Genomic DNA, 72,089 nt, shown 5'->3' on the forward strand with positions numbered 1-72,089 from the left:
CTTTTTCAATTAGAAGTTCATCCGACACCACATTGTTCACTATCAACTTGGCTTTTTGCTCTGAATAAATTGCTTCTAGTCCATTTTCAAACCCCCGTCCCACTCCCATCCCTTTCAAGTTCTTCTTCATAAACATCCAAGAAATGTTGTCAAATGCTTTCTCCGCATCAATAAAGATTAGAGCAGCCCTTGTATTTCTAATTCGCAACAGCTCCAATATATCAATAATGTTCCTGGTATTGTCCGACATGTGTCTACCAGGGAGAAAGCCTGCTTGGTCCTTGTGAATTACTTCATTTAATACATTTTTAAGTCTACTTGCTAAAATGTCTGCAAATATTTTGTAATCCACATTCAGGAGTGAGATGGGACGGTAGTTCTTAAGCTGAGTCTTTTCCCTTTCTGACTTGGGAATCAATGTGATGAATGCTTCTTTCCACGTTTCCGGTGCCTTTCTCCCCTCCATGATCTGGTTACAAACCTCCAACAACGGTTGTATCAAGAAGTCCTTCAAAGTTTTATAATATTTGGAGGTGAGTCCGTCCGGGCCTGGAGATTTGCCCAGCTGCATGTTTTGGATGGCACCTTCAATTTCCTGTTGAGTTATTTTGCTGTTAAGGATTGATCTTTTATCTTGGCTTATTTTAGGTAGTCCATTTGTTTCCAGAAATTGATCCATTTCCGATTCTTTCTGAGGCCCCTGTGCGTAGAGCTCTTTGAAATATCTATGGAAACACTTTCTTATTTCTTCTGGTTTCTGCACTATTTTTCCTTGAATCTCCAAATTTGTAACCGTATTTAACTTTTGTCTTTTTTTCAATTGCCAAGCCAACAACTTTCCACATTTATTTGCTGATTCAAACGATCTCTGCTTCATTTGTTTGATTTTCCACTCAATCTCTTGATTGATCAGTTTCGAATATTGTGCTTGATGAAATTTGATCTCTCTTAACACCTCTTTTGACTTTGGTTTAATTCTCAGCTTTTTCTCTCCTTCACTTATTTTCTCTAGAATTTTTTCTTTTTTTCCATTCCAATATTTTCTTTTTATCGAATTCTGTTGAATCAGAAACCCTCTCATTACAGCTTTACTTGCGTCCCAGATTGTTCTTTTCTCCACCGTAGTGTTCAAATTTATTTCAAAGTAGTCCTTTAATGTTTTTTGGGCCTTCTTCACAATCTCTTGATCTCTTAACAAGGTGTCGTTCATTCTCCATCTGAAGGATCCAGTTGGAAAAAGTCTCAGTTCCATTTTTAAGGCATTATGGTCGGAGCAGGTTTTTGGGCAGATTTCCACTTTTCTCGTTTTCGGAGCCAGCCCTCTAGATATCCAAATTTGGTCGATTCGTGTCCATGACAAGTGGGCCTCAGAATAGAAGGTTCCTTCTTTACCCAAGGGGTTCCTTGTCCTCCAAATGTCAATCAAGTCCATATTGTCTGTCATTTCAAAAAAGGTTTTAGGGAGTCTGCCGTCTGTTGTCAAGTTTTGATTTTGGTAATCCCCACCACAACTCTTGAGGTGGGTTTGGCTGAGAGTGAGTGACTGGCCCAAGGGAGCTTCATGGCTGAGTGGGGATTTGAAGTCTGGTTTCCGGTTTCCTAGGTCATAGTCCAATGCTCTAACCATTACATTACACTGGCTCTTTCCATGTGATTGAGAACCCTGCTTTCTGCAAGTTCCTAGTCTCATATATAGAGTTTGCATGTGTGCAGAGTCTCTTTTGATAGTTAACTAAGGATGTATAGGTCTTATGTACAGGGCCTGCTGTCATGATCCCACTCCCCCCTCATATCCACCATTTCTTAGCATTCAGTACATATACTGGTGGTATTAAACGTGCTCCATATCAGGTTTCACAGTTCAGTTCAGCTGAAAACCATCAAGCCAAGAAGTTAGCTTAAATCTGAACAAGGGGGGGGAAAGTCCTGTGAAGGATACACTTTAAGGCTTTGCACAGACTACTAGGCGAAGGCTAGCTCCATTGGTTTGATCTGAAAGGCAGTGTATAAAGTGGGCATTGTCTTCGGGTTGTGAAGTGAAATTGGCTCTTTGATTGAAGCTGTCTTGCTCCAGTTTACAATGTGGCTTTGAGTATCTTTCAAATGGAGGATAAGTTTACTGAAAGAATTAGTCCCCGTTTTAGACGTTCCAAATGACAAATTGCACAACGCATTTGAGTACTATTTATGGACTCTCCACTGTAGATATTTCAGATTCAAGTAGCATAAAAATATAAGGAGACAGCTGGATCAGGCCACCTAGTTCAGCATCCTGGTCAGCATCCCAAATACTCCTGGGAAGCCCATAAGCAGGAAATGAGAGAGAGAGCAACTGGTATTCAAGGAGATACTGCCCCCAATATGGGAGGAATCATAGAACGATACAGTTGGAAGGGATCCCGTGGGTCATCTAATCCAATCCGCTGTAATGCAGGAATCTTTTTGCCCAATGTGGGGCTCAAACCCACGACCCTCACATTAAGAGTCTCATGCTCTATAGCTATCTTAACTAGTAGCTATTGATAGCCATGAATTTGTTAATAAAAACATAAGGCAGGAGGTTAACCTTTCATGCATTTGACAGATTGGGTGGTATCCACAAAAGCTTATGTTAGTCTTTAAGGCCCAACCAGACTTTGTTGTTTTTGTAACAACAGACTAACATGTCTATCACTCTAGAGGGAACCATGCAGAAGATGTAAATTCATCTTTTCTGATGCCCAGCTCCATATAACAAGCTGCATATGTCTCTTCTTTCATGGACCAGTGATATAAGTATAGAAGTATACAAGTATATAAACTCTTTAAAGTCAGGATAGAAAATATGCCCCAATTCTCAAGTGGATACAGACCTTCCACCTAGTATCCTAATTTGATTATCCTTTGGTCAGTATGTGAGAAACCATATCTACATGTGGTAAAATCAAAATCATCTAAACTTCAAAAATTTGATTTGCAGTCTTACAATGCACAGTTTGAACACAATGGGACTTACTGCTGAATAAACATGCATGGGATTGTGCCATAAGGCTGCAATCCTAAACACACTTCCCTGGCATTATCTCATTGAACTGAATGGGACACATCTCAGTAGACATGCATAGGATTGCACTGTGGTTTTAACTGACTTAAACTTTATCTTCCATTTGAGACCTGGTTCTTTATTCTGAACTCTACCCACTTTTTCATTCTCACTCTCTAATGAGACCCACCAAGTTGCCCTTTTGGATAGCTCCACAGAGGGGTTCAGCACCAATGATCCTGAGCTTCTAATCAAGAGAGAAAACGCTTCCCCCACCTTTTCTTTCTTTTTGTCCTCCAAGCCATAGTACTATGGTCTTAAACTGCTTAAACTAGCGGGTCACAATGACCCACATCAACTTAAGTGGGCTGCCCCAGCAGTGCAAAAAGCAGTTTTGAAGTTTAGTTTTTTAACAGGGGAAGTAAAGAAAATAGGGTGGCCTACCTTTCAGAAAAGAAAAGAAAACTCCAGCTCATTCCAGTGCCTTTACCCAACAGCTTTTGCTGATACCAGCAGGTGAAGCATTTCTTTCACAGCATGGAGATAAACATAGGAATCTAAACGATCCTCTTCTGCCATATTTACAACCCCATGCCAACCATTTGATAGCTGAGCCCCTGCTTCCGGTCTGCCCACTGGCTAAGGTTTGGCAGGGAGGCACAAAACAGGACCTATTTTATTGTGGCACTGACTCTGTGGAATATGCTCCCTAAATGGACCCTATATGGCTCTGCCATTATATGCCACCCAACAGCTGGCAAAGATCTGGTTCATCAGTGGGTAAGATCAACCAGTAATCTGTAATATTTGTTGGTTTTGTTATCATAATATTTTATCATTCTGCTTGACACTGTTTTGGTTCTATCCATCAGTTTGTATCAACTGCCCAATGGGAAGGAATGGGGGGGGGGAGGCAAAGGCAACTTCATTCTTTCTTCTAGATCAGAGATGGAGGAACTTTTTCAGCCCGAGGTTTGCATTCCCTTCTCTCCAGTCTTCTAAGGGCCAGTAGGCGAAGCAACTTATGTCAATGTTTACCTCTGCACAGTAGGCTAGCTTCCACATAAACTACCACATCCCACTTCATCCTTCATCGAGACAAGCAAGAAGCATTATCAGAGTTCAAGGACACAGGATATAATTCAATACCAGGCTCTTGCAAACGCTCCATCTGTGTGTGCATTGCAGCTTGCCAAGTGAAACAACCCCCCTCCTCTTCAATTTAGGAGAGGGGGCCAAGCCCCAATGTGAAAGGGGAAATTGTTGCACAGGGCTTCTGCTAACAGGGCACATTAGGTGAATTGTGCCCATGTTTGAGCCAGACAAAAACACCTGGGGAGCAAAGCAGGGGCAGTGAGAGATTTGGTCTAGGGAGAGTTCCAAGGGCCAGTTAGAGAGGCTTGGAGGGCCACATTTGGAGGGCCTGAGGTTTCCCACCCCTGCTCTAGCTGAACTGCCCTGCCTCCCAAGGCCATCTACCACTGACTACCCTGTGAGATGTATTTCAGGGAAGAGAATGAGGGAGGCAGACAAAGATAAAGTTAGGTATCTACTCCAGCTCTCTGTGCTCCCACATGGTCATCACCTATCAACTGCCCTGTGTGAAGGATCCCGGTGACCTACACTTTGATATTTTTAATTGCAATTGTATTACTTTATCTTCTCTGTATCGATGCTACTTGTAAGCTGCTTTGGAAGGACTTATAAAAAGGTGCTGTGTTGATAATTAATAAATAAAGTCTGTATGATGTTGGTTACTTTGGCTTCCTATGGTGGAAGAAAAGTGGCAGATGCCATTTTTGTCCATCAATCGGTCAGTCACAAGTGAAGTAGGTAGATGGAAAATTGGCAGCCTTAAAATAGAAAAGTCTTGTAGGAGAAAGACTGACAGAGAAAACACTGACAGAACACCTGCAATCATTATTTTTTAACACTACTCCCATATTGCAGGTTGTGGTAAAAGGCAAATCCACTGTCAGGAAAGGTTGAAGACCACTGCTATAGCATACCAAGGCAGGCTCTCACCATCAGTGGGGTTAAAAGAAGCAGCTGAAGCTGTGTTGCATTCACCTCCTGATTGGGTCTGCTCTTATAGCTTCATTAACTTCATAATTACAGTCTATCCAATAAAGATATCTATCTCCCTGTATTCTTAAAACCATTCATCTCTCTATGCATCTGTCCAAACACATGGCAGGTTTATGAGAAGATATTACAGGGAAAAGAGAAAATGAGGCCCAGCTCCATCTCACCAAAGCGTGAATTGCTTTGTCCATTCAGATGGTCTGTGATTGAATATGCTATGGGGCAGAAGCTTCCCTACCTCAACAGAGGGCTAAAGCACAAAAGCTCAAGGTTGTCTCTAAAAGAACAGATTGGATTACTTGGAGTCTTTTGGGGAAACTGGGCTCAGCATATGGGCAAGAGCCACCCTCTTTATATGCTCACTCCTTTTTTTCCTGCTTGTTAATAACATAACCTATCAAGAAAGAAAACCATCCCTGTTTTCTGGATTAGGCATTTTTTTCCACCACAAAATAGCTCTCCATGGCACATGCATCATTATGTCAAATTGTTAGTGTTTTCCTACAATGCCACCTGTCCCTCTTTACAAAATAATGTCTTCTGCCTCCCAGGCACCTGTCTGGTTTTTTTTTTCCAGAGCTGCAAAGCTTGGCATATCACAGGATAATTTTGCCATGAGTGTACTCAGTGGCAATTGTGAATCTCTGGGAAAGAAGAACATGAAGATCATACAGCCCCAGTCCTCTAAACAGAATGAGGTTTCCATGTATCTAATTTACCCTAATATACTAGCCTGTATTATGTATAATATATACCACACAAGCAGAGATGCAAAGTGCACCACACGAAAGATACCTTCGAACAGGTAGCTAGCTCTACAAGCCATTTTAGATACATGTTGATGGAGAAGTTCAGATTGTTAGCAGCAGCAGAGACTAGGGATGCGCAGCTTTATCCCTGGGCCCATGGAAGTAAGGAGAGCATTTAGAGTGGAATTCAGCACTGCTTACCAGGTGGTAGAGCTACAGCTGCATAAATTATGGTTTCATTCGGACAGCACTTTATTCCATTTTCCTGATGTTACCTTTTCTGTGTTTTATGTGAATTTTCACATGACATAAAAGCCACTTCTGAACATCTAGTAGAATCTTGTGGGAGTTTAGAGCTCACTTTTGTGATAATTGCTTCCAGAAAAGAAAAGAAAAATCTGTTTGCCCAAAAACCCGTTAACCCAGAAAATAGTGTGTTGGTATTTGAGGTGGGATGATGGCATACAGTTCTTTCCCTCTGCTTTCATGGGTGACTTAAGGGGGAACAGAAGCGCACATGTGCATAAAGAGTGCAGGGGTGGCAACATAGCCAATGACATCTGTTGTTGTGTCACCTCATGTCCACTGATGTGGATGAAGTTTAGCAAGACATGGTGGTAAAGCGTTGGAAAAGCCACAGTTCCATAAAGCAACAGATAATGCAGTATAGAAGGACCAATAGAATCTGGGACAGAAGTGATAGCTTTATAACCAGGAACATGAATGCAATAATCCCCATGAGTGTTTTCACCTTCAGCATGACACCACTTCCAGGGCATCACCCTGCCTAACAAGTGACTGGTATTGCAAGATTTGTGCGCAAACTGGAGATGGTAAAACTGTTCCTGAATAGTTTGAGAATTCTCATATTTGAGAATTCAGGCAGAGGAATGCAATGAAGGGGTTCTAGTCTAGGTTTCTTCCTTGCATTCTTGCTTTCCATGATGTGCTCCTTTTGATGAGGGTCCTTTCAACCGTATGACACCTTACTTGCAGTGTGAAATAGTACACTCCAACAGCACTTTCAACATTTGGTCAATCATGTAGAAGACCAGCTCTGGCCCCCAGTATATAACCTACTGCTGGCATTGTACTGGGTCAGGAATAAGACAGACACTTGTTGGGCCATATTTGCATTATGTGTTACTTAATGCCTTTCTGAAGATAGATATCACTATCTATCATCTATATCTATCTATCTAGCTATCTTAGTGCTGAAAGTAATATTGTAGTGCTGAAAATAATATCTAAATAAAGTCTGCATTGATCAAAATTTGCCTAGTTGAAATTTTGGATGCAGTATGAATTCGTTAAGTGGAACCCAAATATCAACTTTACAGAGGAAGTGGACACCAGTTTCAGCAGCCAACTCCTTATTCACAATGTCATTCATTTCTTACATTGTTTTTTGAAGTATTTCCAGTGGTTGATTGATGAACTCAAGGCATATGACGAAGGGGCAGGAACAAAACAGCAGAAATTCCAAATGCTGAAATGAAGCTGCTCTAAAAAAAAAAAAAAAACTATCCAAAGGTCACTCACTTGAATACATATATTTGTTAACACATATATATGTTTGGATTGGAAGAGTATTAATTAATTCATCCCTAAACAAAATCAATGAAAGGAAGCCTGGGTAACTTCCAGTCACCCTGAAAGTTAGTAGGAAGAATGAAGTTTTACCACTTACTCTTTCAACTCTCTCAATTTCATTTTCTCTCAGTTCCTGTTTTCCCCCTTAAGTTCATCTTTACACATGTCTGCATCAGTTTGCAAAAAAAAAAAAAAAAAAAAAAAAAAGCTGGTGCAAGCTTGTCAGCATTCTAGGGCAAATTTCTCCTAATATACACATTTTGCATGCAATTTTCCCTAATACAATCATTTTTATGTTATTTCCACAAACCTATCCATTCCCCCTAATTTACACTTTTTTGTACACATTTTGTTGCAGAAGAGCCTCATAAAATTCAAAGCATGGATTTCAAAAGAGAGATGTGCTTCAGTTTACCTAGTATTTCAGAAAGTGCAATTGAGGTAGGTTTATACTAAAATCTGAGCCAAGCCACCACCACCCCTCATTCCTATTTGCAGTACAATGTTCCACCTTCAGTTGCCATGTGAAGAGAGCACACTGACATGGCAGGGAAGATGTATGAATTCCGAAGCAGCGTGGGAGACCTGGTTAGGTCTCAGTTTTTATTATAATGAGATCACTTTAGATGATTGAGATGCCTCTTTGGGCAGTTCTCTCACATAGCCTCGACTGACTGCTTCCATTCCATGCGGCACTACCAAGTGATTGGTGAGATAAAGGAAAGCTACTTTACAAAAAAGGCTCCCCAGAAAAAGTGCCAATAAAGTTACTTTAGGAGCCTAATGCAGCTGGCTGTTCTCTACTTATTCTTGGAGTCGCTGCTGTTTATTTCCTCTCCCTGGGTGCGAGCTGTTGTGTTTATTAAGACAGAATCTCCTTTCAGTGCTGGTACCTCCCACTGTTTATCTCCCTCCAAATTACCTCTGAAGTGTGCTTTTTTGCACTCTCTCGAGTTTACTGCCTTTCTAATTGCAGCTCCACCAACTCTTATCACCAGAGCTGAAGGGCCACACAAGGGACATGCCAATAATTATTGTTTACTGTGGGTCAGGGGCAGTTGCAAGCAGCTGCTTTGCTTGCCTGCGCCACAGCGGACTTCTGAGCTGCATATGACAGAAGGGGGAGACAGTCTAGGTGTTTCTAAGATATTGGACACTGTGCCAGGTCGAAGAGGGGATGTGGACAGAAAGTCTGCAAGCAGACATTGCAGCTGTTGATATTGCAAACTTCCCCTGGCTCACCCAGAGCAGGCTTTCCCCCTTCCTCCAAAGCATTGCTGTGTGCTTTCCACTTCCCACATAGTGAGAAATTCCAGGTGCAGCCCTACAGGGGGTTGTGTTGCATTGGATGAGAGAGTACTGGAGACAAGTGACATTTTCATACAATCTACACCAGGGATGGGGAACCGTTTTTGGCCCTCCTGAGCAATCTTCTGGAAGCCATCTGCCAGCAATGGGTGGCTCCAGATGCAAAACTGGGCACAGCAACAAATGTGAATGTTACAGCCCTTTCTAGCCTTCGTCCAGGCAGGCACCAAAAGAGTTCAAGGACAAATTCCACCAGGCAAAAACACTTAGGGTATGAAACAGGGCCAGTGATGGATGTGACCTGGGGAGAAAGTGTGTGACTGCCATCCCTGATTTGGATGACTTTGCAAACATACACATTAAACATAAGTGATACCATCCAATCTCTAAAGAGAGGACATGCACCTCAAAATGCCTAGCCAATTCACATTGCCCTCTCTCCCTCCCTCTCTGTCTGCTCCCAACTGTTTTCACATACACCTGCTTACCCTTCCCTTAGCTGATGTGTGTAATACTACAACTCCCATCATTCCATGTTGGCTGGAACTGGTAGCCTGCAATCCAACAACATCTGGAGGGCCACAGGTCCTAAGAATGAATTCTCATCATCTGACCATTCTGGGCTATTAACCAGCAATTTGTGAGGGAAAAGGCAATGCCTGTCTCTGCTTTTCAGATCCAAGATTCTGAAGAGCAGAGACAACCATTTCCCTCCCAAACAGTGTAGCACTAGAGAGGAACCTCTCCTCCTATCCCAGTCCTATGATTGGGAGAAATATGGGGGTTGGTGGGCCATATAAAATAGCTCGGAGGAGCTGGAGCTGCTCTGTGGATTTCCTGCCCTTGCTGCTTTTACACCCTGAGATGCAAAGTAGGAAGTCAGTTCTATTCTATCCTCTGCCACAAACCCAATAGGTAGCTCTGGGCTAACCTTTCTTAGTCTGCATTCACCAATTTGCAATATGGGGAATTTGTAATAATAGTGGGTTATCTTGCAAGGTTGCTGGAAGAATCACAATTACATGTGAAGTACCTTGAACACACAAAAATGCTATACAAATAAGCAATGGAAAATTCCAAACACCTATCAAATGGCAATGCCATTACCTATTTGCCATATGCTTAGCCATCTGCATGCAAATCTTGGATGCAGCTGTAGCATGGGGGAAAAAGGGAACAGCGAAGAAAAGCCAAAAGCAAGAACAAATGAATAGTGGAAAAGGAACACTGCACCAGACAGTTCCTATTGTACATATATTCCCGATTCCTCTAAGTTAACTATTCCATTCACTGTAGAAAACAAAGCTGCTCAGGGCCAAATTCCTTCTAATGGCAAAAGGCATTTATTTGTTCACCAACATAGAGGGGCTAATCAATTGTTCTCAGCCACTCTCTGGAATCTGCCTAAAGGAGCTCCATGTGTAGCAAACTTGACCTGATTTACAGACCTCGAGAAGCATAAAACTCTCTTCTTCATACACATGCAAACACAGAGAAGCATGTTATATTTTAAGTTTAGCAGGTTAAAGGGGGAAATAGTTCAACAAGAGGGTCACACCTAATCAATATGAAGCTAGCAAGCAAGCAAACAAAAGCTGCAGGCAATAGCTGAGCGAAAAGAGAATTTATTGTTTAAAAAAACCAGGGAAACAAAACAAATATCTTGATCTGTATTTTGCCAGGGTGGGGCCAGTGGGCATAATATTCCAGCTGTATCACTGGTTTACCCACCACAGCAGTTTTTCATGCTACAGTCCTTCGAAACACACACACACACACACACACACACACACACACACACACACACACCCCCCTCTACACTTGTGGCCTGATTGCTTCCTTTTTGAAGAATGTAATGCTGTTTTCAGAATGGGAATATTTCTAGAAATGGATACCACCCCTCAGTGGAAGTGCTGCAGAGTCCAATTCCTGACCCACCCATTTCTTCCCACCCAAGATTCCTTTTGGCAGGGTCTGAAAGCATTTTTTTTTCAATATCACTCTCACTCTTATAGTGCATAAGGAATCTGGAAAAATCCCCCATTAGCTTTGATTATTTTACACCGAATTACAATTTATCAAGTGGTTTAGTTCTGTCACCCGTGGCTTGAGTGGTGCAGTGGGTTTTAAAAAATCATGCTACCTATGTTAATTAGTGGATCAATGGCAGGTTGTTTGTGTTATCGCCTGCACATTAATTGTGAATGTTAAGTGTTAATAAAGTAATTGTCACTGTTTGTACTTTCTGTGTTTCATTATCCCTGCCTATATAGCTATCTCCCATGAAAACACTTCATGCATCTGATGAAGTAGGTTCTAGTCTGATGAAGTGGACCATAATACTTGTTAGCAAAGTGACTTGAATGAAGCAGAGTCTAGAGAGAAAAAGATACCATTAATACTTCATTGAGGGAAACTGAACAAAACAGTGTACAGGTGAAATAAGCAGAGAGGTTTTGTCTTTTAGGGCAGGTCTTGCTTTAATTTACTGAAACTGGGAATGCTTAAATGCATTACTGTGTGTTTAATTTTGGAATGTTCCCCAGCAACCTCTGCTTATAAACCTCAAAGGAAGGTGAGTCCACCACCTTCCAGTGGAGTCTGTTCCACTGTTGAACAGCTCTCATTGTCAGAAAGTTCTTCCTGATGTTTAGTCAGAATGTCCTTTTTTGTAACTTGAATCCATTGGTACAAGTCCTATCAGAAGCAGAAGAAGACAAGCTTGCTCTGTCTTCCATGAGACAGCCCTTGAGATATTTGAAGATAGCTATCATATCTCCTCTCAGTCTCCTCTTTTCCAGGCTAAACATACCCAACTCCCTCAACTGTTCTTCATAAGGCTTGGCTTCCAGACCTTTGGTCATATGATTTCCCCCCTCTGCACACATTATAGCTTGCCAATATCCTTAAACTGTGATGCCCAGAACTGGCCACAGTACTCCAAGTGTGGTCTGACCAAGGCAGAACAGAGTGGGACTATTACTTCCCTTGATCTGGACATTATACTTCTGTTGATGCAGCCTAGAATAACATTAGCATTTTTTGCTGCTGTATCACACTGTTGACTCATGCCAAGCTTGTCTACTAAGAGCCCTTAGCTTGTTTTCATATGGATTACTAGCAAGATAGCTCTGTATTGTCTATACCACTCTTTCCCAACCTTGGATCCCCAGATGTTGTTGGACTACCACCACCACTAGCTAGCAAGACCAGTGGTGACAGGTGATGGGGGCTGTAGTCCAACAACATCTGCAGGTTCAAGGTTGGGACATGCTGGTCTACACTGATTGGCAGCAATTCTCCATGATTTCAGATGGGGCACATTCTCAGCCCTATTCTGCATCCATAGTGGATGCTCTACCATAGCACTCTGTGCAGATCCCTACCTGAAAAGGGATGGCCACATATGAACAGTTGCTCATACATAGTTGCTCCCTTTCAGAGTTCTGTGATCCATGTTGTCAGGGGTTTAGGTGCAGAGGCACGGGCAAGGGAGGAAACAGAGAGCGAAGGGGAGGAGACAGAGGAAAGGATGAGTGATGACGACGACCCGAGATCTCCCAGTCTTTCCAGTGAATCAGAGGATTCACAGAAAGGAGCACCAGTGGCCAGGGCAAGGGGGGCGTCTAGGGAGGCACCCCAGGAAGATAGAGCCAGAGGAGACTCAGGGGGGAGCAGCTGGAAATCGGGACCAGCGTCACCGCCAGGAAGCAGGGAAGAGGAAAGGAGCCAGGAGGGAAGCGCTGGCAGCTCACCCCAGGAGGGAGGGCAGGAGTCAGGAGTGGCCACACCTCCATCGGGGAGCGAAGAAACGGTTAAGAGGAAAGTGGAAGGTTGGGCGCGCGCGCCAAGTTCAAATGCAGAGGAAGGCGGCGCAGCGAGCAGCCCCGAAAGGGAACCGGGTCCTAAAGCCCGGCGCAAGGAGGCAGAAGGGTCTGGGTCAGCGTCAGAAGAATCCCGGAAGGAAGAAGCCCCGGGGGGTAGAGGGACCCAGAGGAGGACAGTCAGGAGGAAAAGGTGGAGCAAGGCTAGGATATTAAGTTGGTGCGCACGGGGCGGAGACTCAGACGGAGCCTCGCCGATCTAGCTAGTAGACGTAGAGTTGCAGACAGCAGCGTGAGAATGGAAACTGTAATTCAATAAAGACTTTTACTTAATGACCGCTGGCTAGCGTGATCCTCTGTGAGCTAGGATCTTGAAGCAGCTCTGACAGTAGGCTCCGTCTCTACATTGTGGGCATCTGCAGCCTCGAGGAGAGGAGAGAAACAGGCGCCCACTAGCGAGCTCACGAACGGCAGGAGACATGACGGCTGAGCAGCAGATAGAGGACCTCAGAAAAGCAGTGGCACAACTGAACGCCGAGGTTCTCGCATCCAGGAAGAGAGAGGACGAGGCAGCTGCCGCCTGCAGGGATCTCCAGGTCAGGTTAGACGTACTGGCAAAGCAACCACCCCGGCAGGAGGGAATTGGGTTGGCGAGACGGACAGGCGGGCTGCTCTCTCACTTCGATGGGAACCTGCAACAGTATCCCAACTTTAGAGCCGACGTACTGTGCGCACTGCAACTGTTGCATAAAGACTTTAGAGATGAACAGGAGAGAGTGGGGTTCATCATGTCCCATCTGCATGGGGAGGCGAAAGCATGGTTGCGCAATTTATGGAGAGATAACGATCCGGCGCTCCAGAATGCGGATGCCTTTATTAAAGCGATGGATGGGTGTTTCTTATCAAGTATTGACATTGATCTTGCACGGAAGGAGGTGCATGGGCTGAGACAAGGGAGGGCCAGCGTCAGACAGTATCATGCACGCTTTTTCGCCTTGGTCAGCGCCCTGGAATGGGACAGAGATTCGGCTCCTGTAAGAGACCTCTTTTGGGAGGGACTGCACAACTCGATTAAAGATGAGATAGCGAGGGGGGAGAGACCCCGAACCACCCAGGAGGTCGTTCAGAGGGCACTGGCCGTGGGGGTGAGGCTGGAAGGACGTCCGTGGAGCAAGGACGAAGGACGTGGAGGGCGCGAACCAGCCGGGGGCCCCTCCTTCTTTCCCAGAGAAGCAGCGCGAACGCAATCCACGCCTCCGCCAGGAGGAGGAGCCGAACCTATGGAGGTTGGAGGTGCAAGGGCTCAATCAGCAACCAGAGCCCTAGCACCGGCAGCAGTGAAGGCGAAGCCTCCTAGAGGGACCAGGAAGTGTTACGTCTGTGAGCAGCCAGGGCATATGGCGAAAGAGTGTCCCCAGAGGCCCCACAAGCTTACTGCAGCCTCAGCAATGGTGACTGCAGCAACGCAGCAGGGAGGACCACAGCAGGGAAACGACAATGTCTGGCTGGAGGAAGAGGCACTGGGGCCCAGCCAGACGTGTTAGTGACGCAGTCCCCAGAAATTTTACAGCCAGTGAACCCCCTCCCGCCCAAACCAGTAGTGAGGCTCACAGCATCTCTCCAGCTGCCCAATGGAATCACCATGGACGTGCCAATCACCATCGACTCCGGCAGCAACGCGGACTTTATAGGGCAGGAATTTGTCGACAGGCACGCTGTGCAGTTGCTGCCGGCCACACTGCCCCTGCAGGTTGTCACGGTGGATGGCAGGGAGCTGCTAGGGGGGCAAGTGGTGAAGCAGACGCCACCAATGGTGATGCGACTTGGGAATCACAGGGAAGTCATCAGCTTCAACGTCACTCAACTGTCTGACACGCCCATTGTATTGGGTATGAGTTGGCTGGACAAGCACAGCCCAACGATGGCTTGGTTCCAGAGGCAGCTGGTCTTCGGCTCTTCCTTTTGTGCTGAACACTGCATCGTACCCAGGCAGGAAGGAGAGGAAGAGGAGTCACAGCTGCTGCTAGGCACGCTGCAAGCGATTCCCCACAAGTACGCAGAATTTCTGGAAGTATTCTGCGAGAAGGAGGCGGACAGGCTACCCCCTCACAGACCATATGACTGCAAAATTGACCTGCTGCCGGGGGCGGCGCTGCCTAAAGGGAAGCTGTATTCCATGTCTGAGGACGAACTGCAGGAACTCAAAGACTTCATCGATCATAATTTGGAGCGCGGTTTCATCCGGGAGTCTAAGGCAGTGGGGGGCAGTCCTGTATTCTTTGTTAAGAAGCGAGACACGCCCCAAAAAAGACTCGTGGTGGATTACAGGATTTTGAACAGTGTGACCAAGCCGTCGGACTTCCCCATGCCCCGCATCGACGACCTCCTGGCGAAGGTACGGAAAGGAAAGGTGTTCACCAAGTTGGACCTGCGGGGGGCGTACAACCTCATTCGCATGCGGGAAGGTGATGAGTGGAAGACAGCCATGTTCACGCCACTGGGTACCTACGAATACAGAGTTATGCCTTTTGGACTACAAAATGGCGCTCACGTTTTTCAAGCATTTATGCATCACGTGTTGGCGGGACTTCTCTACAAGACGTGCGTCTGTTTCTTGGATGACATCCTGATCTTTTCGGAGTCGCAGCAAGAACATGACAAGCACGTCAAGGAAGTGCTGGGCAGGCTAAAGCAACACAGGCTCTACGCCAAGCTGGAGAAGTGCCAATTTGACGTGCCGGAGGTGGATTTTCTGGGCTACAAGCTGTCTGCCAAGGGGCTCGCCATGGACAGCGCCAAGGTTCGAGCGGTGTTGGATTGGAAGAGCCCACGCAACCGGAAGGAGGTCCAACGGTTTGTCGGCTTTGCGAACTTCTATCGCAAGTTTATCAAGGGCTTCGCGATGCAGACGGCGGCCATCACTGACACCCTTAGCTCCAAGAAGAAGAAGTTCATCTGGACAGAGCAGGCGGAGCAGTCCTTTCAGGCCCTCAAGCGTCTCTTCGCGTCGGAAGAGCAGCTGCTTCATGTCAACCCCAGCATGCCGATGAGGGTGGAGACAGACGCTTCGGACAGAGCAGTGGGGGCGGTCCTGCTGCAGAAGGACCCGCAGGGCGTGTGGCGGCCGGGAGCGTTTTACTCCAGGAAGCTCAGCAAGTCCGAGCAGAACTACACCATATGGGACAGGGAGTTGCTGGCCATTCATGCAGCGTTCAAGGCGTGGAGGCACTTTCTGATCGGCGCCAAGCACACGGTGCAGGTTTGCACGGACCACAAGAATCTGGAACACTGGCGCACGGCACAGTTCCTGAACCAGAGGCAGATACGTTGGGCTGAGTTCTTTGCGGACTTCGACTTCCGAATAGAGTATGTCCCGGGGGACACCAACATCATGGCAGACGCTCTCTCCCGCAAGCCACAGTATCTGGAGGACGCAACACCAGCGGCCGCCATGCACATCTTTGCACCGACAGTGTGGGCGTGCGCCGCGGCGACCGTGGACCTAGAGGCGGTGCGGCGAGCGTTGCAGGGGGACTCCTTCGCACAAACGAAGATGGCAGAGGTGCGAGGGGGCAAGGCAGCGGCCGACGGTTTCCAGCTACGAGATGGCTTGCTCATCCGTAAAGGGGCCATCTACGTGCCGGGTGACGAACTTCGAGCCAAGGTGCTACAGCAGCTGCACGACGCACCCACGGCCGGGCACTTTGGCAAGGAGAAGACGGTGGAATTAGTAGCCAGGGATTTCTGGTGGCCTGGAATGAGAGGGGAGGTCGCAGACTACGTAGCGAGGTGTGACACCTGCCAGAGGGCAAAGCCGGTGCACAAACCGCCGGCTGGACTGTTGGAGCCGCTGCAAACTCCGGTCGAACCTTGGGAAAGGGTGGCTCTGGACTTTGTCACGGATCTGCCCAGCTCAAGGGGCAAGACGGCAGTGTTGGTGGTGGTGGACCTGTTCTCCAAGATGGCGCATTTCATTCCGTGTGCTAAGGTGGCCACGGCGGAGCAAACCGCCAAACTGTTCATAGACCACGTGTTCAAGGTTCACGGTCTGCCACGGTCTATTCTGTCCGACCGCGGGCGGCAGTTCATCTCGAACTTCTGGCAGAAACTGATGGGCTTCCTAAACGTCAAGATCAATCTGGCGTCGGCGAGACACCCGCAGACCAACGGGCAAGCGGAGCGAGCCAATGCCATCATGCAGCAGTACCTGAGATGTTATGCAAACCAACAGCCTGCGACGTGGGTGGATTACCTGCCGCTTGCAGAGTTTGCCTACAACAACACGAAGCACGTATCCACGGGCGTCACGCCGTTCTTCGCCAACAACGGGCGGCACCCTAGAACCTTTCCGGGACTGGAATGCAGGGGAGAAGGGGAGCCGCAGTCAGCAGATGCGTTCGCGTCGGAGCTGCAGGAAGTCCACGATCAGCTGCGGCGCCACCTGGAGCTGGCTAAACACGCATACAAGGTACAAGCGGACAAACACAGAAGGGTTGGCGAAGAGCTCCACGTGGGAGACTGGGTCTGGTTAGCAGCCCACGCAGTGCCGGCCAGGTCGTTGGCCAAGAAGAAACTAGGGCATAAACAACTGGGGCCCTACCAAGTCGAAGAGCAGGTCAACCCGGTGGCTTTCAGGCTGGCGCTTCCGGAGGGTTCCAGAATGCATCCGGTGTTCCACAGATCGGTGCTCACTCCCTACAAGGCACCGCACAGGTTCCAGGAACCCGGAACGGCGCCGAGTCCGCTCAGAGAAGGAACGGGGCACGCGGGAGTGGCACAGGAGGAGCGCATCAACGAAGTCACGGAGATTTTGGACTCCAGATGGGGGGAAGAGGGAGTAGAATACTTTCTCGCCAGGGAGGGCACCCCGGCCAGTGCGAACAGCTGGGTGCCGGGCTACGCTTTAGACGAACCTCTGCTCAAAGACGAGTTTCATGCCCTCTTCCCACATAGACCTATGCCAGCAGACTTTTTCGACGACTGGCTTTTCACGCCCACGCTTTCGGACAGCACGTTCAGGGGGTTCGACTCGGACGAGGAACCAACACGAGACGTCCGTTCCCCGGAGGGGTCACCCTCGGGATCTGTCTCAGAACCCTCGTATTGGTGGGACGATAGGCCGGAGGAGCAGTTCCGCAGGAAGTGGCTGGACTGTTCCGGCCGAGCAACGCCGCCTGGAGGAAGTGCGGGAGAGACGGACATGGACATTTTCGGGGACGACCCTGGTTTCGAGCACGGCGGCACAGAGATGGAAGAGGAGGTGACTGTCGTCAACGAGAGCAGAGAGGAAGACCTGGAAGAGTTCCGCTGGAGGCCTGCCACGGGAAGCGACCGATATCCGACGTTCGTCCCTTTGCAACAGCAGCCCCCAGCTCCAGCACCGGAAGGAGGGGAGGGGGGACTGGGGGGCTTCGAGGGGGGGATGGATGTCAGGGGTTTAGGTGCAGAGGCACGGGCAAGGGAGGAAACAGAGAGCGAAGGGGAGGAGACAGAGGAAAGGATGAGTGATGACGACGACCCGAGATCTCCCAGTCTTTCCAGTGAATCAGAGGATTCACAGAAAGGAGCACCAGTGGCCAGGGCAAGGGGGGCGTCTAGGGAGGCACCCCAGGAAGATAGAGCCAGAGGAGACTCAGGGGGGAGCAGCTGGAAATCGGGACCAGCGTCACCGCCAGGAAGCAGGGAAGAGGAAAGGAGCCAGGAGGGAAGCGCTGGCAGCTCACCCCAGGAGGGAGGGCAGGAGTCAGGAGTGGCCACACCTCCATCGGGGAGCGAAGAAACGGTTAAGAGGAAAGTGGAAGGTTGGGCGCGCGCGCCAAGTTCAAATGCAGAGGAAGGCGGCGCAGCGAGCAGCCCCGAAAGGGAACCGGGTCCTAAAGCCCGGCGCAAGGAGGCAGAAGGGTCTGGGTCAGCGTCAGAAGAATCCCGGAAGGAAGAAGCCCCGGGGGGTAGAGGGACCCAGAGGAGGACAGTCAGGAGGAAAAGGTGGAGCAAGGCTAGGATATTAAGTTGGTGCGCACGGGGCGGAGACTCAGACGGAGCCTCGCCGATCTAGCTAGTAGACGTAGAGTTGCAGACAGCAGCGTGAGAATGGAAACTGTAATTCAATAAAGACTTTTACTTAATGACCGCTGGCTAGCGTGATCCTCTGTGAGCTAGGATCTTGAAGCAGCTCTGACACATGTGTAGACTTCAAGGGTAGGGCATGCATAGCTCACAATGTTGAGGGCAGAGATGGGAGGTCTGTTTCTACTCCACCCTCCATGTGTTAGCTCTATGCATGGAAACCACCTCTGAATATTTTTAATCTTTTTGCATTTACATTCTGCTTTTCTTCCAACATAGAACCCAAAGAAGCACACACACTGTTCCTAGATGGTCTCCCACTGACTAGACCCATGCACATCGTGGACCTCATGCCATCAGACCATATCCAGCAATTAGGTTTAGCAATTCAGTCTGCAATTTAACTAGAAATGCTGTAATCTGCATCGGGGGCCTCCTTCAAGCGAAAGATGTGTATTTCCACTGAACGATCTACCCCTCAAGAATCATAAGCATAGAGGTTGAAAAGTACCTTGTACCTTAAAAAGTACCTTGTTGAGCATTATACAGATAGAATGCTATTGCTGTTAAGTAATTGGAATCCCTTTGTTGGTGACAGAGACCCAAATTCTTGGGTGTGTGTGTTACTGTTTATATAGACCATGTCCTTCTTACAAGTGCATAAGAAGAACTGAAAAGTTCTGGTCCCACACCATGGCAGAGGCTCTTTCAACATCAGAGAGAGGCACAGGTAGAGAAAAGGGGAATGGGAGGGGTTAAATCATTCCCTAGAAACCTCTCAGGTCCCTTGAATGGCTCACTCCTGCATGGATCAGCATGGGGGCGGGCAGAGGCACTCAGTTTTATACATGGAACTGAGGTTTGAAATTGGGAGAAGATTCTATCTTGTGTTCAAGGAGGATGGAGGAGTGGTGGTGGGGGCTCTCTGCTATATTTTATGGAAGTCCTTACTTTTATGATTTGGCAACCCTCTCCAAACACTGGATTTAAAGATATACAAGTGAGGCTGGTTGGATGCACTATGTAACACAGAGATTTAAAAGAAGATGTAAAGTGGTTTGCAAGGAGCAAAATGGGGCAGGGGAGAGTCTGGTTTGGATGTCGCTTGGAAGCTACAACTCATCTCTCTCTCTCTCTCTCTCCCCCCCCCCCCTAAAAGAAAGAAAGAAAGAGACTGTGGAGATGTTGAGATATAGCCTATTTGGCCCAAAAGTAAAATGCTATGGCAGAGGCAAAAGGAATTTTGGGACTTGAGAAACAGTGAGAGGGCTCTTTGGATGTTGGAAGAGGAATGGCCCTCTCTTCTCCCTCCCTTCCCAGAATCTCTAGAACTTGTTGATTCAGCCTACTAGTGGAAGGGAGGGATCTGTTGTTGTCATTTGGTACTGCTTGAGCATTATGGGATGGAGCTGAGGAGAAGGAGGAGGAGGAGGAGGAGGAAGAGGGTAAATCTTGAATCTGTAGCTCCGCCTCAAGCAGGCTGGAATAACCACAACAGTGGGAGCAAAGAGATAGTCCAAAATGCCACAGGAAAAAGAAAACATCAGAGACAGACATATAAGGACAAGAGATTAACAACTGATTTTTGGACGTGGCACACGCAGGTTGAAAAGGAAAAATATATTGTTTCTCACTTGGAAGATTTCTGAAAGTTAAATAATATAATAGCATGAATACAGCTGTTGACTATGTGAAAAAATGTAATGTAATAGAAGTAAATAAGAATATGAAACACAGTAATATTAGATCATAAAGATGCATTAAAAACAGTGTGCGGGAAACCACTTAAACGAAATTGTATTAATTTGGAATTAATTTGTGTAACTGGGTTAAAATAGGATAATCAATAAAAATAACTGGCAAAACAACAACTGAGAAGCTTCTAGCCTAGATTGAGTTGAAAAATACCCAACAATATCATTGCAAAAAGCATGTCAGTGGCAGCACAGACCATAACTGCGTTTGTGTTATGTGTCTGAAATGGTAGTTGCCTATGGTCATCACGCTTCAAATTTCAAATTGCTAAAATGACTTGTCAACAGTATACAATGGGACAGAGATGCTTGTTGATAGGTGCCTTCTATGCCCTGTTCTGAATTCTCATGCAAGAATGAATTGCAAAGGCATCATGAGATCTGTCATGTAATCACTGAGCTTCTTTAGGTAAAAGGCTACCAAGAGAGAAGGCCTAAATTAACCTTGGTCAGAGTACTGCTCAACTAACCACTTTCAGTTTATCAGTTGTTGTTTTTTATTGCAGACCACCCTTCATCACATCAACATGATATCAGGGTGGTTTCCAACAATGCACAATTTCACTGAATAATCTGGAACCTGTTTAAGCACACCTGAGCAGGTTCACCTAATTCTGTGTTAGACTGGAGCTGATGTGTTCACAATTACAGACATGCACAGAATCAGCAGCACATCAGAAGGTGTTGACATTAGGGTTCAAAGCTCTAAAAGATGCAGGCCCCAAATATGTGAAAGACCACCTCCTTCCCTAAAACCTATACTGAGTTTGGCTGGTAGGGCCCTCTTAGTAATTCTGCCTCCCTCAGATGTTCAGGGGTTGGCAGCCTAGAAGAGGGCATTTTCTGTGGCAGCTGTGGAATTTCATCACCCCACAGGAGCACCTGACCCTTTCAATGTACAGCACTCATCATACACTGAAGACACGGCTCCTTGCCTGGGCCTTTGGTAGCCAAGATACAGTGGTACCTCATGTTACAGATGCTTCAGGTTACAGACGCTTCAGATTACAGACTCCACTAACCTGGAAGTAGTACCTCGGGTTAAGAACTTTGCTTCAGGATAAGAACAGAAATCGCGCTGCGGCGGCCCCATTAGCTAAAATGGTACCTCAGGTTAAGAACAGTTTCAGGTTAAGAACGGACCTCCGGAACGAATTAAGTTCTTAACCCGAGGTACCACTGTAGTAATTTGGGAATCCACTCTGTTCTTTGGATAGTAAATAGTGAATTGTTTTACCTGATTTCAATATTGTGTTTAACGGTATATGTTGTTGTAACCTACCCTATGACCTTCTGGTGAACGGCAGGTAAAACTTCCAAATTGTCCATTAATAATAAGAGTAACAATATGCATTCTACATCTAAATATTTTACATGTTGCATTTTACAGCTGTTGGGGGGGAGGTTTCTTCTGCTTTGTTTTGCTTTTATGTATAATGTATTTATTTTAAGGTTTTTAACTTGTTGTAGTTAACATGCAAGTAACCAATATAACAACAACAACAACAATAATAATAATGATAGGGAAATAATAATGGAACTATAGCTGGAAACAGTGTTCAAAACTCCCATTGTTCTAGGTGCATTTTGTGATAGGGAATTCCATTAGTGCGAGCAGTTTCTGAGTTCTGGGCGCAGTACTGCACCTCAGTTTTCACATTAAAACTGCAGAGTAGAAGGAAAGGGGGACCTTTTTCTGCCTCCCCACTTCCAGCTACTCTCTGAAAACTGGAGAAGAGACCCTCTTAAGAATATTAGGGGGGTGGGCAGGGGAAGGGCTAGACCATGTGAAAAATGAACATAATATTTTAGCTGCAGTTCATTCATTTTCAGCTTTGTATTCTTGTTATTAACAAAGCGTGCCTAGACATTCCGTTGTTGCGCCCATAACCTAGGTTTAAGGTGTCATTTAGCTCCTAGCTTTCATATCTCAGTTTTTAACACTGGTTGGAAAGTATCCCAAGGGTCATCCAGTTCAACCCCCTGAAATGCAGGAAACGCAGCTAATGTAAAGTGTTATAAGGCTCAGTGGTATAAGGCTCAGGAGACTCTGACTCTCAGGGCCCGTGGGTTTGAGTCCCATGTTCGGTGAAAGATTCCTGCACTGCAGGTGGTTGGACTAGATGATCCTTGTGGTCCCTTCCAACTTGATGATTCTATGATTCTTTACATTACATTACACGTAAGGCATCCATTTTTTAGCTTGACTCTGGGATATTTGGGGGGAGGCGGGGTAAAGGGTTACACAAAAGTGCACCCGTCTCCATTTTGTTTTGTTTGTCGCTGTTGGCTATTTGTATGGTCCTGGCAGTGATTTTTGGACTTTCCATTGCTGCTGGGTGCCATTTCTCCAACACTTCCTAGTCCAGTGTGGTGTAGTGGTTAAGAGCAGTGGACTCGTAATCTGGTGAACTGGGTTCGCTTCCCCGCTCCTTGACATGCAGCTGCTGGGTGACCTTGGGCTAGTCACACTTCTCTGAAGTCTCTGAGCCCCACTCACCCCACAGAGTGTTTGTTGTGGGGGAGGAAGGGAAAGGAGAATGTTAGCCACTTTGAGACTCCTTCGGATAGTGATAAAGCAGGATATAAAATCCAAACTCCTCCTCCTTTTAGAAGACACTGGGGGCAGGAGGGACAAACCATTACTTCCTGCTCCTGCTCTCACTCCAAGATTTCATGATATCATATCAATCAATGCTGCACCAAACTTTAAACTTTATGGAGTGGATGGCATAGCTAGGTGCATGGGCAGTCAGTTTCATTACATCTCAGTACTAATTTCCTGTGAGGCAGATAGATGCTATTATATTCACACAAACAGAGAAAGGCTTGTAGAAGTGCTCTAACTAGCCAACATTGCTGGCCTCCGGTTCCCATCATCCCTGACCATTTGCCATGCTGCCTTAAGCTGATGGGAGTTGTGCTCCAACAACAACTGGAGGCTGTGCCTCACTGACTACTCCGAAGCTGCAGGATAACCTGGAAGACAGGAGTGTCAATGAAAGTGGCACAGAAGCTTCTACCTGTACAAAGTTGTCTAGAGAGTACCCTAGGTCAATAGTAAATTTCATTCCAGGTCTGCATATTCTGGAGATAAAATAGCCTTCACATGACAAATTATTGCAGACAAGGAGGCAATGTGTCAGATTTGGGAATTTCTTTATCATCTGTAAACTGAATGATGGTTGAACAGCATGACACCAGCTCTGACCATGAGTTATGACTGACCTTCAGTTATTGATAAATAACAATCAGTTCTGTCCATATGTGATACACACACAAGCGCAAAGGTTCAGTTAAACACCTGTGTCAGAATCCTCATAGTAATGTGCTGGAACACTGTCACCTTGTGGTTGCTTGGAGACATTAAAGCTAGCCAGCCAAGGTTCTCTTGTATGTTCCAGAGGATATTAACTGTTTCAGCACCTGACAGGGTTATCAAATGCCTGTTACTGTACCTTCAGCAAAACTGAACATACTCTTTTATAATTCAGCAAGCAAGCAAGCACCAGGCACAGCCTTAAAAGGGTTAAACAAGACTTCTGATAATTCTGCAAGCATATGTCAGAAAATAAAACACGCTAGAGGATAAATTCAATCCACATTGAAGGCAAACCTACTCAATTCACAGACTCTGAAACAAATACAAGAACCAGAATCCAGTCATCTTTGAGATCTGCACTTCCCCAAACTTTGCAGTGCAGTTCTCCAGCTAAGCAATGTGTACAGAAATGCATATACTGGGGTAAAGTGCCCACAGAAATGCACATATTTGTAAAAATAGCATACAGAAATGCATTATTTAATGGGGGAAATCACTTTGAAAACAATGTGTATTAGACCAAATTTCATACATGTGTATGTAAGAAGAAATTTGCACTAAAATGGTAATGAATTTTCTGCAGAAATTTGCAAAATTTGCAAATTTGTGGAAATGTAGGGAACTGAAATTGAGATTGGAAAAATGAGAAAGTGAGAAAAACAAAAACAAATACTGACAGGTTTTTCCATGCCAAGAAGACAATTTAGCAAATGAATCATCATCATCCCTTGATATTCAAAATCCTATCTGCCAGATTAGTGTAGCTGAATAGTGCTGAGTCCCTCTTGCCGGATAGGGGGAAATCTAGCCCTCAAGAACTATGCTGGAAGAAAGTCGACATATTTGGCATCCTTTTTCTTGTTAGCAGGGAGTCAAGAGACATTGCATTGCACAGCGTGGGAAGCTAATGGATGATAATTAACCACCAATTGACAAAGGACATATTTACTGTAATTTAACAGCTTTGCAAATAGATATAAAACCACTGTACACATGTTTAAACCTTAATAAATATATTTGCAGTCTTCCAGCCGCCTAAGTTGGTATTCAGGCTGCCTTGCTCCTGTTAATTCCAATGGAACACATTTGGTTGCAAAAGTTATTGCACATTAATTAAACATTTGTTCATTACAGAAAACAAATAGGCTGATGTTAAATGACCATTTCCGTCAATTGCAGTTTTGTGTATGGCAGTTAAAGGGCTGCTTTGCATTCTAAGGCAAACACAGATCCACCCTCCCCATTTCTACACATTTGCACCCTATGCCAAAAGAATCCAAATTGTTGCTATTTGGATATGTCACTGTCCTATGGCAGTTGAACAAACATGAGAGAGATAACTGGTACAGAATGAGGACCAGTCCATTTCTGCAACAAGAAGCACTTACCAAAAGCTAGGGGTGGAGCTGGGATTTGTACACTATGACAATGTTAAGAACTGAGCATTAAGTTTGGTGGGTTTTGTAAGAGTGGAAAGATGGCAAAGAGCAGGAAGATGACAAATGAGATGCTGAGGTGCATGCTGACACTATGATTACATCACTCCCCCTCTTTGCAATTACTGGCTTCTTGGCCCTTTCTGTACGAAGTGTCTGCTTTAAATTTGCCTCTTGCTTGACTAAGGACATTTCAAGAACTAACAGGAAAGGGGTTAACAAATGGCAAAGATGCAAGTAAAGTCCAAAGTAAATGTGGCATTTTCAAGGTTTGCAAAAGACAAATGATGGGGGTGGGTGGGGAATGCAGCTTAGATTCAGGATAATAAAATGTACAGTGGTACCTCGGGTTACATACGCTTCAGGTTACAGACTCCACTAACCCAGAAATAGTGCTTCAGGTTAAGAACTTTGCTTCAGGATGAGAACAGAAATCGTGCTCCGGCGGTGCGGCAGCAGCAGGAGGCCCCATTAGCTAAAGTGGTGCTTTAGGTTAAGAACAGTTTTAGGTTAAGAACGGACCTCCGGAACGAATTAAGTACTCAACCCGATGTACCCGAGGTACCACTGTATTCTGTTCACACATCTATACAACAATAACCAGGGGAGTATACTAATAGCAGTCACAAATAATAGTTTCTCTAACTGAGTGTCCTGCTCCTATTTGCTAACCCCCCCCCCCAACTTTTAATCACATAGGATGCCGAGACAGTACTCCCTAATTCCATCCTCTGGCAATTTTAAACATTAGGCACACTTGCTGATACTTTTAGTTGAATACAATGCTAACACATATAGCTGGCCTGTTTGCACTCTCTTTCTTAGCTTGGAATTCAGCTGTAATATTTATACATTACTGTATATAGTGGCAGAGAGTTCTGCATGGTAATTATAGAGTGAAAAAAGCCTTTAAGCCTCCTACCTGTTCCTTTCATTAGGCGTCCAGGTGTTTTCTACTCACTTTCTCTAAAACCAGTGGTTTAAATAACTTCACTTGTGCTATAAAACACAATCCCAATCCAGTTATAAATTTTTCCTTCACAAACTCTTTCTTTGCAATTTGCCTTGAGCAAATCTTCCATCTACTTTATTAGCCCTCTCTCTTTTTTAAGAAGTCAGGTGAGTCTTTTTTTCTTTTAGATTTTCCTTATATGGAATAGAACACATTTTATATTCCTAACATATAATATATACCGTATTTTTCGCTCTATAACACGCACCCAACCATAACACGCACGTAGTTTTTAGAGGAGGAAAATCCGTAGGCATGCCACCCGTAGGCATTCCCTCCATAACATGCACAGACATTTCCCCTTACTTTCTAGGAGGAAAAAAGTGAGTGTTATGGTGCAAAAAATACGGTAATTTCATTTACATATGTGTGCGCCTCTGAACTTTTCCCACTTCAAATCAAACTTTTTGGGGGGATAAGACAACCAAAGTAGCAGATAGTGTACTCAAGAGGGGAAGCCACTATTGATCTCTAGAGGGGCACTATGATACTTTCTGCTTGTATTTCAGTTATTTGTTCCTGTTATTTTCCCTGACAATAGCCTCTGATGATTTGTTTGTCTTCTGTAGCAACAGGACATAGAGCTGCTGCTTGCAAGTTCTCCACATCAACTTGAAGACCTGAAGGACTTTTAGCATGCATAAAGAAAACTGCCTGTTGGAATGTTTTATTGTTTCCTTTGGGGAACAGGAGGCCAGCACAACTGCCAGACCAAATAATGTGGAGGATCCAAAGCCATAACTTCCATAGCACACTCTTTAATGTGGCCAACAGAGATATGATTTATGCAGGGGGGGGGGAGCACTACAGAGTTGGCAAATGTTTCATGCATCCCATCACAGCCTGGCACATATTCAGCTACCATCTCAAAAAAACATTCACATGAAATACTGAAAACTCTGCTAACGCCAAGGAGAGATGAAAGAATGAAAAAAGGCCCTTAGGTGTCCAAGGAAAGAACAAGAATAGCCGTGCAGCTGTTGCCTATAACCCTAGTTACCAGTCAGTGCCATGATAAATAGCTCTCCTTTTGCTGGAGGGTATGAGAAGAAGACTTTTCTTATATGAATGAACTTATCACCAGGATGAGTTAATCTATGGACTAGAATTGGAAAGAGGTAGGTTGTTTTTTTTCAACAGGGAGCCAACACAAAGTACCACAATCTAGTGCTAAGAACAGAAAACCTGATGCAGACATTTTACTCAGGCAGAGAACCCCATCTATCAAAATAAGATATACGTGGGAACACAAAAATGTTGGAAGGTGATGTTGATAGCATTTGGTTTTGACAGAAAAACTATGCTCATTGGATCAAGGTGGATTATTATATCCACTTGTGACAGGGAAATCTCCATAACTGAGAACATGCTAGAAGCATTATTGAGAACATGCTTTGGACTAGAAGCTGGTGGTGGTAGTGGAAAAATAACATCTATCAGGGGGAAAAAACAACCCTTACTTTTGGTCCAGTTGTGGGTGAAGCCCCTTCAACTTAATTGGGGTGAACTGACAGGGCGATGGAGAGGAGAAAGAGCGTCCTAGGGGTGTAGCTGGGTCTGGGATACACTGGAGCAAGCAGGGGATGGGGAAGGAAATACTCACAGGGTGATGGAGGATGGTGAGGTGATGGTAGTCAATGCACAGGAACCAGAGCAGCAGAACCCATCATCACAGCCAGAGAGCCCATGTCTCCACATGGCAGGCTCTGAGGCATAGGGAGCAGTACTGTAGGAGGGATGGCACTGTAGGAGGCTGAGGCAGTCACTAGCTGGCCAGGTGGGGCTCGCTAGCTCCAGGAGGAAGTGTGTGATTCCTCAGCTGAGGTAGATTTGGAACAGGTAGAGGGTCACATGCCTCATCAAGGCCAGATGCAAAGAACAAGAGGAAAGCAGAGCTGAGGTGATGTCTACTCAGTGGCCCATGTTGATGGACTTTGACTGGGATGCCCCTGGACCTCTATAGGACTGTGTTTCAGGTTTAACTCTGGACTGTGTCCTGACTGCTGTTCTTTAGACTTGGCTACTTGGTTTGACCTTGGACTGTGTTTCCTGACCTTTGGATTTCTGTGCATTGACTCTTGGACTTTGAACTTAGGACTTGGCATACTGACTAGCTGCCAAGTAGGCCAAGGGTTCTGGACATTAATTCTGTATTGCTTGGTATTGGGGTGTGCACTAACTGCAGTGTTTGGTTTCACAATTCATAAAACATGAACTGACTCAAACCAATTAGAAGGTTGCATGATTTGGGGTTGGGGTCAGAATCCAATTTGTTCATTCCCACCTCCATTCACTATTGGGGATTTTTAAAAGTGTCTGTAGCATTTTTCTTCTTGACAGAAGTGGATGTAGACAGTGGTGTAGCGTGGGGGGTGCAGGGGGGGCCGAACGCACCGGGCGCAACATCGGGGGGGGGGGCGCTCGCACTCACAGCTCTCTGCCCCTACCTGGCTCACAGGTTAGGGGGCGCAATCCACGGGTTAGGGGGCGCAAATTACTTGCCTTGCCCTGGGTGCTGACAACCCACGCTACGCCACTGAGTAGAGTAGAGATAGTCTACCAAATTCCAGGCAAATATCTCCAGGGATTTTTGTGAGGGACGCCCCTAAAATGTGACTGCACAGGTACAATTGTTAACTTTTTTATTTTGGGCAGAATTTGTTGAAATTTGCATGTGGTGTCACCTCTTTAGAGGGCAAATTGCAGAAGGATAGCTGTAGTGGTTTGCCTGCAATTTTGGGGTGAATGAAAAAGAAATTACTTAATCTTCCCTAGTGTTTTGTGGACAATTATTCTGCAAATTGTAGACATAAGAGGTGGCCCTTGGTAAGGAATTGTGCAAATTGCATATAAACAGGCCCTAAGGCTTTTGTGCTAGACACCTTTAAATTTGATTTTGGGGTATAAAAGGAAAAAAGATGATGCTCACCAAACAAAAAGACTGATTAGGTGGTCTAGCCATGTAGTTCACAGCAATCAATAACAGCTTCACTGAGTGTGAGGATTTAACATTAAGGAACTTCTGGCTTTGGATGCCTGGTCTGCTGAAAATTTACCCTGCATGTTCAGAATCTTGTTTGACATTGGAGATGAACTTCAAAGGGAACTTCTAGATGAAATTGCTTTTGATTCATAGGTAGCCGAATATTACAAATTGGACATGTTTTTAAACTGAATTCCTTAAGTTGTGAATATTGGTGATATCACTATTTCAGACCAGAAGACATAGGAGGTGCCTCATTTTGACAAGTATCTTATTTGAATGAACTGATATTGTCAGAAACAGCTGTTAGTAGTGGCATCTGATGATAGTTGAAGGTTTCTGGTGGCTCTGTCTGAGAATGCAATCTGTCCCATCATATGATTGACAGATGGAAAGTTGTCTCAAAAAATTATAGGATGCTCAAAACAAACACAGGCACATGTTTCCACCCAAGATGTCTTTATCTGTGAATGTGGTCATATTACTGCCTTGGAGAGCAGTGAAGTTGTTTCTTTCACTCCATGTACACACCTTGGCTAAAAATGAATTAGGAACAGCTTAAGGACTCTAACTGGTGTGAAACTGGTTTGAGAAACAGCATATCAAGCAATAGTATCTAATAACAAAGTGCAAGATACACATTAATTTTGGATAAAGTCATGTGAACAAAGACTAAAAATATACACTAAACAGCAATGTAAACACCTACTGAGCCATATGAAATTGGAATCTGTGTCTCTGTGAGTAAGAACTGTGTTAGAGATACTTCCATGACACTCCCACAGGAATTTCATGGACATTTTTCCTTCAAGGAGGAATAGATCATGTTTGGAATGATTCCGAGCCTGTTTTCATTATTTGGAATTCGTGTGCAAGAATCTCTATAATGGGATTCATGTTTGGGTTTGAAAAATTGTGAGACAAGAAACAAGGGGGGAAGGGAGATAAAAAGAGAAGCAAAGCTCCTGGAAGAAGAAAGAAGTAGCCTTTTGACCCAAGGACAACCTTGTGCTGAAGATTACAGTACCTTTTGGAGTAGCCACCATGCTGTGTTTTCCCCACATTAGTTAGACTAAACCTCCTCAACCAAATAGAAAAACCCTACTGAATAATCCTTGCCAATCAGCAGCATCAAAACAATGTTAAATATGTTACAAAACTACCTGAGAGAAATGTAAACCTTTCAGGCTTAGCAGGCATTGCCCGTTTTCACAACTTGATGCGAGTAATGCATTTTAACCTCTAATGTACATTTAGATTTTGGTTTGGTTTTTTATTGTTGTTGTTGCATCTTGAGAATATGGGTTAATGAGGCATGTAATTGAGGTAAACAACCATTTTTAAAAGTCGAGTTATAGCTCTCTGAAATGCAGTTTTTTTAATTCAAATAATTGGGTGGACAAGTGTCATTTCCCCCCTCTCTTTTTTAATTCTCACAAACCCAGGTGGGTTCTTTTTCTCTCTCCTTGCAAAAAGGATTCTAGTACTGCACTGCTAAATTTGCCTCTCTCTTTATCACAGGCAATATGTGCAGTGTAGTATGGCCAATTGCCCCTTCAATTCTTTTACTTCTAGTGGCTCTAAAAACCCTGTTTGAGCCTTCCCATGCCCTGCATACTCCTGCTTTGTTGGCTTCCAAAACTGTAGTATTCTGGTATCTGCTCTTGGAAAAGAAGACCCTATTTTAATGTGAAAAGATTGTTATGCAGAATTGGTGAAAAAAAAGTAAGCAATAACCAATATTTTTATTATAATATGTTAAACTTATTGGCCACTCTTTTTGCTATGGCAACTCAAAGCAAACTTTTTGAGTCCTTGGCTCCCTTGACCAACTTCATTCTTTCTGCAGAGCCCCTGTAGGGCTCCAGAACCCAGTTATGTTGCCCACAGCACCCCTGACCATCATTCAAGGCACCTCAGGGTGCCATGGCACACTAGTTGAAAACCACTGTTCTATAGCAGGCATGTCCAACTTCCAAGCTACTGTGATCTACTCCCAGTATTAAAAAAAAACAGGCAGTGATCAACCCATTTCATTGCTTTTTTAAGAGGGAAAGACCAGGTTAGATATGCCTGTTCTATAGCATCAACCACTTCCCTCCAGCAGCTGAAGCCAGGCCTTAATTCCAGCATGACACAATCTTGGCATTTAAGCCAGCCATTCACAACACCACAGCACTGCTTTTCTAAGCTTTGGGAGTCAGGCTTACTACAATAGGCTGTAGCAGGCTCTAGAGAGGAACATGAGGATAGAATTTTGGCCTTGAACCAAGGCATTTCTCACAATAGTAAACAGCAGGTGTGGTTTTTTCCTTTGTCTAAGATCAAAGGAGCTTTCTCACTTGGCACAAGCTTAATATGGGTTGGATGTGAATCGGCCTGTGGAAATCTAAAATTCAATAGGAGATTTAAATATCCCTTAGAGGCCCCTGTGCCACTTCTTTCTTCTGTAGCTCGGTATTGCCTACAGTAGCTTCATCAAACTATGTTAGGCTTGTGCAAAAGCAAGTACATATTAGAGGAATGCAGAAAACTGCATAATACCAAGTTGAACCCATAGGTCCAGCTAGCTCACTACTGCCCGCATCATACTCCTGAAACCTGGTGAGGGATAATGGGAGTTGTTGACAACATCTGGAGAGCAAGTCTATCCTGAATTGCAGAACTCTATAGCTTTTTAGACAAAACTTTCCCAGCTCTTCCTTTAAATGCCAGGACTGAATTTGGGATCTTTTGCAGGCAAAATGCCTATCTTTCTCTTGAGTTGTAGACTTCTTCAAGTCTTGCCTTTTCTGTGAAATGCTTAATCTGTGCAATGAGATGCTCCTGTTTCTCCTTATTTGATTTTTCCATGTTCAGGACTTTCCCTCTGTCCATTTTCCGTCACCCATCCTATTGTAAGTAGTCTAATGCCATGCTTTATGTATCCTGACAGCAAGGGTCTCTTTGCTTTCCCGTGGCTGAAATTCTGCCTATAGATGTCCATCTTCATTTCCAAGTATTGATGCAGCAGTAAGAAACACAGAGCAAAATGTTATGTCTGCAGAAGTGGAAGGCTGATAAATGCTGACACCTGGCTGGTCTTCTGGGAGTTCTCCTGCTTTAGTTCTGATTAACGGCTTTTCTGGTACACTAATTATTTGTAATGTCCTCCATCATTTAGACAGGCTTCTTCTGTTCCTTGCTCTTTGGGTTGCACCTTCTAACTTTGAGGGCCCATGGAGCAGCCTATGGGCTCATTGGAATTCAGAGACAATAGTTTGATGAGAGACTATAAGCCTGCTCAGCCCAGCCAATAAAACAGCAGCAAAATAGATTTTCTGTACTAGAAAATGCAGAGCAATTTTTGTGATGTTTTGTTTGTTTGTGACAGCGTACCCTCAGACACAGGACTGTAGTGTGTGTGTGTGTAGTGCTCACAACAGTATCTCAGGTTTCCAAATGTGTCCAGTTGCCCAGAAAGGTTGGCAAATCATGCCATTGTTTCTGTGCTTCTGGAACCATTTGCTAAGATAGTCATCCCAATGTCAATGTCACAGCCACAAAGTCGAGACCTTTTCTGTACACAATTAATAGAAATTCATTAGCCCTCAATATGGGGTTATCAACAACAGCTCAACAACTTTTCTGTCCAGATTTTCACTGTTTGAAATATGGCAACCCTATCCCAATATAAGGGACGTGGGTGGCACTGTGGGTTAAACCACAGAGCCTAGGACTTGCCGATCAGAAGGTCGGTGGTTCATATCCCCGCGACAGGGTGAGCTCCCATTGCTCGGTCCCTGCTCCTGCCAACCTAGCAGTTTGACAGCACGTCAAAGTGCAAGTAGATAAATAGGTACCGCTCCGGCGGGAAGGTAAATGGTGCTTCTGTGCGCTGCTTTGGTTCGCCAGAAGCAGCTTAGTCATGCTGGCCACATGACCCAGAAGCTGTACGCCAGCTCCCTCGGCCAATAAAGCGAGATGAGCGCCGCAACCCCAGAGTCGGTCACGACTGGACCTAATGGTCAGGGGTCTCTTTACCTTTACCTTTACCTTTACCCCAATATATCTTACAACCAGTAAGTGCTTTTTTCCACTCATAAAAAAAATGTTGAGGGGTACTCTCATTTTCCAACTCATATTGAAATACTGCCCCTCAATGAGGCCAAACTTAGATTAATAAAATGTTTAGGAGTATGCATACCCCTGCTTCCCCCCAGAAAAAAACACTGCTTACAACAGACATTGGCAAACTCAGCCCTCCAGATATTTTCTGACTACAACTCCCATCATCTGTAGCTAACAGGACCAGTGGCCAGGGATGATGGGAATTGTAGTCTCAAAACATCTGGAGGCCAGGTTTGCCTGTACCTAGCTTACAACTACAGTACTCAAAGGGATGTGGTGATGGCTGGTAGTTTTAATACTGAGATTCTAGATTAAGAAGTCCACAAATATTTAGACAAAGAATTCTGACAGTCTTATATGGTTTAGTGTTTGTAAGGATAGGGTAGCCTAACACCACAAACATCATTAGCTCTAACTCTGTGATTGCTACCTGGGCTTTAGAAAATAAACATTTAAAGCACAGTTTTAATATCAGCCATCAAGTAACCATTTGAAATCATTAATTTAAGGAACAACGATCTCTCTCTCCCTCTAGGACAGGTCAAGTGAAAACTCTAAACTTCCTAAATCAAGCAGTCAAGGAAGGGACTGTTGACTGCAGCCACAGAAACCAATATTTTGAATTCAGCCATTTTGCAGAGATCTGTGATAACTCTGACAGCATCTAGATACAGAGGAGGTCCTTTTCAGCTCCCCTTGGGAATCTCACTGTCAGTGAGAATGCCTCATTTTCTCTGGCCAGTTTAAAATGCTCTCCCCAGAGAGGCCTGTTTGCAGGTGCAAGGAGAGGCGTGGGATGGGAAGGTGCACATCATTAGCAATTCAGGATGCACAGTTTGCTTTCTTTTAGCCATTTCGCTGTGGTGCAAAAGGTCAGGATTTACAGAGTTTCTCCAGGTGCCAATAAATCCCAAACCACCCACCCTCACATTTTTCTTTCTCCTCTCTTGGTGTCAGAGCTGCTGGTCTAGCACTACTTTGACTCAAGAGGGTTATTAATGTCTCAGAGGATGGGGCAAGCACTGCACCTGGGCTGGCTCATCCCCCCTATAGAATGTTCTACCATCTGGTAGCAGCTAAAAGATTGAGATTGCAATGAGCCTTTCTTCTTTCTGAAGCCCAGACTGTGGTTGCCAACTGTACTTTGGCCAACTTGCTTCTGTGCCTTAAAAAGCAACTCAGCGTACAGATGTTTATCAGGAAAAACATTTCCTAGCATTGTATCAAGTGAAGGGGAAGGGAAAAACAAAACCCTTTACCTGCTTGATTCTGTGTCTGGCTAGTCAAAAATTAGCAGCTGTACAATGAAGCAATCTTTTTGTTACTCATAAAAGGTAAGGTAAAGGGACCCCTGACCATTAGGTCCAGTCGTGGCCGACTCTGGGGCTGCAGCACTCATCTCGCTTTATTGGCCGAGGGAGCCGGCGTACAGCTTCCGGGTCATGTGGCCAGCATGACTAAGCCGCTTCTGGCAAACCAGAGCAGCGCAAGGTAACGCCATTTACCTTCCCGCCGGAGCGGTACCTATTTATCTACAGTGGTGCCTCGCAAGACGAAATTAATCCGTTCCGCGAGCCTCTTCGTCTAGTGGTTTTTTCGTCTTGCGAAGCACCCTATTAGCGGATTAGCGCTATTAGCGGTTTAGCGGCTATTAAAGGCTTAGTGGCTATTAAAGGCTTAGCAGATTAGCGGCTAAAAGGCTATTAGCGGCTATTAAAGGCGTAGCGGCTTAGCGGCTAAAAGGCTATTAGCGGCTTAGCGGCTTAGAAAAAGGGGAGGGGAAGCGGAAAAAAATCGGAACACTTGCAAGACGTTTTTGTCTTGCAAAGCAAGCCCATAGGGAAGATCGTTTTGCGAAGCAGCTCAAAAATGGAAAACCTTTTCGTCTAGCGGGTTTTCCGTCTTGCGAGGCATTCGTCTTGCGGGGCACCACTGTACTTGCACTTTGATGTGCTTTTGAACTGCTAGGTTGGCAGGAGCAGGGACCGAGCAACGGGAGCTCACCCTGTCATGGGGATTCGAACCGCCGACCTTCTGATTGGCAAGTCTTAGGCTCTGTGGTTTAACCCACAGCGCCACCCGCGTCCCTGTTTAGTGGTGCTGCCACTGAGGGCAGCCCAATTGCTAACAAATGACAGGGCCTTTTCAGTAGTGGTTCCCTGGTTGTAGAATGCCCTCCCTAATGAGTGTATCCACCACTATTAACTTTCATGAAGAATCTGAAAACATCCATTATCTAGACACTTGGTAGCTGAATAATACTTTTGGCAAGTATGAGATCATTGGATGGAAGTATGTTTTTAAATGAAACTGCTTTTAGAAAGTTTTAATTGTAACCATAGGAGCCAACTCCTAGGGGCTGAGATCTTTTTGGGGGCCCCCAATTAAATATTATTGAGGTCCCGCCCCCCAGTTGGTGGGCATTACCATTAAAATGGTGTTGTGCGCACAATGTTTTGTGATTATGTGGGGAGCGGCTTACCTGCCCCCCTCATATTTTATTCAAGTTGGCACTCCTGATTGTAATTGTTTTTAGAATGTTTTATTCTGTTTCAGAATGGTTTGCTTTGTTTTTAGATTGTTATAATGTTTGGTACCCTGGACTCCCTGGGAAGTGCGGGATATAAATTCAATAAATAAATACTTTTCCAGGCTCACTAGAAAAGATAATCTTGCTTAAAATGTAAATGGAAACCAGCTTCTTAGATTTCCTAGCAGATTTTACTGAAATAGAATGGACACTCAGTAAATTTGGAATTTCCATTTGCCTATTCCAGGCCAGCAGTTAACCTGCATTAGTACTACTACAATACTCCAAGTTATTAGTGCTTTCCCGCATTGTTGCAGCTACTGCAATTGACTGAGTCCTGACCTATGTAGTTACACAAGATCACTGCATGGTTGAAAGCTTTGTCACTGCACCTCCAATTCCTCCTTTGTTAGTGTCTGCTTTATATTATTAATTACACATCCCCATCAGTCAGTGGATGTAATTGCAGCCCAGCTCCTCCTCTGTCCCAACGAATTCCCTTGCAGTTCATTAATGTCTGTGCTGTAACTGCTGTTGAGCTTCTTTGTATTGCCAGCCGAGATTTAATACCAAATGAGGCTACGAAATAATGACTTAATAGTGAATGTGAGGTAATTTATATATCGGAATTAAAGATTAAACCTTAATCTTAATTAAATCTTGGAAAAGTTCAGCAGAGCTGCCTGAAAATATAAAAATAAAAAAGATATATTGATTATTTAAGAAATTGAAATAACATTTAATAAATATGGGAGTGAGCCATTAAGGGAATGGGGAGATCAGAGAGAAAGTACTAAATGGTGATTAAAAGAAGATAAATATTTATTAAATGTTTGCTGTGATTTATTAAGCTGTGATGGGCTAAACAAATGTAATTTGATATCTGGATCATATCTCATTCTGATACAGCCTTCATTAAATCTGAAGTCTTGGCTTTAAATGGGTATCATATGTTCCCTTCAGTTCTTAATCTCTTTGAAATATCAGTTTGATGATGCTGAAGACATTGAAAGTCACAGAGTCTAAAGTCTCCTGTGTATCAATGAGACATCACTGCTTTGCAGGTAGGGAGTAAACTTATTCCTCTCTCTTGCATTCGGGTCTGATTTATTGCCTGTTGAGTGTGTGGAGGGGGTTACCACTCTCTCATTATAGTGTTATGAGTTTGGAACGGGGAAACATAAGCTGTATGCAGATACCCTTCTAACCCCTGGATCTGGCAAGTGTTAAAATTTAAGCCAGGCTAGCTTTCTGTGCTGAGGTGATAGCCTGGGTGATGTGCCATTAAGGGAAACAAAGGAAAGGGGCTCTGTGTGAGACAGCAAATGGGTAGGGCCCCTCCTCCAGCTCACAGTTAGTTAGAAGGATGAAGCCAGAGTTTGATGATGAGAGTAAAATGATGTGAGCTAGAGGATAAAGCAGCAAGTTGCAGAGAGAGAGCAAGTCTGTTTGAATCTGAGGCTGAGTAGGGCATATACCAGGACAGGCTGTCCACCTCGATCAGGAATGGGGGACCTTTGGTCCCCTAGATGTTGCTGAACAACTCCTATAAGCCCTAGCAACCATGGCCCAAGGGCTGATGGGAGTTGTAGTTTGGCAACATCTGGAGAGATATGGTTCCCCATGCCTGATCTAGATCAGTACTGTCTATGCTAACCGGCAGTTGCTCCCCAGTCTCTCAGGCAGTGGTCTTTCACATCAGCAGCTTCCTTTTAACTCAGTTTCAGGGGCTGAGAGCTTTGCATGCAAAGGCTGAACCTGGGTAGACAGAAGCAGCCATAATGGCAGGCAGACGCCCCACCCCATGCCCATTAATGCTGTGCAGAAATCTGCATGGTTCATGCTAAGCAGGTCTCTTGCCTAGCCCCTGCTCCAGCTCCCCGTAATGCTCAGCTCCAGCTTTGTCTATTTTCCACTTTGTCCATTTTCCTTTCCAGTTCATTTGGTTGAGTTTTGCAAAATGACACCTCTACTGATGGAACTGTATAGCTCGTTATCTATTGATGGAGGCTGTTTCGGTTCTCAGTGGCTCTCTTTGAATTTATGGAACAAAGTGCACAAGCTGCACAATCTGAGTCATGGCTGAGGAGATGCAGAGCTGCTTCTCCCTTCTGATGTTACTTCATTAGAAGGACATCAAGCCCTTTCCCAGCAGCACCTCACATGCATCCCTTCACCTGTATATGAGGATGGCTGTCACTCACACCTATAGAGTCTAGTTGGAGGTAATATTTAACTGGAACAGTGGGTGGTCCAGCCTCCACTGACATGGACCTCACAGAGGCATGAGATCCCATGGGATCTCTGCAATATTCATACTCACCACACAGTCTGATGGACATTTCACTTGAAAATAATTTCCAAGATCCTCCTTTGTCTAACAAAGGCCAAAGCTGCTGTAAGCAAACAGGGGGATGTGAATGGGAGATAAAGATCTTCATATTAATCCACCATCATATCAGCAAAATGTTGAAGCAGAGAGTCCCCCAAAGACACACTCTTTCCCTAGCCAATCCAAAATCAAGTAATTGCATTTGGGCTAATGCAACATTAAGGTTGAAATGTTAATCACACAGTTGTCAATAAACTCATGGCTAAACTTTCTCTTCTTTTCAAAGGGAATCAACCTTATCTTGAGGGTTTTTCTTTGGTAGATGAAGGTCACCAATTTGTACTGTATATAAAGTGAGAAGTACTGCATACTTTATGCACATTTTAAATCAAGGGGAAAGATGTGGCTTTCAGCCTGTTTCCATGTTGCCTGGCTAGAAAAAGTCATGGAGGAGAGGACAGCTCCTTCTCAAGTTATCCTGCTGAATTGCCTGATTTAGCTGTTTGCAGATGGCTAACAAAATTACCCCCCACTCTTTTTTTTTGGTGGAAAAAGAAGGGTCTCCTGTGTGAAGTTATTCCTGAAAATTAAATTGTACTGATTACTGCAATCTGCAAGGAGAGTGACAATTAATTTGCTTCTCGTTCTCCAAAATCGCATTCCCTCCTTGCCAATGTGTCCCACTTTTTGACAGGCACTCTGTAATCAGGCAGGAGAGAGAACCTAATAGTAGTGCATTATGGGTAATAGAGGGAACAGTTTGCTGTGGGAAATGTTTCAGGACATGTTGTTGCTGCAACAATGCTATGGTAATCCAGCTTTCCAATTTTACTTATTTCTATTTAAAGAAAATAGAAGGGAAGAAGGGTTAGGGAGGCTTTTTTTTGCCCTTAGCCTTCACTGGCAGAAGGAAAGTATAATGGCCAGGCCATTAAGGGTTGAAAATAATAAGCAGAATCCAGGATGCCTCCTTTTCCTCGGCCATCTCTTGCATATTGTTAACTGGGTGAAGTCATGGACTTGCATTTACTCTGAGGCATTGAAAAAGATCGCATTGCAAGGCTTCTATCTATGCAAATGCAATCTATAGCCTTATGAAGAATATATACTTTCCCTTGTATAACTCCTCATGTTGTTAGGGGTCTTTCAGAAGATATTCAACCAATGCAGCCCTGATAGCTATAAGGTGAAACTGGACTCATTTGCACAATGAACAATGCACACAAATTTAGCAGTAGCCCTGTTCAAGGATGATGCCTTGCGCAATTTCAACTGCACGAGGAACAGAGTGGGCTGGTCCTTCCACTCCATCAGTCCAGTATTGGGAGGGAGATCTGGACAGCCTGATCTACTGCCTCCCTGCATGATTCAGAACCTTGTGCAATCAGGTTTTTTTCAAAATGTATGGAGCTCATCATCCAATGTGTGGAAGGCCTGGGGGGTGGGCTAGCAGGTGATATGGGGACAGGTAAAGCAAGCAAGTCTCTTGCTTTCATCCCCTCCGGATTGTAATCAAGAGAGGCACAGCACCTGGGAAGGGCTCATGAGAGCTCCTTCCAAAACCTGCTCTATACATTACTGGGACTACCGTTCCCATCACTGTTGGCCATGCTTGCTGAGGTTGATGGGAGTTATAGTCGCACAACAGCTGTAGGGCACAACGTTGGGAAAGGCTGCTGAGAAATCCCCGTTAAAGATCCCTGTTCTCACCATTTCACAAAATGACAGTTCCCATGGTTAGACATATTTTAAACCATACCCTATTTTGCAGGTTTATTTCACGTTCCCTGTTTAAATCTCAGTTCAGTTATAAGAACCTTCTTACAGCAATTTGGCTCTTGTTTTATGTAGCAAAAAGGGAAGGACTATTAAAGTAATTTAGGACTGTGGTATAGATATACTCTGTGATAGCAATGGTTAGAGACTATTTTCTGGCCTCTTCCAAGCAAATCATTCTATATGTTTTTAATATCCTGTTGGCCTTAAGTTCACAAAGTATTTCCAACAGACCAGACCTAATCTGACCCTCTGTCTGGGGGTATGGGCACATGCACACCACACATTTGAAGTTGTTAAAAGGTAAAAGTAAAGGACCCCTGACAGTTAAGTCCAGTCACAAACAACTCTGGGGTTGTGGCGCTCATATCGCTTTACTGGCCGAGGGAGCCGATGTTTGGCCACAGGCAGTTTTTCTGGGTCATGTGGCCAGCATGACTAAGCCGCTTCTGGTGAAACCAGAGCAGCGCACGGAAACGCTGTTTACCTTCCTGCCAGAGCAGTACCTATTTATCTACTTGCACTTTGATGTGCTTTCGAACTGCTAGGTTGGAAGGAGTTGGGACCGAGCAACGGGAGCTCACCCCATCGCCGGGATTCGAACTGCCAACCTTCTGATCGGCAAGCCCTAGGCTCAGTGGTTTAGACCACAGCGCCACCCGCATCTCATAAAAAGTTGTTAGGAAACCCCTATTCTATTCACAGAGCTACAATTCTCAGAGTTCTGTGGGAAGAAAGATGGGTAATTAGACCACACTGAACTGTAGCTCTGGGTGTGGAATAAGGAGAAGGCCATGACTGTTAAAAGTGGTATCATAGTGGTTTAAATGTATGGTGTGAATGTGGCCTGCAATGGGCATTGCAGATTTTTGTATGGCTCCAAGGTGTCCCAGTCCCAGTTTACACCATGTACCTTTAACTCATTGGACATTGGGATAATGTGAGCTGCTACAATATCGTTCAGCATAAATCTCCCATGTCATCTAGTTTAACAACTGCTCAGAACAAAAGGGAAAAATTGCTAGCAGCAACCTCTGAACTTCCACTTCCTTTTCTTTCCCTGGCTCTTTCATAGCTGAGATCTGGGTCCTTGCATTTTATTTATCGGGTCACGTTATGCACTGAAATATATTAACAGAAGGCTTCCAAGGCTGTTTTACAGTGTTCTGACTCCATTTGTAAGCTCCCTAGACCTTTGCAGGCAGTACTGAACAGGCCTGAGGGGGCATCAGGAAATCTGCAATGGCAAAAGTCTTGAAGGTTCCCTGTAGAGTCACAGCCACTTGAGAGAGACAACCAAGTCTCGACTCCCCTCCCCTCTTCCTCAATATGTTGTTTTGTCAAAACTAAAATGCTTCTTGCTTTGAAATGTCTGATTCCCAGATAGACGAAAGGATTTTATCCTAAATTCGCCCTTGGTTTACAAGCACGGAAAATTCCAGCCCCACAGACTGTAGTCTCAAAGGGTGGGGGAATGTATAAACCGCTGCATAGGGGAAAGGGTGGAGCTTAGGCTGAAAGGACCATCTGAACCAGAACCATAATCAACAGTGCAAAAGGATAAATATGACTTGCTAGGGGAAAAAATACCCTAAAATTGCTGCCAGCTGTGGCCAGTGCATAAAAAGCGCAGGGAGGCGACCAAGTGAAGAAAGAACAAGGGGAGGATTAGCATTATTTGGGACAAATGCATTCCAGCAAGAAATTAAAACCAGGGGATCTCTGCACTGGAGAGCAGCAGAAATGCCAAGAGAATAAAGAGCACCATTTCTTCCTGGCCCCCTGATTCCCGACCTGTGAGTAAGCCTGTGGCTTACTATCTAATGAGATAGCATTTCTTTAAATAGCATCAACTACAGGGTAGGTGCTGTCAAACAAGAAAAGACAAGGTTTTTGCCCCCAAGCTCCAGCCGCCTGTGCAGAAGTGTCCTGTGCATTTCTATAGACCATCTTAATGAACGCTGTGCAGCTCTGAAGAGCCTCTCCTGTCTAATAGGAATAGCCAGCTCTGAGCCCCAGCTTCTCCTGTGATGGATGATGATGGAGAGAAGAACGGAGCAAGACTGACTATGCACTGATGTTGAATATTCATGCGGCTGTTTTTCTTCCTCTTAATATCTAATTTTTATTATGAGATGTTCAGGGATTTGAATTTCCCTTGAAGCCTGGCTCCTTGTCCTGGAAAATCTCCTCCTCCTCAATAATTGGCTGCTAATGGAAGCAGGGTATTGACCTGGATGGGCTTTTGGTGTGCCTTGTATGGCTACTTTAATGATCTTACTGGGTTTTGGTGTTTTTTGTGTGTGCAGTTCATATTTTTTTAAAAAGCAGTTGCAGTTCCCCTGGTAGATAGTTTTATCCTCTTTCCTCTGACACCTTTCTTTACTTCTTTGCCCCTTCTTTTCAACACTGGGAGGCAAGGTGCAGTCTGGTTCAGCCTCTCCATCGGACACAGATGTCTTCACTGATGAAGCGGAAACGCTTCGCCGACCCATATTCAGGCATCCACCGAAGCTATTCTGAATGAGGGCTGCTGCCATTATGTGAATAAGTCATGCATGATCCCTGGGTACATTATCAGGCCCCTTGTGGAACATTTTTAGCAATGATGAAATGTTATTGTTGTTGGTGTCAGACATTCAGTCTTTATCAGTCTCCTTCCTGACAGGCCTCGTTATTCAGGCAAGTCTTGGGACATCTGCAAGGGGGGAATCTTTTGATCAAGGTCAAATGGACCAGGTTCCTTTACTTTCCTGTGCCTAGTCATGCCTTCCTTCCTAAAACAGGCTTGAAGGAGAAGCCCATAAATCCTTGCCAAATCAGAGTTGATAGTGTCCGGTTCTCCCCCCTTTAAAAAAAGAATGGTTGGGGGGAGAGAAAGTTCTACTGCTCCCAAATGAAAATCCACTAGCATCCTAAGTGAGGACTAGAAGAAATTACTTCATCTTGCCCTATGGCTTATTTGTGAGATGAGTGGAACACTGAATTATCCTGTATACAAAGTCAGCTGGGTAGCTCAGTTGGTTAGATTGTGATGCTGATGATGCCAAAGGTGCCGCCTCTATCCCCGTAGGAGACGACTGCATATTCCTGCATTGCAAGGGGTTGAACTAGATGATCCTCAGGGTCCCGTCCAACTCTACAATTCTGTGATTCTATACCATTGGTATTGTTTATACAAATTGGTGGCAGCAGCTCTCCAAGGTTCCAAACAGGAGTCTTTCCCAGACCTCCCTAGATATGCCAGAGATTGAATCTGGGACTTTCTACATGCAAAGCAGATGTTCTGTCAGTGATCTACAGCTGTTCCTTAGAGAAAAAGATCTCCCCACTGGCAGAGGAAGAGGAGTGCGGGGGGAGCGCACCGTCCCTGGCAGCGTGATCCCAGTGGGGTGTCATCACGGCTGCCCCTGGGACGTGTGCCAGCCCCGCCCCTGCCTGCTCTCCGCCCCCTGGTGCCGGAGCATGAAGCTCCACCACTGGGTCTCCCCTCTGGAGTCTTTAGGAGACATCTATCCCCCTCACAAAGCTACAATTCTCAGTGTCTTAACCATCACTCAGTCTTCCCTGGGAACTCTAGCTCTGTGAGGTAACCTGAGGTCTTCTAACAACTCTCAGCACCCTTTACAAACTGCAGTTCCAGGATTCTCTGGGGAAAGGCCAGAACTGATTAAAGTGGTATAATACTGATGTAAATATATGGTGCAGATGGGGCCTGTATCATGTGACCGGAGAACAGTGGTCTTGCCTCTGCATAAAACAGCTGAACATGATTACCATTTATGGCATATTCGAGGGAAGGAATTTCATGGAACAACAACAAGAATGCCCACCTATCTTTATGCCCACCTCTGAATGCCTGTATGCATTCAGGGAAAAGAGAAGGTGACAAATGGGGCTTTAATATTTTGCAGCCCAGCTCTCATAATTTAGAAACAAGCTTCATTTTACCATGATGTGCAATATGCTTGAAATTCCAAGGGTTGGGAGATTTAATGCAGATGGCTACTGATTACACTGAGTTCATGCTGTGCTAATTTTCTTTCTCCATTAAATGTGCTCAAGCTATGAAATGCAAGAGTTCAATCTCTTGTCATACCATGGTAGAGTGAGTGTCTCTTTTTGCAGCTGGACTCTTGTCTTATAAATCAGGACACAGGAGAAGGCCTGCAGAAAAGCCATAGTCAGGTGCACCCAGTTTTTCTGCATAATCCCTGAGAATTTCAACCTGTATTTGGTGTGTTTTCAGGGTTGTGTGGATTTACCCTTGGTGAGTAAGGATGTGACAACAGGTCTCTCTCGCATGCTATGAGGAACAACCCTGGGGTCATAACAGCAGCTACAACTGATCTGCTTTTATACTATTGGGATCTTCTGTGTAGAAATATGGCAGGCTGCTGCTGTAACTCCTCCATCACTAGGGAAAACTTCAGACAGGAACAGTGTCACAGAACAATTTCAACACAATGTCAGGGTATGAGTATTTGAGTTCTTTCCCTTTCTTGCTATCACCTCTCCTAGGTCTTCTGGTCCTACTGATTATTATTATAGTTCCCTTTATCCAACCCCAGTGGCGTAGCGTGGGGGGTGCCAGGGGTGCCAGCCGCACCGGGCGCAACATTTTGGGGGGCGCGTTTGGCCGGCCCCCCTCAAGGAAGCGGGAACCTCTCCAAGGCACAGCGTGCCGTCGGTAGAGGAAAAAAGCCGAGCAGCAGCAGCAGCAAAGTCGGGAGGAGGAGGAGGTGGAGCGAGCCTGCTAATTCCTTGCAAAGTCGGGAGGAGGAGGAGGTGGAGCGAGCCTGCTAAGAATTCCTCGCAGCTGGCCATCCAACCTCCAGCGAAGGAGGGCCCCGCTCCACCTTCCGAGGGAGCCTGCTAGGACCCCCGGCTCCCTGCAGGTGGCTCACAACCCCCGCTAGCCCGGCCGGGGCTCGGGGAGGATGGGAGCCGCCTGCTGGGCTGGCACAGCTGCGTGTGAAGGCGCGGAGGGAGGCGCTCCCAGGGCTGCCGGCGGCCTTTCCCCGCACGCGAAGGAGCAAGGGCGGCGGCGGCAGCGAGGCTGCGCAACAGCCGCTGCGTGAGAACGAGCCCTTGCCCAGCCCGGGGGACGATCCGGAGGCCCTCTCCGAGCACGTCGCGTGTAGCCAGCCTGCCAGCCTGCCTGCCAGGGTGGAGCAAAGCGGCGGAGTGGGGAGAGGTTGCCCTTCTTCGCACGCACCCCCCCCCCGTCACGCCTTAAATCCACCCTCCCACAAACTAGGAGCGAGCAGCTGAGAGGGAACATCTGAGAGCCACGAGCAGCTTTTTCTGAAAATGCCCTTTAAAAAAAAAAAAATCCTAAAATTTATAAACCGCTTGACAGCTACAAAAGCGGTTTGCCAAGAGAATAAAACTGCCAGGAAACAGTGGTGTAGCGTGGGGGGTGCAGGGGGGGCCGGCCGCACCGGGAGCAACATCTGGGGGTTAGGGTTAGGGGGCGCAAATCCACGGGTTAGGGGGCGCAAATTACTTGCCTTGCCCCGGGTGCTGACAAGCCACGCTACGCCACTGTCCAACCCTAGCTTGTGAGTAGCTGAGCTTTGAGAATGTGACCATCAGGCAGAATCTGCGTTTCCAGACATATACAGAGCTGTTGGCCCTTTTGAAATCCACATCTCAATTGCTTTCAGCAAAGGAAGATGGAAGTGGAGTCAGCAGGTGGGCTAAAGTTTCATTTGAACACAATCTCTTTTAACAACAGTCCTGTTATTAGACTACTTGCTATTTCTACAATGCCTATAAAGGAGCTCCAGTTGAGGTATTCTGCCCTAACAATAATGCCAAGTAGAATAGCCATGATAAATTTAGCAGGGAAGAAATTGGGGTGAAAGAATGAGATGTGTTCTTTTTTCCATGGTCTAGGCAAAGGGAAGATAATTCAGCAGTATAGCTGGCAATCTACTTGTAAATTAACAGAAGCTGAATTAAAGATTGTAGAGGGACCACATGCTCCTAGACAATTCTCTGCCGTGGTCTCTGTGGAAGCTAGGAATTTGTAAAACTGTATTCCCCCACAACACACATCCAATAAATCAACTTCCCTCACAATTTCACTTCTGAAGGAACCCTCAAATTCACTTCAAACATGAAATGAAACTGTGGGAAGTCTAGTGGAAGCTGTATTCTAGGGGTAAGCAAAGTGGTGTCCTTCAGATGTTGTTGGACTACAATTCCCATTATCTTTTACCACCAATAATGCTAGCTGGCATTGATGGAAGTTGTAGTCCAGCAACATCTGGAGGGGGTGCCATGTTGACTACCCCACTCATTCAATAAAGAGGGCGGATGTAGAGAGCACCACTGATGTCTGCAGATATAGAACTAACTTCTCCATATTTTAGTGTTTCTTAACAGTGGACGATATTTGCCCACTGTACCTTTCTCCCATGAAATATGATTCCCCTGTCCTCTTATGGATTCTCCTTAGCAAATATTGATGTATCACTTATGCAGAGTTTTATCTGCTCATTCCTCCTTTATTTTCATAACCTTTTGATTCTGTGGTGGTTTTCATGTCCTAGGTTTGCAGACTGGGCAGACAATGGAAGGTCCTTTGGGCCACTTATGCTGGGAGAGGGGAACTTGGTTATACTGAACCTATTAAAGGAAAGATGGGGCTCTATGTGAACACTGCTCTAAAGGGATGCACCATTTCCCTTTTCTTCTAGAAAGGCATTTAATGATTCTTATAGAATCAGAACAAAATTATCCCCCGGGAGTTTCCAAACAAGGCAAGATTGCGACAGGACTGAATGACAATGAAGGAGCCTGGACATATCCATTTACCTGCTGACTAATGACTTAATTTCCCATTAAGCTGTAGGGTGCTTTCTGACTGATTTAATGACAGGCTGTTAAAAGGGATGATCATTATCTTCACCATCATGAATACCATCTTACATTGACATAAGGAACAGCAGAGCAAAGATGAGGACCCTGGGCCTCAGAGGGTGCAGAAATGAAAAGAGGTGCAATGATACAGCAAGTGCATTGCTACAACTTTTGAGTAACCCCTTTTGTGGAAAGACATGTAGGGTGGTCTCAACAAAGCAAATTAGGCTTCGCCTGCCACCATTTCCATGCTGAGTTTAGGATAGGGAAAGTTTTGGTGCTAAAACACTATTCAGCGAAATGGTGTATCTGGTATTGTAAATGGCCCATCTTTGTACAGTTAGAAGCCATTGGTGCATTATGCTAGCACCCAGAGCATCATCATAGCACTCAGGATACATCAGAGCCACTCCTTCCAAAATAGCTGCTCACCTTTATAAGCCTTTGTTTGGGGCGTACCACATTGCATTGCAGGCATGTGTGGCATGGGGAGAGAAGTAAATGACTGAGGCCACATTTATAGCATACGTTTTTAAAAGTATCTTATCACTTGGCTTTCTGCAAAGAATTCTAGGAGCTGTAGTCTAAGGGCACTAAGTTGTTAGGACACCCCTATTCCCCTCACAGCTATTATTCTGAGCTTTTCCTGTGAAGAGGGATTGGTTGCTAAACGTCTCTGATCTTCTACCTTAGGAAGAAGCATCACCTGTTATGCACTGTAACTGGGGTGAGGAGACCTACTCACTTTTTAAAAAATAGTCCATTATTGTAGCACTTCAAATCCTCCCATACTATAGTTCAAAAAAGGTTATAAATGGGGCGGAGGCTTACATTTTTTCTTATTTCTTTATTGCTTCATTGTTCTTGTGGGGAGGCCTATGGATTAGGTGTGCCTTTATTTCCTCCTTTCACTTTTAGCTTCTTGGATGATTTCAATTCAGTCACTGAGCATCTCAGTGGCGAGCAGAAAGGTGAGATATAAATATGTTACTGGTATAAATTAACTGAGAACATAATTCATGAAGGGTCTATTCATTTCCCTGCTCCAAATGTCATTTAGAGTTGGGACTTATTTCCTAGGCTGTGCTTACAGTGTGTGGGGAACTCTCTATGTAGCTGTGCTAAAAGTTAAGATTTCTCTCTGGTACCACAATACATAAATGATTAATGCTTATCTTAATTCTAGAGATTTCAGTGTTTCTGACTTTCCTTTAACAAATGTTTGAACTACTGGCAGAGTTTGCAAATGATCCAAGTTCTTTAAACGTTATGTCATGGAATTGATTCTAAATGTGAGAACACAGAGAGGATAGCATACCTCATTATACTGTAGTTTCTCTTAACGTTAAGGTCAACCACATTAATTTTCTGAACTAGCATTAGTTTGGACCTCGGGAATGCAGCTCCAGAACTAGGCATGTATAGCAGGGGTGGGGAGCCACTGCCTTCAGATAGCATGGCCAGTGGCCACAGATGATTGCAGTTGTAGTTCAGCAATGTATGCAGGGCCACAGGTTCCCCATCCCTGATGCATACTTTCCCCTTCCTCATCCAATTCTTTAAAGATTTGGTACCATAGTACCAGGTGTAGGAAAAGAGCTGTGCAGAGTACTTCTTTTCCCTCAGGTGTGCTACTGAAGAACCACCAGAATCCCCTTGTACATTACATTAGATTTATGAAAGTGCTCATTTGTGAAATAAGCAAAAACAACAAAATGCTTCATTCATGAAATGGGTAATGGTCTTTCCTTAATTTGTGAATTAAGCAAATCTCTTCTCCGGTTCATAAACTCAGCAGTGCCTCTGCTGAAGTCATGAAACTGACAACGTCTCTGCACAATTCATGAAGGAGGTGGTGCTTTTGCCCAGTTCATAAATTACGCAAAGTTACCCAGCATATAGTCAGTGATAAATAAATGTGTAGCAGCTCTCTGCATAATTCACAAAAGGCTTCAAGGCTCTGCTATGATTCACAAGAAGAAATAATTTTTCACAGCATATATTTTTATTTAGTCTTTTGAGAAGTAAAGTAATTAATATTTTGGGATGAGCAACAGATTGCCTCTTGGTTCACACAAATGTTTAATAATGGCGATGATATTGATATTTCATGGGTTTTTGTTGTTGTTTTAAAAATTAGATTTCTCTTTTTTGTAGCTGTTGGATAAACTGCTTTATACTTCTCAAACTATGGTAAGTACTATAAAATTTATGGTTGAAAAATACACAGGACATTGCACAATTTCAACAGTAATTTCAGGTCAAGGATGAGTTCATTGTAGGTTGTTAGTAGAGCACTGGCAGCAGCTTCTGAACCTGTGACCTTGTTCTGATACACATTTTATTGTGTGTGCATTACTTTATAAATATTTTACTTAGTATATTTCTTTCTTTCATCATATGGGTTCTCTAGTGGCCTTCAATCTAGGCACTGCTTAGTAAAGCTATTTGATTCCGCACCCTCACACCATGCGCTGAAACCCACAAGCTCTGACATGTGAATGAAGAACATCAAGGAAGAGCTCTGCACATGTGAAAGGATGTGCACACTGTGGTTCAGCTTCCTACCTCCATTGAAGTGAACAGGAAGGCCCACTCACATACAGTTCTCTATGTACATTGAAGTAAAAGTGCATTGGAATACGCACACAGAGGTCCAAATCAAGGGAGAGCACATTTATACAGTTTAAACTCTGTAGTGACATAAGTGATTCCAGTTGTTGTCAATATCGGCATGTGCCACAGCCAAGCAATCAACTCAAGGCACATATTCCAATCATCTCCCACTCTTGCTTGGCAAAGCATCTTAATAATAATAATAATAATAATAATAATAACAACAAATAATAATAATAATAATAGTTATAATAATAATTTTATTATTTATATCCCGCCTATCTTGGTTTCCCCAGCCACTCTGGGAGGCTCCCAACAAACATTAAAAACTTCACTAAACAGGGCTGCCTTCAGATGTCTTCTAAAAGTCAGATAGTTGCTTATTTCCTTGACATCTGATAGGAGTGCGTACCACAGGGCGGGCAACACTACCAAGAAGGCCCTCTGCTTGGTTCCCTGCAATCTCACTTCTGGCAACAAGGGAACTGCCAGAAGGCCTTCAGTGCTGGACCTCAGTGTCCAGGCTGAACAATGGGGGTGGAGACGTTCCTTCAGGCATACTGGGCCGGGGCTGTTTAGGACTTTTAAGGTCAGCACCAACACTTTGAATTGTGCTTGGAAATGTACTGGGAGCCAATGTAGGTCTTTCAGGACCGGTGTTGTCTTGCCACTCCCAGTCTCCAGTCTGGCTGTTGCATTCTGGATTAGTTTTAGTTTCCCGGTCACCTTCAAAGGTAGCCCCACGTAGAGCGCATTACAGTAGTCCAAGTCTAAGTGGGAGATAACTGGAGCACCACTCTTTATGAAGCGCCTTGAGTTGCTTGGGCGCTTTTTTTTTTTTTTAAAAAAAAAAAAGTTCTTTGGGGTGCAAACATGACTGAAGTAATAAAGTAAATAAATTGTATCCAGTCTTCAAGATGTCCATGTTACTTTCTTATTACATTTATACTCCCCCTTTCCCTCCAAGGAATTCAAAGTGGTGTATATGTTTCTACTGCTCATCATTTAATCCCCACAACAATGCCATGAGACAGATTGGTGTGAGAGGCAGTGACTGGTGCAAAACCAGCCAGTGAGCTTTGATGGTCAAATGGGGATTTGAACCCTGGTCTCCTGGGTCCTAGCCCAGCACTCTTACCCCTACACCACACTGGCTCTCAATGTTGTAATGTAATTCCATTTGCAGTGTTAATTCCAGCCTAACATTGCAAGTCTCTCTCTGTGTGTGAGAGAGAGGCAGCTGGAGAGGGAGGGAGGGAATTACAAAGAGAAAAGGTAAAAGGTAAAAAAAGCATAGTGAGATTTTTAAAGGGGGGCAGAGAGGAGAGAGAAAAGGGGGGGGGGACTGGGACTGTTCCTCCTGAGCCAGCCCAGACCCAGAGCACTGAATAATGCATGTTCCATAAATCTAAGCATCCTCGCTTGCCACATTTTAGAACCAGGAGCAAAAATAATAGCTACTGTCCACACTTATCACCAATAATAAATTGCAGGGCTCCTGTGCGTGGCAGCGATTAATGCAAAATGCAACCCAAAACACATAACTAAATAAATAGATAGTTTGACTTTCCTGTGGGTTATCACTTTCTTTCTCTCAGCTTCACTCTAGCTCTCTCCTTCCATCCATAGAGGGAAGGATAAAGGATTAAAAAACACACACAAAAACTGCCAAGCACTGCATCCTACTTCTGGGTGAAAGGCAGGCATGGAAGCAAATCCCAGACCTGTATGGTGGCCACTTTAAGTGGCTTTTGATGCGTCATTCATATGTAGAGACTGAAATATGGGAGCTCTTTCATGTCTCTGCAAGCCTGCATGCAACTCGGGGTTCAGTAGTATGGAAAGCAGCCCATTAGCACATGATCTCTTTTGCAGAGAAATGGCTCGCCGTCTGCTGTGCACTCTTAGATTTGCTTGTACCAATTGTTGCCTTTCTCAAAGAGGCAGTGTACAAAACTCTGCTTTAGTTTGCCTTGACACTGTCCATGACCTCAGTGCATGGTTTTGTAGAGGCATATTAGGACTAAGGGGAGCATCCAAATGCTTTATATGCCAAGAGGAGTGAATTATGTTCCAGTGGATCTCTGGTTCAGGTAGCCTTCATTGGGACACAATAAGAGTCTGCCAGTTCAGGCCAATGGCCTGTCTAGTTCAGCATCCTACTCTCACAGTGGATGACACCAGATGCCTGTAGGAAACCCACAAGGAGGACCAGGAGCACAAGAGCACTCTTATCCCCCTGTGCTTTCCAGCAACTGGAAGGTGACAGATACACACTTCTGTTGGAAATGAGTTCCACAACTTTGGAGCTGCCACAGAGAATGCCCTTTCCCACCCTCCCCAAGCTTCTGAAGGTGGAGGAACTACCAAGAAGGCCACCTCTGCTGATCTTAGCACCTAAGGCTGTGACCACAGAACTAGTGCAATGGAAGTCTCAGTCATTACAGTGAAATCACCTGTTGGTGAAATAATGGGATCTCCCCAGGAAGAAAGACTTCTGGTTTGAATGGGAGAAAATGCCATTTCCCACCACCTACATACTAGCTGGAGGAATGATGCTTGGAATGTAAATCCCTCGTAAATGCATAACAGCGTTCCCTGTGGAATGAAAAAAATTATCTGGGAGGTGGGAAAGAAGAGGCAAAACTTTCACTGTCCTTTCCTAACCATGATCTGGAAAGCTAGCACCTGAAAATTGATGTTGGCACCAATTCAGCAAAGGAAAAAATAGTTTCCTATGCTATCTTTTTTCAACAAGTTCTGTTTTCTAGGGCAATGCTATACAGATTTTTATGGTGTGTGAAAATAGCTATTGTCCATTTCCCAGCCTGTTTTTCTTTAAAAAGAAAGCTCAGTGAATACTCCTGGACTGAGAGACGCTGGGAGGGTAGCCACTTGATTGTTCTATAGGCAAAATGAGCAAGTAGAAAGGAAAGTTGAAAATGTATCCAGTGGAAGAAAAAGAAATATAATTCATTAACAAACTACTGTACTGTATATTCTTGCTTTCTGTTTATGTGCTTATCCACAACTTCATAAAAGTATAATCTGTACAATTTGCTAATAACAGCTTCTTTTTCTTACGCATTGGATTGGAGAGGAGTTTCCACTTTTTCAGAAGAAAAAAAATGAGTTGTTTTTTTTAAAAAAAAAATGCTCCTCCTGGCCACATTCTCCTAGTTGGAACAATTAAATTAAAGAGACAGAACCACAAAGGTCACGAGAATTGTAGGATGCCATGGCAGCAAATATGTCAGTGCAATGAAGCCTCAAGGGACCTGTACCTCATTGGCAGTGGGCATAGAGGAATATAGCAATGTCTTGACACTGGGGCAGGGTCAGTGTCTCCTGCCACAACTGCTTGGCAGACGATGGCAACTCACTGTGATTGCTCCAATGAACGAAGGGGAAGTGGACGCTTCTGGATTTAGCAGAAGCACATTTTCAGGTTAAATTAATGTCAGATTGGCAGACTAAGGCATAGCTATTAGGCTTCCACTCAGAGGTGGAAAGGGGGGAAAGATGTGGGCAGCCCTACCGCCACTGCATGGAAGCCTTATAAGAGGATGCTAGAGTGCTAGCATGGGAAAAGAAGATGGTATAGAGAAGAAAACCAAACTACATAAAAATACGCAGCATATGTAGATACTGTATTCTATGCATATGTATTACGTTATATGATTCCATAAGGAAAAGTTGGGCAAGCATCTTGTTGCACCACAATCTTTCTTGCTTTTCCATTACCCCATCCCAGTATATTTTCTAAAGAGTCATCATGGATTATGTACCAGCATCTTGTTCCTGGAATTCAGGAACACACTGCCATTTATCCTGTAAAGCAGTGATGGCCAAACTTGGCCCTTCAGCTGTTTTGGGGCTACAACTCCCATCATCCCTAGCTAACAGGACCAGTGGTCAGGGATAATGGGAACTGTAGTCCCAAAACAGCTGGCGGTTTGGCCATCACTGCTCTAAAGGAAGGGCAGAGAAAAATGTACTAGAGTTCATATCCAGAGATAACCATGCCTCACTGGTTCTTTTCATTCCACCAAGTTTCTAGTATGCTAGCTATATCAGTGTCGTCCTCTAACACAAAGCACTTCAGTTCGTCCATCTTGACTTGAAGGCTTAGAGCATTGGTGTACAAACATTTGTATACCATTTCTTTCTTCGAGTGCCTTTGGCACTTGCATTTTCACTTGTGGTGCTTTGGTCTCTCTGAATTGCTGTATTGTGCCCCTGCACTTACAGTGCCTGGTTCTCTGCCACCCCTACTTAAATTTTCCCTCAGTTTTATCCTCTGTATCTCAGAGGAGAGATTAATTCTGAACTGAAGTTTCCTCAGCTCCTGTCACCTCTTCCCTCCCTCCCCACCTCAATCAGGTTAAAATGTGCTTTGCCACCTTTTTTATTTTTGGTGTCAACAGTCTGGTTCCACCCTGATTCAAGTGTAGTCTGCCCCTTTTGTATAGGCCCAGTTTGCCCCAGAGGTCACTAAATAAATCAGCTGGTTAAATGAGTTCTGACTTCTCTAAATATCTCCCCAAATAACCAGCTGACACCCCCTACAGATTTACATAGAGCGGTAGGAGTCTATTTTTTATTTACTTGGCTGCATAATTCGAAGCCAGCATGTGCAGTGAACTCTAACCCAGAATCCTTTATACCAAAATACATTCATAAATAAATCAGTACATATATTTATTTATGAAAAATAACAGCTAGAACAAGTAAACCTTTGAAAAAGAATAACAAATAATCGCTCTAATACCCTACCCTTATATAACTGATTTTCTTCTTTAACCGTTATCCTAACCATCAGCCCTTAACTAATCCTTCCTATCATCCGTTGACTCTCTTTCATCTCATGTCAACTCTCCTAGTTCTCTAACTCCCTAACTGTTCTTCTAAATCAGGGGTTGCGGACCTGTGGTCCTCCTGATATTTCTGGATTACAGCTGCCATCACCCTGGCTGTCAGTCATGTGGGTTGAGGCTGATGGGATTTGGAGTCTTAACAAGATCTGGAGGGCTGCAGTGAGATGTAATGAGCAGGATATAGCATGTGATGGTGGCGCCAATCAATACAGCACCTTACTTCCCATCCCCTCCCTCACAGGAACCAGTGAGCAATGCCACCCCACCAACTGCTACAAGACACATGTTCCCCACCCCTTCTCTAAACCAATGCTCTTCACCTGTCACTCACTCACTCCACCAACCATTCCATCATACTCCTCTGCTGTCAATTATTCTCCCACTCATTCTTCTGTTGCAGGAAGGTTCTTGCTTCTCTTTTTGAGGTTCATCAAACTTAACTACCCTGTTTTATCCTTGTTCTACAGGCTGTCCTGTAAGCTAACAGACTAAGCAATATGGATGAAAGAGGGTGGTCAATTTCTTTAATTGAGTTGCAGCACTAGTAGTAATGCTAAGGATTAAGTATTCATTGATATTGATAGATCTGTATTCTCTGTTATGCTGATTTGGGATGGAGGGGAAACTGCTTAGAAGAGTATACACAGTCTTTAGCAACCTCTCTTTTCAAGAGGTTTATTTCACCAGCTTTCATGGGCTAAACATGCAGTTCCATCTCTTTAAGAGTTCCTTTGGGATTGCTGGTTCTTTTCCGCCATAAATGTGGATTAGTGAAGCATTAGTTGTCCCAGATCATATTTTTGTGATAGCTGACAGTTCATTTTTTCAATTCGTAAGTAATAAAATAACACTGGGGTAGAATGTTAACAACATACCGCAGCCTACAAAATCTCTGGGTGGTGCAGGTTTCCTTAGTTTTCTGTTTAAGGTTATATGTTGGGAGAAAACAGGAGATTAATACAGTACCAATCTCAACTTGACTCTAAATAACACCTCAGGTCTCAGATAATAATAGTTAGGTACCACTTCTCCAACCAGGCATGAAAAGGCCAATGGTCAAATGATTCATCTTCTGCCCTCCTTAATACTGTTTTCTTTCAACAACAGAACATAGATAATACCTATCCCTTATCTCATAGGCTTTTTATTAGATTAGAACATCTGTGAAGAGCTCTGAACACAAAACATGTGCTAAGTATGATGTGAATTTTAAGGGTGTGTGCGTCAGTAACAGCAGCTAGACCTATTCTCATCTCCTTCCTCTAACTTTGCATCTCTTTGATACCCCCACCCCAATGCTTTGCCTTTGGGATTTGTGACTGCTAAACACACTAATAGAACTGTTCAACAATGAGAGACATGTTTTGAATCCCAAATACAGTGGTACTTCAGGTTACAAACGCTTCGGGTTACAAACACTTCAGGTTACAAACTCTGCTAACCCGGAAGTAGTATCTCGGGTTGAGAACTTTGCCCCAGGATGAGAATGGAAATCATGCAGTGGTGGTGCGGTGTCAGTGGGAGGCCCCATTAGCGAAAGCGCGCTTCAGGTTAAGAATAGTTTTGGGTTAAGAACGGACCTCCAGGACGAATTCAGTTCGTAACTAGAGGTACCACTCTATGTAACTTTGAAAATGAAGCTGAACTGCCAGCAGAGAAATAATATAGTATTTATATTTCTAGTGTTGATAAATACACGTTACATTATGGGCCATCTGAACAAATTAATCCATAGCCTGAGAGGGGAGTGTGCTGTTTGCAATCCCATATGAGTGATACTAGCCAACTTAGACCTGCTGATTTGAGATGAGAGAGCTGTCTAAAGTTTTTCATCTTTTAAACTTGGGATTGGTTAGAATTCTTTCCTCCAAAATCAGAAAGACCAAGAATAGAGAAAGATTCAATATGAAGTTCTTTGGAGACTGTCTGATTTGGCTAAGGGTCTCATTCCCAGTTTAGAAAATGAAACATCATGCCTCCCCATTTACTACTACTACTACTACTACGATGATGACATATTTAAAAATGGCTATGATTAAAAGAATACAGTTTACCAAATTGCAGACAGGAAGGTTTGTGCTAGGCATATTTAAAGTTGATGTGGGGCAGGGAGAGAGAACTAAAAAGGATTTACTTTGTGGACATCAATTTTATTATGAAAACAGCATGTATCATAGGGGCACCACTGGGAATGTAACCTGCAAAATTTCAGAAGGAAGGAGCAGGTTTGTGATGAATGAAGAAACAGCTCCAAGCCTGCTCAATTGGTACCAAAAGTTACAGAAACTAAGTGAAGAGATGATTTGACAGGAGAGGAGGTGTGGACATTTGGAACCGTGGCAGAAGGACTTGAATGCCCAGCATTTCCCAAGCAATCACCACAAGAAGAATTCATAAGGAGCAGAGAACAGTCAAGAACAAGGAGATATATTACTTCAACATCCTTTCCCGAAGCACTGTGATTGGGGAGCCCTACTAAAATAATTGCCTCTGATTTGAATTTAGATCAATCAGTCACAGCCATTGCTGCTGCCAGCTAAGCCTGAGGGAGCCATCAACGTGAAAAAGGGGGCTCAAGAGGACAGTTTGCCCAGGCTCTGTTGAATTTAGAATTGCCTTCCCTGGATGTATTCCCTACCCCATCCCACATTGTTATGTTGCATACTAAGAACACTGACCCATTACAGCAGGTTGGGGAGGGGGCTGGATGACAACCGTGATAGAAAATGGACTTGAGAAGCTGCAGCTGCCCCATCAGGATGTAAATATGAGAGGCATGTTGATGCTTTCTGACTTTGAATGTGGAAGTTAGTGTAAGAGGTGATGTGGGTGGTAAAAAATTATATATATATATATATATATATATATATATATATATATATATATATATATATATATATACCTACCTAACTGCTTGCATCATGCAATTTCCCCCTCTCTCTTCCCCTCATGCAGCACCTAAATCTGTCCTGTGGGGCTCCCACAAGCCTCCAGAGAAGGTCTGATGAGGGTGTGGAAAGAGGAGAGGAAAGTTCAGTTGCAGAAGTGGAAAAGCTAGCACAGATGGAATGAGTTAGTTCAATACAAGCCACAGTAAGCAATGCTCGCAGTTACTAACATGGATGAGAGGTGGTGCAGAAAGAGGCAAGAAGTGCTGCCACTCACTAGGATGGAGATGGGGTGAGGTGGTGGTGATGTCAGGTAGCTCTGAGTGGGCAGCATCAGCACCCTACAGGTGTTGCTGCTGAGCAACTGGGAACATGGGGCAACTTTGCATTGAGAGGTGGCCAAGTAGGTTGGTTTCTGTAAAGGTAAAGGTAAAGGTACCCCTGACTGCTAGGTCCAGTCGCGGACGACTCTGGGGTTGCGTGCTCATCTTGCTCTATAGGCCGAGGGAGCCGGTGTTTGTCCACAGACAGCTTCCGAGTCATGTGGCCAGCATGACTAAGCTGCTTCTGGCGAATCAGAGCAGTGTAAGGAAATGCCATTTACCTTCCCACCGGAGTGGTACCTATTTATCTACTTGCACTTGAACATGCTTTCAAACTGCTAGGTGGGCAGGAGCTGGGATGGAACAACAGGAGCTCACCCCATCATGGGGATTTGAACCGCCGACCTTCTGATTGGCAAGCCCTAGGCTCTGTAGTTTAGACCACAGCGCCACCCGCGTCCCTGTAGGTAATATGCAATTCAGCATCCTTAGGGAAAAGCAAAATCCTGATGTTGGAGATCTCTCTCTGCCCTATTGCTAATCAAATCTTGCACACACACAACACAGACTATAAAGGTGGATGGAGGCAGGCCCAGTCACACAATATAGAAACGGTCACTGTTGTCAACTGAAGTTTTGCCAGAAATACAGCTCTTCCAAATTTACAGGCATGCTCTCTGGAGTGGAACCTTCTGCCTTGACACAGTCCCACTGGGGTCAGCACTACAAAAAACGCACTAGCTTTTGTTCCTAATTGGATCCCTTTAGGGGGATACCTGAATATAGCAGCTTAAAAAGAGCCGAAGCTTAAAGCATAAGTAGAACAATTATAGATATTTCTCTCCCAGGATTTTTCTCCTCAATTCCCTTTGGAAACTGGCTGGCCCCTTTTGTCTATACAGTTGAATAGACTATGGAATCATAGTTCATGTAAGAAGATTAAAAGAAGCGTCTTCCTTTCACGGAGAGGGAGAAGGGTGCATCCGAAACATCATAGAGGTTAGAAGCTCAGGTCAGGATCGCTATTCACCTAGGGCTATTAGGATAGAGGCATGGGAAAACGGATCAAATTTGAAGAGGGGTGCTCAGCTGAAGGAAATACTTAAGGGAGAGTTTAGAAGTAGATGCTAATTGAGTGTCATGTCCTTGTGCAGCCTGCTCTTGGTTTGTATGGGTGGAATTCAATGCTCTTGGATGTCCAGCGAATCATTCTGTCTACACAAGCATTTCAGCTTGCCCTATGGAATGACGCCTGCTGTCCTCCTCCTGCATATGTTCTGGGGGCTCTCCTGACCTCCCCAGAGCCAACTGGGGGGGGGGCAGCACAGGGGCATGCTGTGGGGGAAGAGGAAGGAAGGCTCATTGCCCAAGCTGGAGTTCTCTTACAGAGCTTCTGCTCATTGGGATTGTGAAATGAATCCCATCTCCCATCTATAGTAGCTAGATAAGGAAGGAATCAAAATATCAATCTACATACCACTTAACCACAATAATCTCCAAGCAGTGTACAAGAAACACAATACAGAAAAGGTAAAATTGGTTAAATGTACCATCAGACTTCAATTAAAATGCCTGCTAGAATTTTTTTAAAAAGGTCTTTAGGGGCCTGTGAGGAAGTTCTTCAGTATTGGGCCCATAATACTAAACACACAACTCCTTGTGGATCACAAGAGGTGAGAGGGCACTGTGTATCACATCATGTTTGGAGGCATCACTTTCAGGGTCTTTCACATGATGCAGCACTCAGAAAGATGGCTGGGTGTAACACGGAGGGTGCTACGGTCTTGGAAGCTTTTCTGATGACTGACCAGAAGGGATCATGGAGTCATGGCTGAAATCTCAAAGAAAACATTGGCCCAGCCTATAGCAGTTGCACAAAAGGCAATTTCGATATTATGGATCATAGGAAGCTGCCTTCTACTGAGTCAGGCCACTGGTCCATCCAGATTAGTCATGCCTACACTGACCTGGTAGCAGCTCTCCAGAATTTTAGACAGGAGTGTCTCCCAGCCCTACCTGAAGATGTCAGAGATTGAACCTGGAAGTTCCCACATGCAAAGCAGATGCTCTAGCACAGAGCCACAGCCCCTTCCCAGAAGGAAAGTGACTGAAAATAATAAAAATAATAATAAAAAATAATAATACTTTTATACAAACTATGGTGAAACCATAGGGATGCGGGGGGCGCTGTGGGTTAAACCACAGAGCCTAGGTCTTGCCAATCAGAAGGTCGGCGGTTCGAATCCCTGCAACAGGTTGAGCTCCCGTTGCTCGGTCCCAGCTCCTGCCAACCTAGCAGTTCGAAAGCACGTCAAAGTGCAAGTAGATAAATAGGTACAGCTCCAGCGGGAAGGTAAACGGCGTTTCTGTGCGCTGCTCTGGTTTGCCAGAAGCGGCTTAGTCATGCTGGCCACATGACCCGGAAGCTGTACGCTTGCTCCCTCGGCCAGTAAAGTGAGATGAGCACCGCAACCCCAGAGTCGGTCACGACTGGACCTAATGGTCAGGGGTCCTATAGTGAAACCACACTTTCAATAATATGACCACTGCATCTCAAAAAGGGTATTTCTATAGGAATCTTACTGGCCACAGTGGGGAAGAGGATATTGGATGGGAGGAAAAAGAGCTCTGATCTTTTCTAGTTGGGCTCCTATCTTGTTTGGTCTTACGCTCTCCCCAACTGAGAATCATGATAATAAGATGGTAGCTCTGTAACCTCAAGCCATGTATTGAGGGATGCATTTATTTATATCTATATTTTTAGGATGCTTTTCCAAGCAATTTTTTTTTATTTTAAGAAAAAGAGAAACACAACCATCATAAAATACAACAGCAAAACAATCCCCACCAACAGAAAATCAGAGCAGAATCAAACAATTCAAGCCAAATATCCAGTGAGATAAAAAGTCTTCACAGAGTGCTGAAAAGCCTGTAATGTGGGGCCAAGTGAGTTTATAGGGTGGGGCCTACAGTCTAGGCAACGCTACTGAAAAGTTCTTGTCTTATGATATCCCTAGCCACAGTTTTGATGGTTGTGGTCTCTGCTGAAGAATTAGAGACAAAAAATCAATTTGATTTTGAGGGCTGTCAACTAATGGGCTTTTCAACCTGAATATTTCCCTCATAACTTCATCAATTTCATTTAGGTAGTGCAAGATTAAAAAGAAAGACAACAAAAGTAAGAGCAAAGGTATTTTGGAGCTCCACCATTTAATCCACAGAGGCTTTGACTTTGTTTAAGCTGTTGCTCTTTACTTACATACAATGGCCTGACAGTTTGGGATTTATCATAGATTTCCCATCACTTCTCTAAAGTACTTCATACCCTCCTACATTTCTCTGATGAAAACAGGGACATCCCATTCCATAATGATAATTTTACTATTTATACCCCACACATCTTACTGAGTTGCCCCAGCCACTCTGGGCAGCTTCCAACATATATAAAAACACAACAAAACATTAAACATTTTTTTTAAAAAAACCATCCCTATACAGGAAGACGACTTGGTGGCCTTCAGACGACTTGGTGGTCGGATAGCTCCATACCCTCCAACATTTCTCCAATGAAAATAGGGACATCCTAAGGAAAAGTGGGACATTCCGGGATCAATTCAGAAACCAGGCTGGGTTCTCGAAATCAGAGATGGCCCTGAAAAATAGGGACACTTGGAGGGTTTGGTATTTATGCAGCCTCAATTTTACTCTTGTTTTGCATTTTGGAGGGGTTTTTGGTTTTTGTTTTGCAGTCTGGCAGCCCGATTCAAAGCACCTCTTTTCTAGCCCTTTCCCAAGTAAAAAGCCATATAATTTACCAAAGGGATTTGCTTCTCTCTGATGCCAACCTATTCCGCTTTTCTGCTTCATGTATTCCAATCAAATAACTCAATAGCATATACTGTGGGCACAGAGAGGCAAAGCAGCATAGAGCGTAATGTGTGTAATTTTAGGTTTTGCACAGTAAGAATATAAAACCACTGAACAGAGCCCAAGATTTTGCTTGCACTGTCACCAGTGGGAATTGCCAGCAAAGAGACCAGTGACAACGGTATTAAATGCTTCAGTTGCCTGCATTTTGCATCATGCCACTAAAATCATGGCAAATGTGAAAACAGGAGAGTATGTAAAATTAATGCACAAAGAAAAGCAAGAGTCAGGCTCCACACCTATGTGCAGGGACAGACACACCACACATGCAGGGATACATCTGCACAGATAGGGAATCTGTGACCTCCAACCTTCATCTGCCCCAGCCAATGACCAGTGATGGGAGTTGTGGTCCCCAGGCTCTGGAAGGCCACAAGTTCCTTATTCGTCTTTAGAGTAATCCCACTGAATAAAGTGGAACACTTCTGAGGAAACATGCAAATGTGCAGGATTAGGCTGCACATTAGTACATTCCAATGTACTGATCCTCTGATGGTAATCATCATCATCAACATCAACAATAACCATTTAACGTCTGCATACTGTCAAGTTGTATTCTGTACAAGAATTCTGTAAGGATTGGGGAAAAAATACTTCCCATATTTCACATAGGCAGATTGAGGCTGAGGGGGTGGCTTACTTAAAGACTTGTGAGAGTTGAACTCAGGACTTCTAGATTAAAACTCTTTTAGCCACTATGCCACAGCAGAGGATGGGGAAAAAACCCAGTACATTCTGTACTGTGAATTCTGTATTTTTTCTTTAGAATTCCCATTTCCAGCTGCAATAAAATTTATTTCCCTCCAAATCCCAATGGGAGACTAACAAAGAGCAGTCAGACCCAAGGTTAATTTATATAAGAAAGATATGATAGCTTGCTGGGCTTTTCATTACTGGAAGAAGGAGACACTGTCCAAGTCCAAAGAACCATTTTCATTATGGCACTTTCATAACAGAATGCATTTGCATATATGAAGCTGTCAACAAGGCACATTGCTCAATTAATTGCTATGTCACTTTGATTGCTTTTCAATATTTTAATCAGTTTAACTTTTGCAGAGCCTTCTGTGCTCCAACTCTGCTCCTACAGAGCATTTAGTTTAGAAAACACAACCTTGTTAGTCATTCTTTCTAAGAAGGACAAGATAAGCCCCTGCAGGGTGATATATACTCAGTCTTGAATATCTTCTGATAACCACAGGCTCTTTTGTGCTTAGCAAAGTTTCCTCACAAGCTTTGAGTTTTACACTTTAAGCTCTTCACATTGCTCAGGGCTGATTGTGTAACCAAAGTCCTCAAAGTGGTCCAGTGGGCACGTTTGGGGTAAGGCATCAGGTAGGTAAACTGATCCCAAGTTGTTAATGGCTTTGTATGCTAATAGTAACACCCTGAACCTAGCTCAGTAGCAAAACCCAGTGGCGTAGCGTGGGGGGTGCAGGGGGGCCCGGCCGCACCGGGCGCAACATCGGGGGGTTAGGGTTAGGGGGCGCAAATCCACGGGTTAGGGGGCGCAAATCCACGGGTTAGGGGGCGCAAATTACTTGCCTTGCCCCGGGTGCTGACAACCCACGCTACGCCACTGGCAAAACCACAACCTGAGGTAATATTTCTGGGTTAGCGGAGTCTGTAACCTGAAGTGTATGCAACCTGAAGCATATGTAACCCGAGGTACTACTGTACATTTCATTCATTGTTACAACTCATAGCTCACTTATGTGAAGAGGTTGCAAGTGTGAACAAGCCCAGTGGATCTAGGAATCACCTGCCCCCACAGCCTTCCGAATTCTATCCCACAAAGCAAAACTAGTAAAAACAACTCACTCTCTAGAAAAAAGCAACTCAGGTAATAACATTGGCCATTTGCTAGGCCAGAGGGAATACATGCCCACAAACCAGTTTGATTATGTTTGACAGAAGGCAGCCGTGCACATGCTCCCCAGCAAGCGCTGGCAATTTTGCCCTGTGGTCTGCAATTCTGCAGGTGCAGAACTCCCAGTTCAAGTGTGCCCAAAATGTTTTCCTTTGTGATATTCTCTCTCACCTGAATGTCTTTGTGTCCTAATTTTCCTCAGGATACAGCAGAGCTTCTGCCAAATCAATTAAATTGTCCCAAATGGGGTTTTGTTTCTGGGATGTAAATAACAACCTTTTGTGTATCAGCAGTCCAGAAAGAAACCTCAACTACTGCTAATGGCAGCAGTTTTTGTACTGAGCCAGGATCACCTTGTTTTGGACAATAAGGACATAGAATGATGCTTTCTACATCAAGGTAAGAGTGTACATATGGGGTGAGGTCTACCTTCCCTTTCCCTTTACCCTGGTTATTTTACAAAGAATTAAGATGAACCTGACAAATTATTCAACTGTTGGCTCTTCATTCATGAAAAACTTTTTTTTTGGGGGGGGGTCTACCTTTATTTGCTGAAATTACTGAATTGAGAGGAGAGATGATAGCCATCTTCAAATATCTGAAGAGCTGCCACACGGATGATGGAGCAAGCTTGTTTTCTGCTGCTCTAGGGGGTTGTGCCTGACTCAAGGAATTCAAGTTACAAGAAAGGAGAATCAAACTAAACATTAGGAAGAACTTCCTGAGCTGTCTGACAGTGGAATGGAGTCCCTCAGAAGGTGGCGAACTCACCTTCATTGGAGGTTTTTATTTTTATTTTTAAATAATATTTATTAAAGTTTCACAAACAATAAAAAATTTCAAAGTTTAAACATAAAAGACAAAAACCAAAAAACCCCCTACAAAAATGGAAGAATACAAAAACAAAACACATAAAAAGTACACAATAAAGAACAATTCACAAAAGAGAAGAAAAAAACAAAACCCAAAAAGCATAACAGAAAAAAGATTAGTATTTTCAAATCTTATACTTCATACACTAGTTTCTTGACCTCCTCACACCTCCCTTTTTGTATTCCAGTTCAGATATTTAATTCAGCAAGTCCTTACCCTCTAGCATTTATCCTTACTCAAAACTTTAACCTATTTACAGTTCAATTTCCCATTAATTTCTTTAACCTTATCTTACATTCTAAACCTTAAAGTTTTAGAATTTAAACCATATTTAAGCTTAACTCCTTCAGACCTTTCTGCTAAAGCCAATTAATTCCTTTCCAGCACATTTTAGTATTTCATTAGTGTTCATTGGAGGTTTTTAAAGGTTTTTAAAGAGGTTGGATTTAGCCCTTATTGAACCAAGACTAGACTATCTCAAGGACTTCCTTGGTCCACATGAAGGTGCCTCTGCAGGACGATAATCTGTGGGAGCTGGCTCTTCTTGGAATCCCCCTCCATCAGAAGTTAGGTGGCTACCAGAGACAGGACCTTTTCTGGCATGGCACCGGAACTGTGCAATAGCTTCCCATAACATGTTCTCTGGGCATCCCCTATATATTAATTTAACCTGTCTTGTTTGATCAAGCCTTTAATGCAATATGTGATTCTTATTATGCAGACACCATTCTGCTGATTTTGACTTGTTTTGCATTTTATTCTTGTTTTTTTTTTAATCTGTTGTTGTAAACTCTCTTGGAGAGAATTTGAAATGAGGAGGGAGTTATACATATTTAAAATACTCTAAGGCTTAACCATGTAATCATTTTTGTGTACGATCATTTTATCTGAATTTCCTACAGTAGTTTCACACCAGAAACACATTAGCCTGCACTGCATATCATGTGTATCTTTCCTTAGTTTTCCTTTCTCTGTGCTGAATGTGCAATAATAGTGCCCTCTTTCATTTAAATACTACCTTTCCCGTTTTAGTAATCAACACCTGTCTTCTCTGGCATTATCCTTTTGAGGAGGGCATCAGAAGAGTAATAAGTAAAGATGTATGATGAATTTGATATTTGCAAATTCTGATAATAAACTGACCTGAGCTGCACCTCCCAGACTAATGTGCAGATTTAAACACATTTATCCATTAGCTTTTGATTCTGCCAAATGTTGTGGCACAGTTCATGCCTCAAAAATGTATTAAAATGTATAGATATGTATACCTTGCTCACATTTAATGTGTGCAAGGTACAGAAATAAAAGAAATGTTTAGAAATGCATACACTTAACCTATAGTGCTATAGAAGCAAGCCTCATTGAATTCCACCAGGCTTACTTCAGAGTAGATATGTATACTGTTATTTCTGTTAGAAACATGTATTCTAAGTGAGAACATGCAGAAAAGTATGTTTTAAAGTATGTATTTAAAATCATATTTATATGCAAATTTTCATGCACATTTGATTCTTCCACCCCAAATTAATGTGGAAAGTGAACTTGAACCAGAAATAGATTAATTCACATATTCCAAATAATGAGATATGCTTCTCCCTGCTCTAGCAGGATTTCCAACTACCTATTTAAATTATAATCCAGGTTTTCCTTCCTTTCCAGCCAGAAAGGGTTCCTTCATTCTGATGTAATATCACAGATACATTAAGAACCTAAGAAGTACCTGTTGGGTCAGGCCAGAATGGTCCATCCAGCCGCAGGTTCCTCAACCCAGTCGTAGACCCAAGCAGGGAATGTTTTTCACCCTGGGGCCTACATTCCCCAATGAGGAACCTTTTTGAGTGGGTGGGGCCAGGAGAAAAAGTGGGTGAAGCAACAGATGTGAGTATCACCTTTGTGGATTGTGCTACATTCCAGTCACAGCAGAGAGAGGTTTCTACACAAGTGTCTCAATCCAGGCATGGAAGAGGCATCATCACAGTTTGACCATACATTCCAGCCAGGCAGAAGCACTTGAGGCATGACCAGTGAAGGATGTGTGGGGCTCAGGAAGAGTGTCACGGGTCTGAGGTTCACCAGCCCTGTTGTAGACACCCAGTGAAGAAAAGGCAGCCAAACCAGACAAATCTGAACAAAATTTATTTGCCATCAAAGCTAATCTAATTTCTTAATTTATAAATCTGGATTCCCTTTTAAGGTACAGGACAAGATCTGTGCAATAAAACAGTGGCAATCAAGATGTTACTAAGCGGAAGATACAAATCACAGTGGTATAAACTGGCCAAGAATGGACGCAGTGGCCAGGCTTCAAGGCAGCGGAGAAGCTGCAGTTTATTGTGATAGAAAATGATTTGTTGGTCTTTAGTTGCAGTTCCATCCTTATAATCAAAGAAGGTAGAGAGGAAGTATATGCTGAACTAAAAAGATGATCTCTTTTCAAATAGTCAGCTATAAAAGGTAGGGTTTCATTATTTTGCAAGTATTAAGGACACCCACCCACTCACTTTAAAGTGCCAGTCAAATTAACAATTATATATTTTGAGCTAGTTTGGCTTTTTTGAGGAGAAAGAAAGAACATTTCTTTTTTTACTCAAATGTGCTGCAGCTGAAGAAAGAGCAGGAATATTTACACCACGGCCTTAGATGCAATTTTAAGTAATAAGAACCTAGGTTTATGCTTTGTACCCGGGGGTGCCAGTAGGTCCTCAGTGAATTGTTGCTTAAAATGTGATTCCACATTTCCCCCGTGAAATTCCAGAGGCCTTGTCATTATTTTGTTGACTTCTCTTACAATTCACATGCAGATGAACAGAGTGATGTTGAGGTTGTAGAACTGTGTACTACTACAGACTTCAGGTGGGTGAAATCATATTTTTGAACAACCCTCCACCCAAACAATGTATTTTGAAGATTTATAACCCACTTTTCATTAAAATAAATCCCTGAGTGGGGTGCAACATAAAGATATATAATACAAAATAAAATAAAACAATCTAAAAAATCGAACCACCACAATCGTAATTCACATTTATATCACAGGACCACAAGAGTGGCAAAACACCTCTTCCAGTCAACTAACCAAATACCAGAGGAAACAAAAATGTCTTTACAAGATGTCCAAAACTATTCAGGATTGATGTCAACCAAACCTGTTAAGGGCTAGCCACCTGTGAGTGAGCTGGCCACCTCACTTACCAACCTTGCTGCAGGTCCTGATCCAAGCCAAAAGGCAGCTCTGTGTAATGCATGCCACTGTGGCTAAGCTATCTGGGAACAGCTGTAGCTGCTTTACCAATCATAGCTGGTATGAGGCACTCTTACTGTGGAGCTAACATGTGTTGACCAAAAATGTTGGCTCTAGCAGTACTCCCAGACTATGTACTGGATCCCTAAAAAGGAGTGTAAGCCCCTCCAGAATAGGCAACCTACCTAATTCCCAGACACCCAGTATGTCATGTCTCATCGGCATACTGATAACACTTCATTCCAAACCTCTCAATGACCACTGTCAATGGATTCATATAGATATTGAATAGCATTGAAGGCCAGAATGGAACTCTGTGGGGGTCGCATGTGTGTGTCCAGGAAAAAGGTGGAGTTACTGTGTTCCAGTGCGTTCCACCAGGGGAAAAAAAACACCGCTTCTTCCCACCCTTGCCTCAAAATAACACTGTCTCCAAGTTAGTGGTGGCTGAGCCACCTCACTGTGATTTTGCACAAATAGTGCAAAAATCAGGTTTCAAACAGAGATACAGTGGTACCTCATGATAAGAACTTAATTCGTTCTGGATGTCCGTTCTTAACCAGAAAACTGTTCTTAACCTGAGGTACCACTTTAGCTAATGGGGCCTCCTACTGCTGCTGCGCCGCCACCACAAAATTTCTGTTCTCATCCTGAAGCAAAGTTCTCTATGTACTATTTCTGGGTTAGCGGAGTCTGTAACCTGAAGCGTGTGTAACCTGAAGCGTATGTAACCCGAGGTATCACTGTATATAGTACTGCCATTGGGCAATATGAGCCATATTCCCCTCCTCAATCTAGTACGTAGTGCTTTTCATTTCTCCATTACATTGGGTAGATTTACATCCTGTGAATGAGGTCATAGAATTCAGGAAAATATTTGGGTACCCCCATACAACCAAGTGACATGGAGTCCCTTGAGCGCTTTTGCTAATTTGAATAAAATTATTTTGGCTTTCACCAGTGCTCATCATATGTTTCACCTGAAGAAGAGCCCATCATCTTGTTTTAAATTTCACTTTAGGCAAACATTGCTGGGAACTCAAGTGTTGTTGGTTCTAAAGTCCATACACCCCTTTCCTTTCCTTCTTTAGTAGTTTCCTGTCAGTATATCTCGGTTTTGTCTCAACATCTGTTATCCACTTTTCCTACTGTGATCAAACAAGGGTGCTGCTACATGCCAAATCCATCCAGTATCGGGTTAATGCATGTGAACAACCCATAGAGAGTTCAAGGGTATTTAGGTTTTGGGTTGTTGTTTTTTTTGTAATTGTTAAGCAGTGACAATGCTCTTAACACAGAGGAAGTGAGATAGTCTCTCTCATCCATTCTCTAATCCTTAAGCCATCTGCCTTATCCCAGGTCTCTCTCTTTCCATGTTCGGTTCATTTAAATTTTAAATTTTAAAAGCAAAAATGGAAGGAACTGTCTGAGCGGCAGAAGGGAATAGAGGTCACTGGGAGAATAGGCACACCCTAGCAGCACTTTGATCAGACTTTCAGGAATGCTTGTTTCTGAGCACTTTCAGTGTAATGCATCTAAAAAAACCCTAACCCTTTAAATATCTCCCCCCCCCATGATACACTGATGTGCTCTTACAACAAACATCCTTGCCATTCATCTGAGTGTTTACCCCATAACCTTCTGTACTCACAAAGCTTTCAGCACCAAGGATAGCAGCAGGACTTTTACATCATATACAGTATGTATGTTTGTGCAATATAGCAGAGTTTGTCTTCCCTTAACAGCTAGGGATGTCTGATAGGAAAGGTGTTCTTCTTGCTGTAGCACTTAGTTGGAAGCTTCAGAAGCATTCATGAGAAGGGCAACTGCAATCTCCTGAAGAATATATCTACAATAAAAAGCAGGAAGCAGATGGGTATGGAACTAGTACAGACTGATTGTCTGTGTGGTAGTTTGCTTAGGGGACAATGTATGGAAACTGCACCATGGTGCCCCTATGAAAAGCCATAGATACAGGACTTAGGATAGACAATTAGGGTCAATTTCTCTCCATTTGAGGCAGAGAAGATTATAAGAAGGGAGGTTCTTGAAATGTACAAGGAATCCAAAGTAAATACAGGTTGGGAACACCTCTCAATACAAACCATAGGCATTGATTACATAGTGATATCGTTATGCTATTATGCAGTACTAGGAGGCAGCAAGCTGAAAACCATTGATGCTGCCTCTAATAGTAAACATTTGAGTGTCAGGGAGTGTGAAAGAGAAAGAGAAAGTGTATTTACTTTATTCCTTTCTCTGTGTTCTTTTTGTCCGCCAAGTGAAAGGTTTTCTGCACAGATGCCAGGAGAATGATTAATTGATTTTGCTGTCAAAGGCAGAGAGTGTTGTATGAATGGCATACATGCAGGGGAAAATGTTTTGGAGAAAACTTTGAGTTCTGGTCTCTGATAACCTGTCTTAAGAAGCACAACAAATGAAGATAGAGGGTAGGCGACGCACACACACACACACACACAAAGAGAGCAGAGATGCAAGGAACAAAAGTCATCTTGTGGGAAAAAGCAGAATCTGCCTTGACCTTTGCAGGCCTTCCAGGCTTGTGTGGAAACACAAAAGCGATGAGGAGCCTTGAAAGAGGCAGCATTGTCAAAGTAAGCCACCTCTTACTGCTTTTCTTTCTACGGTCTCTATTGCCACAAGCTATCTTTTACTCTGTTCAGCCATTGGTTCCATTCTAACCCAGCTGCCCAGCTTCATTTGCTGGATCCCTTTTCATATATCCTGCAATGATGGTCCAGATTTTCTTTCATCCCACCAGTGACAACATCAGACTCTTCAATCTACCCCCTACCCCCCAGCACTTTCCCGAAAATGTCTATTGGAAAATTGCTGCTTGTATTGATTGCCATGTCAGTACTGCATGTGTAGGCCTTTTGCAATGATGAAATCAATGTTTAAAAAATGGTCAGATAATGATGACATAGGAAGTAAAGAGAGTTGGTTGCAATTTATTTATCTATTGAAAATATGGATCTATACAAATACGGTGGCAGAAATGTCCAAAGGGTGTGTGCGTTGGGAGCAGGAGCTATTTTCACAGACCTTTCAGTCTGTGGAAGCACGGCTCAAAAATCTTATTCCCTTAGCAAAAACCTCTGTAGAGTGACTTCACTCAGTTGTATTCACAGAAGCGGGGGGGGGGGGATTTAGGGCTGCGCAAGAGGAGTGCATACACTGGGAGCTGAGGGTGTGCAGTCTCAAAGCCGAGTAAGAGAGACACTGGGCTTTGGGAAGGAGGTGTGAGGCTCTGACAGGGTCCTAGAGTCCTCCCTTCTCCTTCTCAAAGCCTAGTTAGTGCTTTTCCAGCTTTGAGAAGGAGGTGGGATGGATATAGGGCCCTGCCAGAGCCTTGCCCTCCTTCCCAAACCCAGGTGCCTCCTTACCAAAACTCTCTCTTTATATTCGTGATTATGATGTGTGTCATGTAGAGTAAGAACAAATTATACAGTATACGCGTTACAATGTCATATCAGGAAGCATGGGATCAGATTTGGATCAGACTACAGATAGGTCTGGTAATGTGATAGTCATCTGAGTACTCAACCATCAAATGGTTGGTTTGCAGTCTGGGGCCTATAAATGAGATCTGCTCCTTTGGAAGGTGCTCTTGTGTGTTGTTTATGTAGGAAGTCGCCTCTTTACTGATAGGACTATCTAGCTGTGTATGTATTGCCTTGCCTGACTGGCAGAGGTTCTCCAGGGTCTTACCGAGGCCTACCTGGAGATGCTGGGGTTGAACCTGAGACTTTCTTTGTCCAAAGCAGATGGGCTACCATTGAGCCATGTTGCTTTGCTGCAGGTGATGGCAAAATATAGTGGCAGTTTATTTCCTGGGGTAAAATCTTAAAAAAGCCCCAACAATTTCAACCCTAAAAAGCTCAAAACCTTCAATACTAAAAAAAAAAAAAAGCTCAACAACTGTGGAGTAAAAGGTTAACAACTTTGGTTGGCCCTTTGGTCAGCCCTCACAGCCCTTTATTTCATCAAATCTGGCCCTCTTTTGAAAAAAGTATGGACACCACTGATATAGTGGAATCTGATTGGCTAACTGATATCTTCCTTGGTAGGGTTGCCATACATTCATAATTTTCCAGACTTACCTGGAATATTGCAATCGGCAGTGTTTTCTGTCCAGATTTTCACTGTTTGAAATATGGCAACCCTATGAGAAGGGCAATTTGAAGAATTAAGAAACAATGTTGGGTAGGGAACTGTAAAGAGGTTTGCAGTGGATATGTAACCAGGGAAGAGCAGGGTGAGATGCTCAGGTGGCTTATTTGTATACTGAAGGGGGCACCATATCCATGCAATCACCTTATGGAAAATAATAATACCACAACAACAAAAAACTGAAAACAGAGCTGTATTGGGTAGGTGGATAATTTCTTGAAAATACATTTTTGTTCAGTCCTTAAATTGATCTTGTGAATAAGTCAAACACTTCTGGTTAAACTCCATCCCCTGCTTAGTAGGGCCTACTATAACTAATCCTAAATTGTATAACTGGCTGCGTCTGCAAATACTATTCACCCTGATGTGCTTGCCTCTGCAGTCTTTCCTTCTCCTCTTTGTGTTGTCTTCCCTTCTGTCAAAATGTAGATTGTAAATTCCTTGGGGCAATGGCCTGTTTGTCTTTATGTAAAATATAGAATGTACAATTTACATTGAAAGTGCAGTA

This window comes from Podarcis bocagei (assembly GCF_964188305.1).
Source record: "Podarcis bocagei genome assembly, chromosome: 6".
NCBI classification, from domain to species: Eukaryota; Metazoa; Chordata; class Lepidosauria; order Squamata; family Lacertidae; genus Podarcis; species Podarcis bocagei.